The sequence below is a fragment of the Cricetulus griseus genome, unplaced genomic scaffold (assembly GCF_003668045.3).
Source record: "Cricetulus griseus strain 17A/GY unplaced genomic scaffold, alternate assembly CriGri-PICRH-1.0 unplaced_scaffold_61, whole genome shotgun sequence".
In the NCBI taxonomy this organism is placed as follows: Eukaryota; Metazoa; Chordata; class Mammalia; order Rodentia; family Cricetidae; genus Cricetulus; species Cricetulus griseus.
In genome coordinates this window covers 75,058-138,043 of record NW_023277375.1, presented here as the reverse complement: position 1 = coordinate 138,043, position 62,986 = coordinate 75,058, and the positions used below count along the sequence as shown (strand labels likewise).

General features: G+C 37.4%; 1 protein-coding gene and 1 pseudogene across 1 annotated transcript; one reads left to right on the top strand and one right to left on the bottom strand.

Annotated features, from left to right (window-relative positions):
* Nucleotides 1–3,759: 3,759 nt before the first annotated feature.
* Nucleotides 3,760–12,351, top strand: LOC113838611 (annotated as a pseudogene).
* Nucleotides 12,352–23,188: 10,837 nt separating this feature from the next.
* Nucleotides 23,189–40,382, bottom strand: LOC100755826 (vomeronasal type-2 receptor 116). The gene is given in 7 exon segments (XM_035453899.1): nt 23,189–23,302; nt 23,304–24,163; nt 27,464–27,590; nt 32,696–32,923; nt 36,239–37,051; nt 37,352–37,643; nt 40,186–40,382. Coding segments are annotated over 7 exon segments (2,631 nt in total).
* Between the last annotated feature and the right edge of the window lie 22,604 nt (nt 40,383–62,986).

Genomic DNA, 62,986 nt, shown 5'->3' with positions numbered 1-62,986 from the left:
CCTTCCCAGGTTTTTTTAATGAAGGCATATGCTAATATTTTACCATCATTTCCATCAGCTTCTACTTCCATTCCACCTTCAAAGGAGTAGCTCTCCAACACTGGTATGTCTTGCTCATTGATCAGAGTGTATTTGGTCTTCCTGACCACCTGGCAGAGCTGCATGAAGCCCCATTTAAAGTCGGACATGGCCATCCGGGCACTCTAGCTAGGTGGAGCCACTCCCTCCAGAGGCAAAAGATTTAGGAAAGAATAAATGGATGACTCTGAAATGATGCCAGCTACCTGGGAAAAGAAGAAAGCAGCGATGATTCTTGGAAAAAGTTTAGACCAACTGAGGCTCTTGGAAGGAACACTCTCATCCTGTTGAGGTGCCTGGCAGGTTGTGCAGTGTGCTCAAGATTTCCCTGTTTTGTGAGCTATCACCTGTACTTGGGTCGACTTTGGTGATGCAGCTGTCTTTGATTAATTTTGACTCCTTTAAGTAACCCCTCATCCATATCCCTGTATGTAGCTCCAGTGAAACTCATCATTTCACCAAATTGGACTTTAGTGTCATCTGAGTTTCTGTCTGTTATGGGTTCCATATCTAGGGTGAGCTGACATCTGTTGCATGTCCTCAGGACATCAAGGCTCATTTGTTTCCTTGTTATTGTGAGTAGGGTGGCAATAAACATAGTTGAACAACTTTCTATTTCCAATGTGAGTGTGTGTGTATAAAATGTGTTGAGAGAGCATGTGTGCTACAGTGTGTCTTTGGTGTTCAAGGGAAAACCTTGAGTGTCCATGTTTGTCTTTTACTAGCATTGCTGCCTGACTAGCTTCTGAAAATTTTCTGGTCTCTATTTAATACCAAGGACACTGGGATTACAATCTTTGGGAGACTTCATTTTCAATAAAAATATGACGTTTAAAATTTAATGGGATTTGTAGCAGGGAAACTACAGAACACTCTGACTGATTTCTGAAAACTGTAGAATACTACTTTACATAAATAGATCCAAAAATGGAAAATGGTTTCTGTGAATGAACAGATATTATGAGGAAGAAGGCAATGGAAGTTAATTAATATGATGATCTTTGAAAAGTTATTCTTGTGTACAGAGTTATATTTTTGTTGGAATTTATATGTGGTGTCATTTTCACAAGGGGAATAGTGGCTCAGTTCCACTGAAAAGAGAAAGGGGGTGTTCTCATAAAAGGGTGAATGAAATAGAACCAGATAGGAAATGTGACATTTGCCTGAAGATGACTTACAGCCGACTACACTGCACAGTCTTCTTTATTCTTCTCTAGGTGGTCTCAGGGCATTTGATACTGTAGACATCCTTGCCCAGGCTGCTAGAAGTGGGGGATTTTTCTTTCTTTTGTGAAGATCCTGGATGTGAGGGAGGAGCACTTAGGAGGTGCAGATATATGATTACCATGAGATGCAGACCAATCTGAGCTATTAGTCCACAAGAAGAGATTGTATGTGGCCAAGGCCCACAGCAGCCGCAGCTGCCAACACTCTGCTGTTGAAGCCACAACTGAGGAAATACAAGATGAATGTAGAATCTCAACACAGGCTCAAGTTTCCACCTCAGTCGCAGCCTGAGGCACAAAGGATTCATAAAGGTCAGGTCCATCTCCTGAGGAGCTCTGCCTAAAACTCCTTCAAGATCTGTCATTCATAGCCCTAATGATACACGGTTACCATACCAAGTCCCAGTTATCACTGTAATGTGAAGCTTTGGTTCAGATCTAAAATTGATATATCATGGAAGAGGTGGCCTTGCAGACAAGGGCCAGGATATTGCAGAATCTGTGGTATTGGCAAAATTGGTCCTCCTGCTTCCTAAGGATCTCAGGTCAAATCTTGGTGTTGGTGCATTGATTTCAGCATTCAGTCAAGCTTCAGAGTTTGTGCACCTGCCAACTGAAGTGTGATGCATGAAGTTTTGTTTTCTCTTTAGACAGACGGGATGTGCTGAAGCTCCTAGCATTCCTCCCTCCTCTTCTCAGAATGGAGAGGTAGTAAGCTCATGCCACCTATGCACTTAGATCATTTCCTTTATTTAGACACTGGGGCTAAATTAATATTACCCAGGCTCCCGATGAATTTTCTGTGAATTGCTTGATTTTGTGACCTGGATGGTGGGAGTTTAACTGGTAAAAGAGTTTGGACAACAATGAGAAAGAAATTCCACATAGAAATCTTGGAGGATTTGCAGAGATAATTGTAGCAGCCAGTGGTTTCTAAGACACCAGGAGGACAAGGCCCCAGAATGAAATAGCCACGGCTCATAGGGGACCACAGAGACTGATATGACAATCAATTACCCTGTATAGAATTGAGTAAGTCAGTGCCTGGAGAGATGTCTTATAAGATAAGAGCATTGACTTCACTTCTACAGGACCTGAGTTCAATTCCAAGTATTCAGATTGCGAACAGCTATGTATAACTTCAGTTCCAGGGGATGTGGCATGTTCACCCAGATACAAATATATTCAAAACAACAATGTACATGAAAAAAAATTTAAAAGACCCAAATAAGTCCATTCAACAGGTGTTTTGGTTGTGTAACATGGTATTTTTGTGGGACTTCTAACTGTGGGTGTGGCACTGTCTCTGACTAATTTGCTTGATTTGGAGGAACTTTTTCTGTTTGGTGTGTTTCCTCATCCTGCCTTGATAAGAGTGCTTGCGTCCAGCCAGGCATTGGTGGAGCACACCTTTAATTCCAGCACTGCCGAGGCAGAGGCATGCAGATCTCTATGAGTTCCAGGCCAGCCTGCTCTCCAGAGCAAGTGCCTGGTAAGCTCCAAAGCTACACAAAAAAACCTGTCTGGAAAAACCAAAAAAAAAAATGAGTGCTTGTGGCCAGTCTCAATGAATTTTGTAATGCCAAATTTGGTTGTTGTCACTGGGAGGCCAGCTGTTTTCTGCAGGTGAATAGAGGAGGAGAGGATCAGAAATAGAGGTGAGGTGGGGAGAAGGGACAAAGAGGAGATGATGGAGATGAAACTGCAGTGAGGATGCATATGAGGGAAGAATAAAAAATGAAAAAGTTCAACGTAGAATTCTCTTTTCTCTTTGCATTCATTTTCTTCCTTTGATTTTTTATTGGCTTTTTTGTTTTCTGAGACAGGGTTTCTCTGTTGATGAAGATACCATGTAGAACAGGTTGGCCTTGAACTGAATGAGATCTCCCTGCCTCTGCCTCTAGAGTGATTTGATTGAAGTTGTGTGTGATTGCTGACTGGCTCAAGGTTTTAGTTTCCAACTAAATTGGTTGAATATTTGAGGTAAATGAAGTAACTATAAAGTGTTTTCTTATGTAGCCCAGGCGATGGCAGTATGTATCCTGCTTCCTGAGTGCCGAGAGTGCAGGTGAGTGTTAAAGGCCTGTGTTAAAGTGAAATTTTCAGGACTAACTTCTAATAAGTAGTTATACTCATTAAATAAAATTGTTTTGAATAAACATAAAGCATATCTTAGGATTTGCGTTTCAAAACATCAAAACTTTAAAATCCAGGGAGTAGGATGGGTGGGGGTGACACACACCTTTAACCCCAGAAATTGGAAGGAAGAAGATGGAGCTCTATGATTTCTTGGACTATCTCATATTTAGAGTGACTGTCAGAACAGGTTCCTAAGGTAAACAAAGACACCTTTTCATAAAAACAAAAAAATAACAGTATTAGATATCAGTCTCTATTATTGTATTCTGTGGTGTAGGAGTAAGGCTCAGTGAGTGAGAGAAATTCTTTCTTCACCATGGATGTGTACATCAGTTCAGAACTCCCAGTATATAGTTTACAACAATTTATTTGGAACCGGAGTTGTTGTGTATCTGAGTCCATCATCCGATCTCCTAGGGTAATAAGCATTCCCGTGTTGTAAATGCACATGTACTGGCTACAAACTTATGCACAGAACAAAGAAGAGTGGGATGTTGACCTTCAAGCTTGTAATTGGATTCCTAGCACATCTTTTAAGAATATTGTTCAAACGAGAACCCTAGTGTCAGCCTCTATTCCCCTGAAGATGTAGCCTTTCAAGATCTCTGAGCTTGTGAAATTGTACATCCAAACTCCTTGCCAGCAAGCCTCAGGACCTGACTGTATTTCCATTATTTATTTAAACAGTATAAGGGCAGCCTGGTCTACATAACAAGTGACAGACAGACTCTAAATCTACAGAGAGAATCCCAGCTGGAGAAACTAAACAACAACAACAATAAAATAATAAAATAAATGGTTCCCACATGTTGTTGGAGATCCCTGGTAGAGATTTTCGGGTCATTTATGTAAACAATCTTATCATCTGCAAATAGTGAAAGTTTTATTTATTTTTCTTTTTGCATCCCCTTGATCTGCTTTTATTGTCCTAATGCTCTAGCTAGGAATTCAAGCATAATATTGAAGAGATATGGAGAGAGTGGAAAGCCTTGTGTTATTTCTCAATTTAGAGGAATCGCTTTGAGTTTCTCTCCATTTAGTTTGATGTTGATTGTTGGTTTTCTGTACATTGCTTTTATCATGTTTAGGTATGTTGCTGTTATATCTGATCTCTCCAAGACCTTTATCATGAAGGGATGTTGGATTTTGTCAAAGGCATTTTCAGCATCAAATGAGTTGATCATATGTTTTTTCTTTTTCAGTTTGTTTATATGATAGATTACATTGATGGATTTTCATATGTTGAGCCATCCCTGCCTTCCTGTAATAAAGCCAACTTGATCATGGTGGATGATTTCTCTGGTGTGTTTTTGGATTCGATATGCCTGTATTTTGTTGAATATTTTTGTGTTGATGTTTATGAGGGTCATTGGTCTGTAATTCTCGTTTTCTGTTTTGCCTTTGTGTGGCTTGGGTACCAAGGTAATTGTAGCTTCATAAAAAGAGCTTTGCAATGTCCCTTCTGTTGCTATTGTGTGGACAAATTTGAGGAGTACTGGTATTAGCTCTCCTTTGAATTTCTGGTAGAATCCTTCAGGGAATCCATCTGGACCTTGGGTTTTTATTGGTTGGGAGACTTCTGATGACAGCTTCTATTTCATTGGAGGCTATAAATCAGTTTAAATTGCTTATCTCTTCTTGATATAATTTTGGTAAATGATATCTATCTAAAAATCACCTTTTTCCTTTAAAGTTATTGTGTGTTGTCTGAGATTTTAGGAGATATTTCCTGTGTTTCAGATGTTGATTCTTCCTAGTTTGCTATTCTGTTGCTCTGGTCAAACACTAACCATAATAAATTGAGGGGAATTGCCAACGTGGCTCATGTGTTATAGTCAATGGAAGACTAGGCTAGAATCTGAAGACAGCAGCTAAAGCATAGCTCCTTGAAGGAACACTGCTATTTGGCTTTCTCTCCTAGAGTTTATAATAAAGCCTTGCTTAGGGACAATGCTGACATTACCAGTTAATAAAATGTTTTACAGTAGTCTGAATAGGAGAAATTTTTATTTAAATTTCTCTATGCTATTTTAAAACTGTACTTTCTGTAGTGAGGTCGTGCAGTAGGTGTTTATGAAATTACCTCACTAATATCTAAACATGCTATAAAATATTGGTATGAAAGGAGTAGGTAAAACTTCTGATATCACTGTGTGTATAATTTTCCTCAGATGCCCCTCTTTGTGTGCAATGTTGATTGTGATCCTGGATTCAGAAAATTCTGGCAGGAGGGAATGGCAGTCTCCTGTTTTGAATACAGTCCCTGCCCAGAAAATGAAATCTCTAATGAGACAAGTGAGTAATTGAGGCAGTTATAAACCCATTACATTGATCATTTCTCCCACCCTTCACACTGGGATGCTGAAGGGGTCTAAAGGCAATGGCAAAATTCAATATATTATTTTGCTAAGTTAAGCTTTATGTGACTATGATCATTACCTGTGTCCCTGTATAAAACACCTCTTGCCTTGACCCACATCTTAACAAGTTGTAAATCAACACAGATGACATTTTCGTAAAGAGATGGTTTTGATTACCAGTCTGCACTGTGAGTGAATTATACACAAGGTCTTTTGTAGTGAATAATCTTTTCAAAAATTACATATAAATTCAATTTGGGTCTTGAATCCTTGCAAACAGTTTTAATCATTTTGCCTGTATTCATAACTACATAAATTAATGAAAGCCTTGTATGCATAGGCACCCACAGAGAACAGAATAGGTCAATGGATGTAACTTACTATGTAATTTGGGTGCAGGTAATCAAATTCATGTCCTCTGTAAAATTAATTATGAGAAAATTATTACTTGTTCAATTTTCAGGAACTTCTAAGAGGAGAAAGAAGAGTACATTCAGTATCAAGAGAATTCTTAGCAAAGGTTCTATTTCAATGAAAATGTAGAAAAGTGGGGATAAGTATTGACACATAACCTGGAAATTATATTCAAAATTTTTATATACATCACATGGTAATAATGTCAAAAAATTAGCTACAGTATTCAAACAATATTATTACCTATACACCCCATAGTAGTAAATAATTATTTATTCAGGATTGATTAATTCAAATGGTGAGTTACTACTTTTTGACTGATTTTGCCTGTTATCCTAAATAATGGAAGGAAAGTCCTTGAGGAATATTCATAGCCACTGGGATGACTTAGGATTTAATTCCCTTGCCCCTATCACTGATGACCTGAACTCATCCTCAGGACCCATATTGTAGTAGGAACTACATGCAGCCTCACAATAATATATTCCAAAGTAATTTTTAAAAGTATCCTGTACTGTTGAAATGCAAAATACAAAAGAATAATGAATATTTATGGAAAGTTATCAAAACAACTTTATTATTATTTTGATTATGTGTATGCTTATGTAAGGTTGGTGGCTATGTGCACATAAGAGACAATACTAGTGAGAGACACCAATGCCTCTGTTGTCACTTTCACAAATTTGTGAGATTCCCGAACTTGTAATGAGAACTGAATTCAGGTCTTCTGTGAAAGACCCAGAATATTAAACAAATTTATTGAATAAAAAGTACATGAAAACTTCATTCAGGATAAACTGAATAAAATATTGGAAGTCCATTATCACTGTGACCCTGTGATTCAGATAAATTATAATACAGTTTCCTACACTTCCTATCATGTTTATTGCAACTTATAAACAACAACATGTTAACAATCGTTCTTAAGTGTTTTGTGGTATCTTTCTCGTGTTATTTATCAGTATCTCCTTCACAATTGACTACTTTCAAATCATCTTGATCTCACAGACTTCAAAATTAAGAAAGGAGGAAGGTGTTGTCTGTTCTGAACTGGAAAAGAATAAAACTCCAGGCGAGTTTTATAGCCAAGTAAGTACACATGTTGCTACTTTGAGTGACAGGCTACAACTTCTTCTGAATATTCTTAGGAATATCCTGTTGTTACTGCCAGAAGAAGACAAAACAAAGTCTGTGTTTATGATGTTTATTATATTTGAACATCTCAAACATAATTCATCTCTCAGTTTCATCCTCCTACTTACAAATAACCCCAATCACTTTCAAAATCATCAGATCTTTTGTTACTTTTATATGTATATGCACCTATAAATATAAACAAACTCATAAAATCTGATGATTCACTTAAAGGTACTTTTATTTAAAAGTGTTTGGGCCAGATAATTTGAAATAGAAAATGTATCAGAGGTATGGGATCAGTAGAAGACACAGTCTCAATATTTAATGGGGACAGCATTCATAAAAGTAACAAAGACCTAAAAACCACTGAATCCAAGATATCTGGGATTTTGAAAACACTCAGAAAAACTGTGGTTAAAGAATAGCATCTGGCAATTAACCAATATAATTAATTTCTTCACAGTTCCAAAATGTACCACAAAATCTGTGTTTCCTGATATCATGTCACATGATTGCATCATTACAACTAACAGACAAAAATAATTATTTGCTTTAGTTAGCTAAGGTGCTTAGCTGTGAATCTCTGCTTCCATCAGCTACTGGATGAAGGCTCTAGGGTGGCATTTAATGTAGTCATCAATCTCACTTAGGGAAGCGCATTTAAGGTAGCCTCTGCACTTTTGCTTTGAATACTTGTTGCAATCATCCGTTTTGGATCTCTGTACAATTCCCTCAGGCCATAATTGCCCTTTAAACTTATGATTGATCTCTCTATCGATGAGTCCTTTTTCTTGTTCTCCTTTATTCATCTCCCTACTCAATCTTCCTAATCCCTTAAATTCTTCTTCCCCTTCTGATGGGGAAAGTCTTTCTGTGTATATGTTTGTCTTATTGGTTGATAAACAAAGCACTGTTTGGACAATAGGGAACCAAGATAGATGGGACTAGGAGTAAAGGAGAGTTTGGGGAAATGTATTAAAGAGTAGAGGAACCATGTGATCCCATGAAGAGAGGATGCATGCTACTGGCATCCTTGATAAGTCTTTATAAAATATATAGATTAATGGTTATGGCTGATACTTAGAAGAGAGCTAGCAAATGAGAAATCCTAGTCATTGGCCAGCAACGTTGTACCTAATGTATGTCTCTGTGCTTTATTTGGGGGCCCTAACATGGTGGAAGATCTCATGCCGATGGCAGTAAGAATTAACATTAAAAATGGTGCCCACATGGTTTTACCAACTTCCACATAAAAACTTCACAAAAGCTCGAAAAGTAATTTTAGAGATAGATGCAACTTCTCTGTAGCAGCATTTTCTTGGGTGGTCTCTGTTTTCCTAGAGACAAGCAGAGACTAGAGTGGCTCACTTAAGGGATGTTTCCTGACTCAGAATAAGTAGAAAAATCTGCAGGGCTCTTTTAAGAGGCCCGGCTAACAATTGAGTAGTGTGTACAAGCAGCTGGCTGTGACAGTGACCACATCTCCAAGCTGGCAGCATGCTCCATGATGGTAACATAGACCAACTCAATGAGCACAGCTCTCAGAGCTGGTGAGAAAGTTACCCCTGCCATCTTGAAAAGACAGCAGCTAAACCAGCCATGGCTTTAGTTTTAGCAATATTGTTTAGGAGATAAAAGTGTGATGACCAGGAAAAGATAAATATATACAGTAAAGACATATTCAGAGGGCAAAATTAAAACTTTGGAAATTTATGATGTGTTTAAAAATATACAAAAGCTTGTGTGAGAAAAGAAACAGGATAAAGTAATTGAAAGAAAGAAAGAGTATCCAGTCAGTGGTGGTACATGCTTTTAATCCCAGCACTTGGGAGGCAGAGGCAAGCATATCTCTGATTTCAAGGCCAGCCTGGTATACAGAGTGATTTCCAGGGCAGCCAAAGTTACAAAGAGTAACCCTGTCTCATGAAAGGAAAAAATAAAAGCAAAAGAAATAGAGTTATGAAAATAAATAAGTAAATAAATAAATAAATAAATAAGCCACATAAAGAAGGAAAATACACACAAAATATGGATACTCTATGTTATAACATTGTCTTTAAATTGTTTGATTTCTGAGGAAATAACTACACCTGATAAAATACATTTGATTATAAGTGCTGCTAAATTAATCCAACTTATATATTTTAAAATGCTTTGACTTTTAAATTTAAATAAAAGGACAGGTTACTTGGAAAAGAAGTTTTTGCTTATGTTTCCAAAGAAAATGTAAAGTTGTGGATCCCTTCCATACTTACATGGTATAGTTAAGCAAGACCCCCTTGAAACAGTGTCCCAGGTGATCCAACATCTAAAACAGCTAAGGTGATAAGGCTTTAAAGCCTACAAAAACAAGTACCTGGCTAGGTTTCTGTGTTTTATCATGATCCCCATGGTATAGACATTGCCCCAAAACAGCAGGAAGCGGTTTGAAATGAAGAATGCCCAAATTCCCAAATATTGTTTATAAATGTTTGTTTTCTTTTAATTGGGGTTATAAATGGTAATGGTGACAGTAAATCATTTTTTAAAGGAAAAAAGGGGAATAGGATATAGTAATGAATACTTTGCATTGGTTTGGATTTCATTCATTGATACAAATTTAAGGTCAATTTCTGGTATGTATATTCCTCCTCTTGCTTGCTATTGTGTTTATATTGATGTATTTGAGATGGATAGATATTCTTCAAACCTTTCAAAGACCTACAGAATATATGCCATTTAAATAGTTAAGTGTTTTTCATGACAGTGAGACACAATTGCTCCTTGCACACCAATTACGTCAGAAAGGGGGATGGGCATTGAAGAAAGTCAATATGGAGTTTGCGTTCAACATGGCAAGATTAGCCATTTGGGCAAGAAACTGCTCTTGCCTGTACTGTTTGATAAAATGGACATGCAGGACCCACAGGAAAGTGACTACTGAAATTGCAAAACAAGACAGTCCTGAAAGGTTCCTGCTTCATGGAGAAGTCTGCCAGACACATTGTGGCCTATAGGCTGGAGATGGATGCTCCAATGTTACAGAGGAACTTTGGGTGACTTTCCTCATAGCCAGATGTCTCTGTCAGATCTAAAGTTTATATATTATCCTTCTGTGGACTTTAATAGAGTTGAACACAGTTAGTTATGGTTATAGTTTTCTTTATTTATTTTAAAAGATAAGTTACATTAAAGACCTTAGATGCACAAAGATAGAATAGATGATAGAATATTTTCTCTAAATCTTGCTAAATGTTAATGAAATAAGTATTATAACTATAGTTCTTACTTGATAACTCTTTTGTTATGCATTTTACTATGTTAATGTTAAAATCCTTTTTATTTAGAGATAGAAGAGATCATGAGCGAAGTCCTTCTGTGTATATATTTCTCTTATTGGTTGATAAATAAAGCACTATTTGCCCTATATGGAAGCAAGATAGGTGTAGTTGGGAGTCAAGGAGGATTCTGGGAAATGTAGTAAAGAGGAGAGTCACAATGTGATCCCATGTAGAAAGGACCAGTGCTGCTGGCTTGTAAGTCTTTATAAAATACAGAGATTATTGTTTATGGTTAATACTTAGGATGGAACTAGCAAATGAAAAATCATAGTCATTGGCCATCAGCATTGTTCTTAAGTCTGTGTATGTTATTTGGGGGCCCTAATGTGTTGGCAGAATTAATGCAGCTGTCAGTATGAGTTACCATTACACCCCTCCTCTTCTCTCGTTCTCAATCTGCTTGCTAACTGTCTCCAACAATAACTCAATTCATTCAGGAGTTCTCCATTGAGATAATGAGCATTAGAAACTGGAAGCATTACCATGCAACAACGTCCTTCAATGACATCTTCATCATCAAAATGCAGACAATGCAATGCTTCGTATGTACATATAATAGAAAAGATTTGCCAATGAAAATACTGAAGATGGACTAAGAACACATTACTCTTTCCCTCAGATGTGGGATATTGTGTGAAGTGCTCAGAGGACCAGTTTGCCAAAGAGAGCAGAATCAGTGCATTCCCAAAACTGTGATATTTCTAAGCTATGCAGACCCTTTGGGAATGGCTCTTTCCTTAATGGCCTTGTGCTTCTCTGCATTCATATCTCTGGTTCTTGGAGTGTTTATCAAGCACCGTGGCACTCCCATTATGAAGGCCAATATCAGGAAGCTCAGTTACATCTTGCTCATCTCAATCTTGTTTCCTCTGCCCCTTGCTCTTCATTGGCCATCCAAGCTCAGCTACATGCATGTTGCAGCAAATCACATTTGGAGTTGTATTCACCGTGGCTATTTCCACTGTGTTGGCCAAAACAGTTACTGTGCTTCTGGCTTTCAAAGTCACAGCCCCTGGAAGAAGAATGAGATACTTCCTGATTTCAGGGGCACCTAACTACATCATTGTCCTCTGTACTCTTATCCAAGTTATTATCTGTTCTGTCTGGTTGGGAACTTCTCCTCCCTTTGTTAGTATTGATGCAAACTCTGAGCATAGCCACATCATCATTGTGTACATCAAGGCATCAGTCACTGCCTTCTACTGTGTCCTGGGATACCTGGCCTGCTTGGCTCAGATGAGCTTCACTGTGGCTTTTTTGTCCAGGAATCTGCCTAACACATTCAATGAAGCCAAGGTCCTGACAGTCAGCATGCTGTTGTTCTGCTGTGTCTGGATTACTTTCCTCCCTGTGTACGATAATACCAAATGTAAGGTCATGGTAGGTGTGGAAATTTTCTCCATCTTGGCTTCCATTGCTGGGATGCTGGGATGCATCTTTGTTCCCAAGTGCTACATAATTTTGTTAAGACCAGCAACAAAATATCTTCAAAATATCAAGGAAAATCCATGTTCCAGAACTGATATCTCATTAATTCTTACTAACAAATATATAGTTAGTTCAAATGTTGATTTGCAATGCAATACCTATCTCTTTAGAATTACTGTCACCATTTCCTCTAATCATATTGACTTGCTGTATCATGTCTACTACTATCGTCTTCTTTGTGTCCTATAATTTTTCACTCAGTCACTGATTTCATGACATCTAGCCATTTTCTTATAGTGCAGATTGGAAATGTGATTTTCTGCTTTAAAATACAACAGTTTTCAAAATATATGAAATGTTAATTGCCTAAATATCTAATTGAATGAATGACTTTCATGTCAGTTGAGTGCTGTCAAAACAAAAATACAAGATATTTCTAAGACAGTGAACTTCAGTCTGTAGACAGAGCTGAAACAGTAATCCTCCCTATGTGGGGAACAGAAGAAGATACTGTTGCATCCTAGTAGGTAGAATAGTAGAACAAAGAAGAGAAAGGATATTTTAGAAAACTGGTAGTAAGAATATTAGAGAATATGTATTGATTCCTCAGCTGTTAATAGCATGTGCTATTCTTGCACAAAGTTCATCAATATTAATCTTCAAAATATTCTTCCAAACCACTTAGAGCAATATATCCAAAGGATCAGATGGCTCTTCTGGGCTTCAATGTTACCTGGGCTCACATGTATGTTTAATCACACACACACACACACACACACACACACACACACACACACACATGCATACACACTTGCCCATACCCAAAATCATATAAATTTGTAAATATAAGAAAAACGTTAATGGCTCTGCACTGGGTTTGACTTTCAATGTGCTTTTAAGATAACTGAATTTAAAAAATCTACAGATGCAGCATGGGATATGAGAAGATATGCCTGGGTCTCTACTCATGCATTTGACATAAGAAACTTCAACTTTTATTTTACCATGAGAGACACTGATAGGGAAGTGATAAGAGAAGAACTGCTTGGTAAATTCATGTCTTATAGTATGTTTGGATTTTATATGACACTGACCATCAAAATTCTATGCATCTGTCACATGTATATTAAATAAAAATATAAGTCATAATAAAGCTTTGTTATATTAGGAACTACCAAATACATTTTGTATCATAAATGTCCCTGGTTCCAGTTTATAAGTGTTAGAAATGTATTATGAAAAAATATTTTATTTTCATTTCCAGCATAAGTGTGTTTTCAAATATATATGTAGTAACCACTAATACCAGAATGCTACTTTAAATCCTAAGTGCTGGTGTTTTGAATATTATTAGCTGCCATTTGGTTGATTGAATGTGAATACAGGTCCTCAAGAAGAACAGTCACTGCTCTTAAGTACTGCTGTATAATTAGTTGTTTGACAATAAAACTTCAGTGTATAATTTATTGAATACAGCTGAGAAAAATCAAAGAATATATTGCAAATAGAATTAATGACTATGTATGTGTGAAGTAAAACAAAAATTTAAATGATATTGTTTCTTTGTTTGCTCATTTGTTGGCAAGCATCCACATTGATTCCATGTCATCAGTATTGTGAATAATGTTGTAATAAAAATGGACAGGGAATTGTGCATGTGCTTTCCTGATCCAAGGGATCTCTTTCTTTCTGCATTATATCTTGCTGTCGTTCTCTGTGTTTGTTCCAATTGGCTATAGGAGGAAGCCTTGATGGTGATGGCTCAATGTGTTTCTGATCCATGAGTATATCAGAATTAGTGAAGTCATTTTATCAGTACCTATTTTATTCTTAGTTTTTTGTTTTCCAAAATAAATTTTTATTTAAATTAAAAACAATCTTATTTTACATACCAAACCCCATTCCCTTTCACTCCCTTTCTTCAATGGCCCCCACCAATACCTATTCCTCCCCACCATCCACTCCCGAGGGAGGGTGGGGCCTCCCATGAAATATCGTCAAAGTCTGGCACATAATTGTGGCAAAAACTAGGCCCTCCCCTGTGTATCTAGGCAGAGAGACTATCCCTCCTTAGAGAATGGCCTCCTAAACCCATTTGTGCTCTAGGGATTATTACTGTTTTAATTGCCACAGAACATTTTTATTAGACTAGTAGTATTTTTCTTATTCTGGTCTTCAGCTCTAGGTCATCTAAGGAGTGCTATATAAGTGTTACATCATGTGCAGTGTCCCTTAAGACAAATTATACATAGATTTATTACTCCCACAAGCTCTGTGGCAGCAGTGCCATAGCTGTTTTTGTAGTCATTGAATGATGTGTAGCTGGGTTGCTGTTAATGTTTCTTTTTAGGTACCTGAAGAATACCTTCCCATATTACGGACACTGGAACATCAGGTTAAAGTTCTATGTTGATAACAGCTTTATTTTACATGTTAATGAATTCTGTAGGTATTCTCTGCAGCAACGGGGCCTTGTTGTCAGTTTGTGGAGAGGAAACTATTGTCTTAATAGTAGGCTTGTTGGTTTGAGGATTTTCTCGGGACCACCTTGGCCAATGACTTAGTTGAATGCAACCCAGTCCCTTTACAGGAAGCTTCATTTGCTGCCTAGATATAAACAACTGTGATGCTATCTACCTCATTGTTTGTAGAATTCATTCATATCACCTTCATATATTTCAGGAAGTGTCCACTGCATTAAGTGCTCTTACCACACCACAAACACTGTACATTTCCTCCTTCAACTTTATTTCTCTTCCCACCATAAAATCTATGTTGCTGTTCAAGTCTACACCCATGCTCAATCCACTAATAATAATTTTCTGTTACCACTTCCCTGGTGTTATAATTTAAGAAAACTGTCTTGAGAGAGAAAGATGCCATGAGACAGTGTTCAAGTCAACGGATTTTTGTTAGGGAAAGGGATCATAAAGTGCAGAAAAAAGGAGGAGAAAAACCAGCCTCTGGGGACAGGAGCAGCAGGAGAGGGGAAATGTCCATTGAGAGGGAGGTGGGAGGCAGAGAATAAGAAAGAGATAGTGTAGTATGGACCCTTGTAAAAGGGAACATAGTGAATGTGCATAGGTTGTGCTTTTAGTGGCTGCAGCTGAGGGCTTATCCTGTCAGAACCCCGATGACAAACCTGTAAAGATGCCCAAATACTAACACCTGGAACAACCATATGTACCTGTAGGCAATTCCTCCAGAAGTAAACTCTAGAAAGCTATCAATTGTAGCTTGGTTATCATATTTTTGATGGGTAATAACCACAGATAAAAGAATACATCAGATATTGATCTTTCTGGGTCTCAGTTACTATCAATGTTAGAGCTCTGAGGCGAAAGGTATACTGACTATAAGAATTCAAGCAATACTTTTAAGTGTTACAGGTCAGAAAGGGAAAGATATATTGGATTCCAGAAGCCAGGGAATACTTCAAAGTTTTACACCTCTGAAGTTAAAGATTTCCTAGTTCTCTGAAGGCAGGCTACACTTATAACTGTTACAGTTCTTAAGGAAAATTATTCTGGCTCTCACAAAACAGGCTAAAGCTGTAGCTTTGATGGGACTGTTATCATGGCTCTTAGAGTATGTCTATACCTGTGGGTTTTTCAGCTATGAAGATAAAGATATCCAGGCCATTGGAAGCAAGCCTATACTTATAGCAGAAACTAAAGGTATCCTGACAAACAGATACAAGGTAATAGCTACAGTTCTCTTCTGATGTCGAATACTATTCAGACAGAAATGTAGAAGTTCTGTATCTCTCCAAGAAGTCAATAACAGCTCAGTTCTGCAATGGAAGTCTCTTCACAGAGATATAGCAGTTCTACACCTCTATAGGAGAGGCAATACTTTTCCTCTCTACTCCACTCTAACAAAGAAGTTTGCAGACAAATGTAGCAGTCCTGCTCCTGCTCCTGCAAAAGGTGTTATTTCTCTGGTACACTCTACTGGGTGTAAGAAGGTAATCACTCACATCTCAATTAAGTGATTAATTGTTAGGGAGGAATCCAGGAGTGTGGCAGCATCTCCAAGGGTGGAAAAATATAAGCTGCCAAACTGAACAGGTACAACATCTGTATAGAGCTTCTTAGAGACAGAGATTTTTCCATGGTGAATATTTTTGAGGGTGGCAAGAGGTTAGATTTCAATCCCTAAGCTAGAAAAAGCTCAAGTATTTGCTGGAGTTCTTTCTTATGGTCTGGTAGGGCTTGCTTGGAGGGATGGTTTGGTTGTCATGCTGAGTTGGTCAGGGACAGAATATGTTGCTATGGTTCTGGTTTCAGGACCAAACTGTGTTCCTTTCATTGGATCCTTTTAATCTTTGACTCTAGTTAGAGGGTGTGTTTCATTTAGTAGTTCTGGTTTCAGGGCGAAAGTATGTGTCTATGTCTCTGGTTTCATGGTCAGGTTGTTTTTCTAGGTCTGACCCTTTCACTATACAGTTGTATTGCTGAGGATGATTTTTTCTAGATCTACATATTTGCCTGCAAGTTTTATGATGGCATTTGCAACAACTTGCATTTATGGCTTTTATGAACAGAACATCAGTGAACATGTTTGAGCAAGTGCCTTTGTGGTAGGGTGAAGAGTCCTTAGTGTATATGATCAAGAGTAGTATAGCTGGATCTTGATGTTGATAGATTTCCATTGTGTGTGGATCTGCCTATATTGATCTCCATAGTGGCTGGACGAGTTTGCCTTCCTACTATTAATGGAGGAATATTCCTCTTTCTCTGTCTCCTGGCTTGCTTGAATTCTTACTTGCGCTATCAATCTTACCTATTCTCATAGATTTAAGATGGAATCTTAAAGTACTTTTGATTTGCATTTCCCTGGTGACTAGGAAGTTTGACCATAACTTTAAATGTTTCTCAGATACTGAATTCCTGTTAAGAAGAATTTACTGTGTAGATCTTTACCAGTTTTATCTAGATTATTTGATGTCTCCTTTTTTGCATTTTTTTTGTTTTGGATAAGAAAAATCTACCATATATATAGTTGGTAATCATAGTTAACCATTATTCAGGCTGCTGCATTGGCTGAATGACAGTATATTTTTCCTAAGAGAAGTTGTTCAGTTTAAAGAAGTCCCATTTATTATTTGTTGATCTTAGTGTCTGAATGTTCTATGTTCTTTTCAGAAAGTCATGTGCTGTGACAAAGGATTCAAGGCTATACTCCACTTTCACTTCTCTCATGTTTATTGTATCAGGTTTTATGTTGATATCTTTAATCTGTTTTCACTTTAGTTTTGTAATGTTTTAGATACAGATCTATGTGCACTATTCTGCATGCTGACATCTAGATATACTGGCTCTTTTGGTTGAAATGTTTCATTTTTCCATTCTGTGTTTCTGTCTTCCTTATCCAAAATTGGTTGTTGATAGGTGTATAGATTTGTGTCTGGGTCTTCAGTTCAAGTCCATTGATACATAGTCTGTTTTTATACCACTATCATGGAGATTTATGATTTTATTCATGTAATACAAGTTTAAATCTGGAAGACTGAGACATTCTGTAGTTCTTTTATTGTTCATGGTTGTTTTAGTTATCCTGGATTTTTCTTTCTTTCTGTATGAATTTGACAATTGTCCTTTCAAGAACTCTAAAGGACTGTGTTGGAAGTTTGACTGGATTTGCATTGAATTTGTAGATTACTTTTGATGAGATGGCCATCTTTTCTATGGTAATTAAAAAACATGGGATATAGCCCCATCTTTTTAATAAAAACAGTGTTATACTATATTCCTAATGCTAGCCACCAAGTTCATTTACTTTATTCTGTCACTTCCTCCTGCAGAATGTCAATACCTTCTTCAAGTTATCTCAGTATTGAAGTCCAGCAGTCAAAAATCCCCTTTAGACTGCCCTAATTACACTTTTCAATAAAAAAGTTAAAGACTTCATAATAATATAAGGTTTTCCCCTTTAACTTTATAAGCTGGTGGATTATATTCACTATTTTTCATATCTTGATCAAGATGTGAATATCTTGGAAGGAGCCTTCTTGATCTTGCTGGATGGTCTTGTTGATATGTTCTTAGATTCAATTTTTGAGCATTTTTAGTAATTCACATCTAAGTTTGTAATGTAAATTAGTCTGTGATTCACTTTTTCTGTTGGGTCCTTATGTGGTTTGGATTTCAGGGCAAATTTAACCTCATAAGATAAATTGATCAAAGTCCTTCTGCTTCTTTTTTGTGTAATAATGTAAAGATTAGTGATATTATCTCTTCCTTGGAAGTCTGATATGTTGGGCCTAAAAATGCTAAGATGTGAAGCCCAGTGTAACATTCTCATCATGGCTAGTGTTTGGTGACATTTCTCTAGCCTGTACACTCCGTATGGAGGTGACACAACACGGCCTGATATAAGACTGTCCCCTGCCAACCTACTTTCCTGCTTGGTGAAATATTTTTGGCCTTTATTCTAATGTCACCTTAATCCATCCCAAGGTTCCTATTCCCTAGCTCAACCCTAATATAAGTTTCTGCCTGTTTGAATAAAGCATGGTCCTGCTTCGACGAGTCTCTGGAATGAGTTTGTATTTCTTCCTGGTAACTAGTAGGGTGGTTCTGAGTCTTAACAGTCACCATTCCACTCAGCCCAGGGAAGAGACCTGATGGACCAGCAGTTCCCCATCTCTACCTGCTGGGAGACACAGATAGAACTCTGTGCTAAAACAATCTGGGATGGGATTTGGTTCGGTGGGTAATTATAAAGAGTGTTTCTATTTCATTACTGGTTACACATAAACATATGGTGTTTGCCTGATCTTCATTTATCTTTAGTAATTGGTACCTGTAGAGAAAACCATCCATTGTTTTAGATTTTCCAGTTAGGTGGAGTACAGATTTAATTGTGTTCTAATTCTTCTTTGTATTTTCTAGGTGTCTGTGATTTTGTCCATATTTTTGTTTCTTATTTTGTTACCTTGAATTTCCTTACACCAACTTTAGTTATTTTGCGTAAAGGTATGTCTCACTTGTTGATTGTCTCAAAGAACCACCTCTTTGTTTCCTTCATACTATACTTTTGATTTGTCTATATTTCATTAATTTCAACTCCAAGCTTGATTATTTCTTGCTTTTTCCTTCCATTTTCGATAATTACTTCTTTTTGTTAAACAATTTTCAGATGCTGTATTGTTGCCAAAGTGAGATCTCTACAACTTGCAGGGTGCACATAGTATTATGAACTTTCTTCTTAGCACAATTTCATGGTGTTTCATAAATAAAGTAGGTTGTGTATTCATTTTCATTGAAATATGCAAAGTCTTTTGGCACAGCCATATCTAATGACGATGGCAGAAGCCATAAATCCAGCACATCTCATTGAAAGGCATTCAGCAAGTCTGGGCTATAATCATATAGCCCAGCTTCCATGACACCTTTGGTTTCATCTCCATCTGTTGCATATTTTGGTAATTTTTAGTATTTGTACCCTTCTGGCAATTTGGATTGATGGGAAATTTCATATGAATTATCTATGCCTTCTCCCAAGGAAACAGTTTCTAAGATTCTCCAAGAAAGTCCTGAGCATACTATAGCACCCTCCCACATTTAGGGAAGTAAATTATCTAATTGAGGGTCTTCATTAAGCATCAGAGTGTGTGACAAACATAAAGCATCCAGAGGTTTATTTATGAGGGTAAGATACGTTACTATACCTATTAAGAAGGAAGATCTTCAAAACAAGGAATTTCAAAATGGTAAACAAGATGCAATGGGCTTGTGGAGTTGGCCACAATTCAGAATGAAAGCCTCTTCTTACTATAGGCTGAAGTTACCTCTTCCCTACACTGAGTCTTGTACTGATGTGCAAATAATGGAGTGGAAAAATAAAAAAATAAGATATCTGGACATCACTGTTTAGAAATTTATCAAATGCACAGTCACTGTAATGTCTGTCATATGATCAAGCAACAACAAAATGCGAGAATCTGAGGGAAAAATGACAGGAAATGTTAACTCAATTCTGTCATAGTTTATTAATGAATAAAAGATGAGCAAGCGAAAGTAAAACTCATATTTAAAACCAAAAATGTCATGAGATGTTTTAGACCAACACAGATATATTCATATTTAGAAAATTCTATAAAAATAAAGAACACTGGGTAATAGCCAGAGTGCAAAATTCTTCCAACCTTCATTGCCTGGCCCTCTTCATCTCCTGTCTTCTCTTTACATTCCCTTCTGGGGCCTGTGTCTCCATCAGGGATGTGCATCATCTCTGTCCATCTCTCAGCAAACAAAACTAAGTCATATCCAGTGCCTGATTTTTCCTGACCCTGCTCTTGCCTTTGCCTAATTTAAGACCCTGCCCTCATCCGGAGCTGGACTCTGATAGTCCTTAATTTCTTTTTTTTATTCCTATCTTGACCCATTAGCAATTCAGTTGAGAGTTTTTCTTATTCCATGAGGCTTTGGACTTTCTGTTGTTTCTGATGTTGTTGGCATTCAGCTTTAATCTATGGTGTGCTTTGGAATAAACTTTCTGCACTGTAAATACTTATGACTCCCATTAGCTAATAAATTGCTGACTGTTGGAGTGACTGGCTTTCCATCTGTACCATACAGCAACTAGGGCTAGGTCCTGGGGTAAAACCCATGACCCTTACCCACATTTCTCTGCCACATTAGGACGTCACCAGGAAAGGTTCCTGCTTGTAGTTTACAACAACATCCCCACATGGGATTCTGTAACCTGGTTAATCTATGGGGCCTCTGGTAGTGGATCAGTATGTATCCTTAGTACAGGAATGGGCTTTGGGAACCCACTCCACATAGAGGTATACTCTCTCAGCCTAGACACATGGTGCAGTGTCTAGGCCATGCTCCAAATGATATGACAGAATTTGAAGATTCTAAATTGAAGGCATCACACTCCCTGGGATGCAGAAAGGGGAAGGGATAGGGTTTGGTGTGGTTAAAACAATATCAATTATTTAATAATTAGATTTTCACCTACATGTAATGTCTGAGAAAGGGTCAGTAGCAATTCTAATATACCAGAATAAAATATTTCTAGACCTTTTGGTACTGCACACACCAGAATTTTGTTCCTAATTTTTAAGCATTTTAACCAGGCATTGCAATGATCAACTGTGCCCTGCCTGTATATTTACTTTTATATATGAGTGTTTTCCTGCATACATATGTGGGTAGCACATTCAATTATTGTGCCTATGCACTTCAAATCTTCTATAACATGAGATACACTCAATTGTGAAAAAAGTTATGGCTACTAGAAATCAAACAGAAGTCCACTGTAAAACCAGCCCATGTTCGTCAATGCTCAGACATCTCACTATCACCAACCTAACAATTTAAAAGTCTGGGAACCACAATAGAATTTAATAAATTTTCATGACAAATTTCATGATGTACAGCTTCCTAAAGATATGAATACATAATGGTATACAATGTTTCTGGATATGACTCAGCCTAATTGAAAGGCAGGGTCACACATCCTTAGTATCAGTTGTTGTGCCATGTTCTCAGAGCCCAAGAGACCCACCCAAAGAACCAACAATTTTAATGCATATACAAAAGCTTTCTTTTTATTTTCCAACCTTGCCAGTTTGGATCTTTCTCCATGACATGGAAAAGAGATACCAACCAGCCAAAAACAGAAGCTTTTAAAGGGGCAAATCATCAGGCTGAAGGTCATAAATTTAAGTGATTCCATGGGTACTTAAGGTCATTCAAAGTACAGAGTAAAATAGCAAGATACATTTTAGTAAGATGAGAAAGGGCACAGGATTGCACGGGTTATGGGATCAAAGAATCTTTCAATTATCCCCTCGGCTGTGGAATCTTTACCACTTTATGAACAGAAATTAGCAGAAAGCAATTTTGCCCCAAGTGGTGGAGGGTCACCTTGGGTGCCAGCCACATCATTCACAGTCATTAGAATTTCACTTTTCTGTTCCTAAGTTTTTAAACTTTTACTAATTTTAGTTTTTGGACTTTCATCAGTAATTTTAATGACCCCACCATTTTAACCCTCATGAAAAGAAGTAAGCCTCTCAAAGTTAAACATTAATAACCAAGGAAATCTATTAAAAGCAATTAATAGCAGTTCATGTTAAGGTGATGTACCTGGATTTACATCACAGTAAACACATATATTCTAATAATATTCAGAATGCCATTATTTGGGGGGTGAAGCAGTATTCTCTTCTCTGTGGTTGTTGCATGTATATAAGAATACACCCTTATGTTGAAAATGAAAGTAAAATTATTGTTAATAACAGAAATCCAACCCTTATAACCTGGAACCATGGATATTTATGCTACAAAAATTTGTCTCTGGTAGTTCCTACTATAACACAGCTATATCAAGACAAAGGTTTTGTTTAATAGAAATGTGACAGATGCTGAGATTTTTGATGTGCTCAGTGTCATGTCAAATTCATAATACTACAAGACATCAATATATCACACTGTCCTTCCCTTATTGTTTCTCTATATGTGCCTCTTATGGAACAATAAATATTGAAGGTTGTTATGTCAGATGCACGGAAATAGACCCAGACATCTCTTCTAAATCCCATCCTTCTTTTATATATTATTTCTAATTCTGATATCTTAAGAGCAATGTGACATGGCAAAACACAAAATCAGAGTATTTAATACTTTCCAGTATTTGAAAATTTATATAATTGTGTGTGTGCATGTGTGTGTGTGTGTGTGTGTGTGTGTGTGTTATCATGCACAGGTACCATTGAAGCCCAGAATAGGCCATCTGATCTTTGGATATATTGTTCTATAATGCCCTCCAGAGAATTTTGATAATACAGATTGGTTAATTTCCTCTGCAAGAACGTCACATGGTATTAACTGCTGAGGCATCAATCCAATAAGAACATAGCAAATATTTTCAACAACTTCATAGTTTAAAGTAGAAAAGAATATTTCCAATCTGCACTATTGTCCAACACCTAGGTCTTTAGGATTCAGTAACTGAGTAAAAGAGTATAGGAGACAATGATAGACAACAGTAGTAGACATGATATTGCTAGGCTATATTATAAGAGGAAACAGTGAGAGTCATCTTAAAAGAGATAAGTCTTGAGTTATAATTGAGTATTTGGTTTATAGGAGGTAAATATATAATTGTGAGTTACAATTAATGAAATATCAGTTCTGGAAGGTAAATTTTCCTTGATATTTTGAAGAGATTTTTCTTGCTGGTCTAAACAAAATTATGAAGCACTTGGGAACAAAGATGCATCCCAGTATCCCAGCACTAGAAGCCAAGATGGAGAATATTTCCACAGCTACCATGACCTTACCCTTGGAACTATGGTACACAGGGAGGAAAGTGATCCAGACAGAGCAAAACAACAGCATGCTGAATGTCAAGAACTTGGCTTCATTGAATGTGTTAGGCAGATTCCTGGACAAAAAAGCCACAGTGAAGCTCATCTGAGCCAGGCAGGCCAGGTATCCCAGGACACAGTAGAAGGCAGTGACTGATCCCTTGATGCACACAATGATGATATGGCCATGCTCAGAGTGTACATCAATATTAACAGAGGGAGGAGAAGTTACCAACCAGACTGAACAGATAGTAACTTGGATGAGAGTAGAGATGGCAATGATGTAGTTAGGTGCCCCTGAAACCAGGAAATTTCTCATTCTTGTTCCAGGAGCTGTGATTTTGAAAGCCAGAAGCACAGTAACTGTTTTGGCCAGCACAGTGGAAACAGCCACAGTGAATACAACTCCAAATGTGATTTGCTGCAACATGCATGTGGCTGAGTTGGGTTGGCCAATGAAGAGGAAGGAGCAGAGGAAACAAAAGAAGAGTGAGATAAGCAAGATGTAACTGAGCTTCCGATTGTTGGCCTTCATAATTGGAGTGTCATGGTACTTGACAAAGACTCCAAGAACCAGAGCTGTGAATGCAGAGAAGCACAAGGCAACTAAGGCAAGAGTGATCCCCAAAGTGTCTTCATAGGACAGAAATATCACTGCCTTTTGCATACATTGGTTCTGCTCTATATTGGCGTACTGGTCATCTGGGCACTTCACACACTGATCCATATCTGAGGATGAGAGTAATGCCTCCTTAATTCACCTTCAGCCTTTTTATTGATAGGGCATTTCAATTACATTTACAAAAGAAACATTGCAATATCTGCATTTTGTTGTTGAGAATGTCATAGAAGGACCTTGTTGCATAGAAATGCTTCCATTTCATAATGCTCTTTATATATGTGGGGAACAAAAGCAAAAGTTATTATTTTGTCTATTTAGGTGTATTGATGCCATCATGTGACATGATAACATTCGGTGAGCTTTGAAGAAATAACATATATTGGTGAATTTGCAAATGCTAAATTCATCAACCACAGCATTTTTTCCTTTGTTGAAATTTAAAGTAGGAACAAGCTTGTTTTACATGTCAATCACAGTTCCCTCTCCCTCTCCTCCTCTCCTGCCCTCCATCAACCCCCTATCTCATTAACTTTCTGCTCCCCAGGGACGGTGAGGCCTTCCTTGGGGGATCTTAACAGTCTGTCATATCATTTTGAGCAGGGCCTACACCCCCACCCCAGGTGTATAGGCTGAGAGAGTACCCCTCTATGTAGAATGGGCTGCAAAGCCCATTCGTGTAATAGGGATTAATAATGATCAACTGCCAGAGGCCCCATAGATTGTCCAGGACTCCTAACTGACACCATGTACAGGAGTGTGGGTTTTTCCTATGCTAATTTCCCAACTATCATGTTGGTGTCTGTGTGCTCCCCATTGTTCACATCAGTTTTTTTTTCTGTAACCACAGCTTTTCTAAATGTTTTTAAACCCCAGATCAAATGGATTCAGTACCTCTTGAGGTGTTGTCTTTGTCATTTCTGTGAATGCTGTCCCCATGAGATATGAAGACTGTGTCTTTTACTGGGATCTGACCTCTGATACATTATCTATTTCAAATTTTCTGGCTCAAAGACATCTAAATAAAAGTACCTTTAAATATAATCAGCGATTTTTATGAGTGTGTATGTATTCAAAGGTTTATTCATATATAAGTATCAAAAGATCTGATGATTTAAATGTTGTTGGGATTACAATGGGTAAGCAGCAGGGTGAAAGTGCAGGATTAATTATGTTTGGAAACTGCAAAATAAAAATAGTCATAAACACAACCTTAGTTCAGTCTTCTTCTGGCAGTATCAGCAGAAATCTCCTAACTCTTGTCCAGAAGAAGCTGTAACCTGTCACTCAAAGTAGAACCATATATACAAACATAGCACTAAAATTCCCCTTCATCTTGATTCTGCTCCATTTGGGAATAATAAATATCTTCCTCCTCCCCCAATTTCCATCTCTGTGAGATCCATACTCAGTGGTTGTACTCAATGGTGTAGAACATACTGACAAACAGCATTAGACACATAACACAAGAGCCCTTAAGACAAAGTGTTTACACTTAATGTTTTGTTGGTTAGTAGAACCCTATTTATATGTTGTGGTAACCATTATAGTAAGTGTAGAAAACCATATAGTAATTGCTTTAATTTAATGGATAATTGCAGACAGTGATAGTGGACTTTGACTATTTAATGGTTTTATCTAGAACAATGTTTTATGCACTTTATTTAGTTTACTTGTTTAGTGGTCTGGGAATTTTGTTCAACTGTGAGAAAATGTACTACTCCTGCAAAATACCTTAAATCAATTCTCATTATAAATTTAGTTGTCCCACTTATTTGTGAAACTAACTACAGAAGCATTGGATGCCTCTCACCAGCATGGTTCCTTATGTGCACAGAGCCACCAACCTTACATACATAGACATAATAAAATAATAATATAGGTATTTTGATAATTTTTCATAAATAGTCATTATTATCATGTGTTTTTACATTTAAAACACTTAAAGGTACTTGATTAAATTACTTTGGATTATATTTTCTATGAAACTACATTGAGTTCCTTGTAAGACATAGGTCCTGTAGATGAGCTTAGGTTATCTGTGTTATTGTCAAGTGATTTAAATGCAGAAGAGTCATATCCCTGGTCATAAATATCCCTTATGAACTTTCAATTCATTATATTGAATAACAGGGAAAATCAGTGAAAACCCATTAGCCTGACATTTTATTTAGTCAATATTTAATAAATAATCATTTATTAATATGGGATTTATACGTGATAATATTGATTAAATAATTGTGGCTAATTTTGTGACACTATTACTGGGTTATGTGTATAAGTATTAAAAATTTTTTTCATATTATGTGTCAATACTTTTCCTCACTTTCCTAAATATTCAATCAAGTTAACAATATGATAAAATTTCTCTGGATATTGCATGTAGTTTTCTGACTATTCTTAGCTGTTCTTGAAATGTGGACAGTAATAATTTTCTATCTTAATGAATTTTACAGAGGATTTGGAATTGATTACCAGCAGACACATTATATAGTAAAGAGGATTCATTGTTGTATTCTGTTCTCTGTGGTTGCAAATGCATACATTGCACGCATAAACATGTAGGTACACATACATGCAAAATATTAAAATATTTGAGATATTCAGGACCCAAATCTAATCTACATATAATTTTATAGGAGATTAATCACTGGAAAGACCTTGTGTAAAATTCTCTCAGACTGCACATTGACTATGAAAACTGCCTCTTTGAGAAAATACCTCCTGCCATGAATTTACAATGAGTCAAGATGTCGGTCAAGGCATGGGAATTTTCTCTCAGGGACAGAGCTAATGAACATACTCTCATAAAGCTTAAACTAGGCAAATATTATATTCTGTTTGTGCAATTCCTTTTTTTCCATTCATTTATTTAGCTCATAAATAAAGTCATGCACAATTATGATATATAATACAGTATGTTCACAATGGCATGGCTAAATTAAACCAATTAACATGTTATATCACACATATTCATCATTTTTAAGAACACTTAAAGTATACTATCTCACAACTTTTATCATCAACCATATTTACTGAGAGCCTCAACCATGCTCTCAGTAGACCTCAACACATCACAGAGTCCATGCCTTTTGTCCAACTGCAGTTTTATATCCTTAAACCAATCATTTCCCCATTGTTAAAAGACCCATATTGAAGCCTAATAGCCACAATTCAGCTGTCTGCTCCCATAAGTTCATCATTTCTAAGTTACACATAAAATTGAAATTGTGTGACATTTGTCTTCCAGTGTGTCACTTATTTTTTTTAGGCAAGCATATAACTTTACTACTTACTAAAGATGAAACCAAATTTCACATGCAATTCCTTTTAAGACCCCTTCAGCATCCCAGTGTGAGCAGATGGAGAAATGATGAAAGTGAAGGATTTATAACTGCCTCAATACTCACTTGTTTCATTAGAGATTTCATTTTCTGGGCAGGGACTGCATTTAAAACAGCAGACTGCCATTCCCTCCTGCCAGAATTTTCTAAAGCCAGGACCACAATCAGCACTGCACACAGAGGGTGGTGGCATCTGAGGAAAATTAGACACATGCTTATAAGAAAAGTTTCACCTACTCCTTCATGCCTATGTTATATAGCATGTTTAGATATTAATAAGCTAATTTTTATATACAAACTGTGTGACGACATGACAAAAAGTACAGTTTTTAAAAGACATAGAAATGTTTAAATAAAATATTCGCTGTTTTGGGAATAGCCTGTCACCCAATCTGTGGAGCATTTTATTAATTGTTAATGGTGGTGGTGTCCCTCAGCCAGGCTTTATGACAAATGCAATAAGAGCAAGGCATTTAGACTATTTCTTCATAGGCTGTGTTTTAGCTGAAGTCTGCAGATTCTTCCGTGGTCTTCCATTGACTGTAACCCATGAGCTATATCAACTCTTACACCTCCATTTCCTTATGGTCACTGTTTGATCGTAACAAAGGAATAGCAAACTAGGATGAATGAGCTTCTGAAAAAAGGGAAAAATCTCATGAATCTCAGACAACACACATTAACTCCAACACAAAAGTACTGCAAGAATGACACAGAGAGTGTGAGGAGCAAAGAGCTGTGTAGACAGAGCCCAGTGTATTTAGTCATAAGGAAGTGCACACTTCATATGCATTGATCTGGAAGTAAATTGTTTCCCAATGTGAAAAGTTCTACAAAGACTTCAAATGCAGGGGGAGCCTCAATAAAAATTACCTTGTTTAAAGTTAATTGACATATTTCTTAATTTTAAAAGTGTTTACATTATTTTTAATTACCATGATCCCGGTGATGGGCATCTATATGATAATTAGAAGGTTGCTGATTCTTGCTTGCTCACTTTGTATCTTTTGTTTTGTGCTGACTTCTATGTCAAAATAAAACCATCTCCTAAGCACAGGATCATCTCATGTTCTACAAAATTTGTAGAACTACAAAGCTTCCTTTTCTGTTGTTGTTTTTTTGAAGCAAGTCTCAGTGTTTAGTATGGTTTGGTAAACTTGATTAACCATGACAAATTCCATTCCTTCATTTTTGTATATCTCTTCTTTTCATTTATTGTTTTATTTGATGTTTTATGCACTATTTTGAATAACAGTGGAGACAATGCACACCATTTTGCATTTTCTGCTCATTTCACTTATAGATGTCTGTCTGGCTTGAGCTTCCCATGTAGTTGAGGCTTATTACAAAAGGAAAGAGCTCCCTGATTCTTTGTCCAAGAGTCTGAATTAAAGACATGCACCATAATACACACCTTACTCTACTTCACTTTAATGGATGTTCTTTGACTTTTCACTCCATGTGTTACAATGTTGTCAATATGCGTGCCACAGAAAACTTTAATAAGTCAATATGTCTTCCTTGAATTCTGTCAGGCTTTGTTTCTTTTAGGTTTTTTTTTTTTTCAATTTGAATGAAGTTTGGGATTTGCTAAGAGAGCTTTGTACACAATTGGAGATAATAAATGAATTCTATAGTTGTGTTTATTTATGTGGCATTTTACTCTTAATTTCCGCATATCTTGAAGCAAGCTTGCATTCTTGAAATAAAGACATCTCTTTTTCCAGAAACTGATCTTTATTTTGTGCTGTTGAGATCTTGTGGTAGGTGTTTAGTCCCAAATTATACTTCCATGTCCATCCAAGAAATCATTCCCTGTATTTAGTTTTATCAATTTCCTTTCATAGCAAAACATTTCCTCCTGTTACAGAAGGTTTCTAACATATTTTCTCCATGGAAGTAGCAAAAGAATTTTTTAAACCAATTTTATTGTCTTGCATTTTGATTAGAAAATATAACCATGAACATTAAATTCGTTTAGAAATCTATTTGTAAATTATTATCTTTTGTCTATTACAATATTTCATACTTTTCCTATAGCTGATCGTCTGTCTATTGTTCCAATGATGACTATATGTTTCTTTTAACTCTTGTGTTTATCTTTATGATTTGTCTGCAAGGGTTCTTCAAGTACTTTCATAGTGTTGCTTCATTGATTATGCATTCTGTAATTGTTTGCATTAATGAACTTTGTTCTCTTTCTTTAATCAGCGATAATTTTGCATTGTGTAGTACCTAGAATTGGCAGCATATGTCTCTAAGTATTTGAAACATATCACTTTTACTCTCCACTTTTAAGAGTATTCACAGACTGATGACTACCGTGATTATCATTCCTGGAGACTTCATCCAGTAGCTGATCAAAGCAGAAACAGGAGCACAAAGCTAAACAGTAAGCCATATTCCTGGAATCCAGTTCTGGAGAGGGAGCTGGGATGAGCAAAAGAGACAAAGACCTGCTGGAGAAACCGACAAAAACAGTTGACCTGACCTAGTAAGAGCGCCTAGACGCTAGTCTTAAGGCTGGGGATCCAGCGTTGGACCAAAGGAAGGTCTCATAATGTGGGTGTCATCTAGGAAGCCAAGAATGTCTATGGGACCTCTAAGAGTGGTGCCAGTGTTTATCCCTGCAGCACAAATGGACTTTGGGAGCCTATTCCATTTGGAAGGATACTATTGAAATCTAGACATAGGAAGAAGGCCTGGGCCCTCCATCAAATGATGTGATGGACTTTGAGTGTCCCGCATGGAGGGCCTCACTATCCCTGGGGAGGGAGTAGCAGGTGTGTTGGGGATTGGTGGGGAGGATGTGAGGGAAAGGGAATGGGTAGGTGGATTTGTAAAAAAATGAATGCTTCTAAAAAAAAAGCATTCTCAGTAGAATCTGCTGTCATCCAGATGAACCCTTTTATAACCTGAACTACTCTTCTGCAGCCCTCAAATTTCATCCTTTTTTGGAATAAAAATTTTAAATAAAATAAATCAAAAGTCCTTCTTTCCGATGATGAATCTTTGGTATTTAAATTAGTATGAAATACATATGGCTACATATCATGCTTTATTTTAGATCTGTAATCCTAATTTTACTGGATATAATGTTAATGAATTTACTGTTTCCTTCCGCTCTTGAGCCAGGGGTTTATAAATTAGATCTTTATTCATATTGCCTTGATGTCCTAGGCTTTTTATTCCTTTTCTGATATTTTGTCATATTTCGAATTTTCTATTTTGACTAATGTTCTTCAAGTCTTCCATTCTGACTTCAATTTCAAATATTCTCTTGTTATTTTAACTGACAGTGTTTTATTTGATTTTTTTTGCTTTACCTTTATATAATTTAGTTTCAACTTTTTATTACTTTGTGCATTTATAGATATCTTTTGTTGCATGATCATTAATTGTCTAATTGTATACAAGTTTTCATGGACACATTGCTTCTCCAAGAAATGATTTGTGTCCCCTTTAATTTTTCTGGACCACACTAATAATCATTCTTGTATTTCCTTGTTCAGTATGTCATTAAGCCTACTATCCTGTAAGTTTATGACTATAAGATTTTGAGTCACATTGCTTTGATAAATTCCTCTTCATTTGTTTTTGTTTGATTCTACGTTTTAATTTGCATTTCTGAAAGCAGAGCACTGGTTTAATTGTTTTTAATGCCAAGTGTTCTTCCAGTGTATGATTTGCAGTACTCAAGCCAGGTGTTGGTAGAATAGATAGGTGCTTTCCTTGCTGCTCATTATGTGAATATATAGATCAGTAGCTACACCGTCAGCTTATATGTTCTTGTGCTGAGTATAACCATTCTCACAATTGAAGAAAGAACCAAAACTCTAAGATTCATAATATCTAGTTAACCTGCGATAACACTTCAGATTTTTCTTGAGGGTTTGATGAAATTACAGTCTTTAAAAAAATCAACCTAGGCTGGGCGTTGGTGGCACAGACTTTAATCCCAGCACTTGGGAGGCAGAAGCACAAAGATCTCTGTGAGTTCGAGGCCAGCCAGGTCTCCAGAGCGAGTGTCAGGATAGGCTCCAGAGGTACACAGAGAAACCATGCCTCGAAAAACCAAAAAAGAAAAAAGAAAAAAAATCAACCTAATTTGTACTAGGCAGTTTTAATTGGATAGCTTAAAACCACCCATATCACAGCAGGGTGTTGGTGGCACATGCCTTTAATCCCAGCACTTGGAAGGCAGAGGCAGGCAAATTTCTGTGTGTTTGTGGCCAGCCTGGTCTCCAGAGCAAGTGCCAGGATAGGCTCCAAAGCTACTCAGAGAAACCCTGTCTTGAAAATCAAAAAGAAAGCAAAAAAACCCACCCATATCAGACTTCATCCCTATAAAATACAAATACCCATGATCAACACGGTGTATTTCATATACAAATTTCCTCAAAAACAATTTCTTTAACTAACAATGCTCCAAATAAGGAGAAGAAACGTAGGAACTACCTAATTAGCTTGAATGAACTATGAAATAATTAATCTGAGCAAGCAAGGTATCTCTAGCAATAAAATAATTTTATACTGTGTGATTTAGAGTTGGAGACATGATTCAGTTTTAGGTAATAAATCCTGCTCATGAATGGGACTCAAGTTTGTTTCTAGCAGTTACTGTGTGGATCTAATATTTCTCCATTCCCTAGGGATTCAAATAATTCTTCTGTCATCAATATGAACCACATTCACAGCAGTTGCAAGCATACATGAGGACAAAATATCCCTGTCCAAAAGAAAGAAAAACAAAAGGAAAAGCAAGTTAATAATTGATAGAATATCTAATATGCATCCTGAAAATGTCAATCTATGGTTAAAGTTATTGACAATATAGAAGCTGTTTGTTAAAAGTATTAAAAACAATAAAATAATAATAATGAATGGTTTGTGTAATTTTAATTACTCCATCATACAACAGCCTAAATATTCAACATCTGTACCCAAGATTCAACACAAGGAAAGAAACCACTGTATGTTAATCAGTATGTTACCAAGTGACTATTTCTTACTTTACTTGAAATTATATTATATCATTTTACAACTTGTTTATATTCATATTTATAATTAGAATCAGGATTGGATATCACAAAGTGCACTGTATACATGTTGGAAATCCTCAGAAAATTAATAAGGTGTCATGTCAAAGAGTAGAAAAGGAGAAGATTAAAGTAGGAGGCTTAACATTGTTTCATAATATGAAAGTTTATTACATTAAGTATCAAGGAAACACAGATGTACCCACTTGACAGTGTTATTGCTGTATAATGAAAATCATTACAATTTGGTCAGACCCACCTGTCTATTTCCTGTGGACAATTCTATCATATCTTCATATACATGGAGCTGTTGACCATGTGTAAAATAAGGGCTATATTGTCCTATCTTAACCTTAAATCTAAGACCATGTGGGAAATTCCAAATCTGAAAAATGTCATACTCTTCCTGAAGTTCTTCTTTTGGGTTTAAATTCACTCTGTCCCCAACAGGATTTGTGAATTGCGTCTTCTTCAGAAATGCATTCACCTGTAAGACAGACATCATCCTATACCCTGTTTGTCCTTTATTGAAGAAAAAATTCTGATTTTATCTTAAATGCAACATTATGGCAGGTGCCCAGGGGAGCCTTCTCAGTGAAATTAAATGGATAAAAAAGATTATAATAATGTTCCTTGAATTTTACTTCCCTCATAGGAACCTGCCGAATACATAAAGAGGCATATATGCAGACACCATAGAAAGATATGCAACATATTCATACACACCGACACACACATGAGACAGACAGACAGACTCACATCTATCCTGAGACACCACAAAGTACAGCCACACATGTTTTTGCCAAACATGCACACATGCCTTGAATACATATGGAGGCAAACATACACAGGCATTTTCATCCAAACATACATAGGAAAACACTGAAAAAACATACACAGGGATTCACACGTACCCAAATACATGCAGGGAAATGTGGGGAGCCACAGCCCCAAGATGGTGCCTGGCTGGATGCCAGGGATACCAAGATTAGCTCTAAACAAGCCTGATTTGGAAGCGCTTTGTGGATCTGGTGTGCCTCCTCCAGCTGTGACCTATCTGAGATCGCCAGCCAGGTGGAGTGAGCTAATTGGTAATGAGCTTGCTTTTAAGGGCTTGCGGGGGGGGGGGGTGGGAAGAGCTGATGTACAAGGTTCCTAAATAAACTGCTTGAAGAAGAGTCGTGGACGTGTTTCTTTTGCTGGTCGTGATAGACAAGTGGTGGCCCATACGGGGAACCGCTCTCCGTGGGTGAATGGCTCTGAACTTCCTGCAGTCAGGGCAGTCGACTAGATCATCAAAACCCTCTGTTGGTTCCTAAAAGATTGACCAGACGAGTCCCTGCTCCCGAAGATGGCGAGGTCCAAAGGCAGGTTGATTCACCTGATGCTGATGATGGTGATGCTGATGGGCGAGATGGCAGCTGATCAGCGGTGGGGAATCCTGTCAGTGTTCCCAAAGCCCATGCCAATTAGGCATTTTGCTCAAGTTTTTCCTAGGTTTTTTAGTAGCAATTTATGCTTGAATTTACCTTATTTGCCTTTAGATAAAGACATTAGTCCAATAGAAGGTAATGTTAGTTTTAGGCTAGATGGGAATTTATCTATAATGAAACAGATCCTAGCTATAATTAGACTTATCAAAATCCCAATCAACATGGAGCTTCTAATCCTTTTGATCATTGGCTGCTTTGTGATGTTAATGGTAGCTGCACTGAGCTTTCCCCTTTAGCTATGATTACTGGAGGAGGGGCGGGAAATGCCTCCTTTCAATGGAATACATCAAGTCTGTTTGAGAGCACCTTTAAGCTGGTTGCTCTGGGAAGGAATCTGTCTTTTGCCTCCACCCTTGTGTGTGTCTGGCCTCCTTTTGTGTTTGTGATAAGTGATAGCACCTCTGCCGGCCTTAATGAAGGAAGTTAAATTACACGTCTCAAGTATGCTTCTATTCCCTATGCTGGGATGGAAGTAAATTTCCTTTACCCTGGTAACCAGGATGCCCAGTTATGTTCCTGTTCCAGTAGAAAGTCCGAGCGCCATGACCATTTTTAGACAGAAGAGAGATTATGTCTAAACAGCTTTCTCAGTATCTTTTAGGTAATTGATCTGGGGACTTCACCAAATTGATACAGAACCTGAGGCTCTCCATTGTGAATGTGAATTCCCCCCACCAGCGATGTCTCTGTTGCTGAAGGACTGTCTACATGGATCACTCAAGCCATGAAAGAGTGGGTGGGAATGGGTGCCCTGGGAGGAATGCTTATCCTAGTTAGTTTCATAGCCCTATGGTGTATCTGCAGGATGAGGATCACACAGCAGAGAGGTAATGCCATGATAGCACAAGCCCTGGAGGCAGGGCAGTCACCTCAGTTTTGGCTAACAGTACTAAAGAGCTAAGCAGTCACCCTGCTCAGGCTATAAGACAAAGTACTACACTTAAAGTCAGCATTCCATGGCTTCATGAAGGGTATGTCTGATTGCATATGGGTTGGTATCATACTCCCATCTCTAAAAAAGGATACTGGACAGGTGTGGCACCAGCTCTGCCGATAACTGGGCATGGGGTCATTACAAAGTCCCTTGATTTCAGGGATTAGACCTCTACCCTTGCCTGTTGTGTTATTTTTAAATAAAAAAAGGAAATGTGGTGAGCCACAGCCCCAAGATGGTGCCTTGCTGGATGCCAGAGAGACCGAGCTTAGCTCTAAAGAAGCCTTATTTGGAAGCGCTTAGTGGATCTGGTGTGCCTCCTCCAGCTGTGACCTATTCACCATTGCCAGGTGGCGATGAGCTAATTAGGTAATGAGCTTGCTTTTAAGGGCTTGTGGGGGGTGGGAGAGAGAGAAGCTGATGTACAAGGTTCCTAAATAAACTGCTTGAAGAAGTGTCATGGTCGTGTTTCTCTTGCTGGTCGAGATAGACGTGACAGGGAAATGAACACAGGTACAAATACCAAATGAGAGAATCATTGACAAACAGAAAAACTTATCTATACATCGAGACAGACAGACAGATACACACACACACAGACAAAACGATGCAGATATACATATGTGTAAGAACACAAATGAAAATGAGCACACACAGACACACATACATACATATATACATACATATATACATAGACTCATGCAGACACATTAACTGCCAAGTATACACATGTAGATACACACAAAAAAAAATACCCATGCAGAAAGTCAGACTAATTTGTTATCAATTATACAGGAAGACATACAAATGCTCATTGAAATCTCCATATGAAGACATACACACAGAGATGAACAGAAAAACACAAACATGCACACATATAGTGAGAAACCTCCAGTCACACACATTAATGCACAAGTATATACTGAACTGAATCACAGGAATATTGCCTGTTTAATAAGTATCAGAATGCCACTGGTGGTTCCCAGACCTGACAGTGGGGGAAGAATCAGTAGAGAACACTTATGAATATGGTTCTCTATAGTATTTACAATATTCTTCATAACTCATGTACACAGACCTCATATAATAACAGAGAATTCATTAGAAAGGAATGATGATGTTTTCAATATTAGAACAGGGGTTATGATATTCAGATGCTTAGTAAAAAATTGCTGATTGTCCTTGATGCATTTTGTCTTCTGCTCCATTGCCTTTGTACTAGAGATTTCTACCAAACTCTAGATGTACTCCCTCAGCAGAAAAAAAATGTTAAAAGAATATTCTTTTTATGGGAATACTTCGTAGTGCACTGACTTTGGTCTTCATAAAGACCCCATTGCTGACACCAAATATCATCCAATAGAAGAAACATTACCTTCAAACACCAAGAATCATGTCCTTTCCCATTGACCATGGTCGGATTTTCTACTTGCTGAAGAAACATTGCATGTATTGTATGGGCCAGAGCATACACAGCATTATAGATGTCATAAATGCCATCACTAAAGGACATGTCAAAAGTCCGTACCACTAGCCGTTCCATGGAGTTATTCAATGAGTCATTCATCAGTGTTTTACAGTTAGATATGGAAGCGTCACAGTTAAAGTTCATCCACTCTAGCCTTGCAAGGTATTCTTCTGTGTATTTGATAGGATTCATTGTCTGGACAAAATTTTTAAACCCAGAAATCTCACCATGATGGTGTGCAAAAGCTAGAGTCAAATGTGATGAGTCAAGCATGAAGTCTCTTTTACTTGTAGTCGTATCCCACTGTGAGGTGATGACCCATATTCTCTGTAAACCTCGGGATGCCAAAAATTGAAAGCTCACAGCAAGAGTACTGTATGAGTCTCCATAAATGATAACAACATTTGTGGATGATTCCTTGATTTGGTTATAATACAATTCAGCTTTTGATATGTATAACTGCATGTTAATTGGGATCATATTTACAAAGGCAAAGCAGACTGTATTCTTTTCCAACTCTCTTCTCAAATATGAGAGAAATTGGGTACCCTGATCATCATCTGAGATGACCAGCCCTACCCAGTTCCAGCTGAAGTGAACTATGACAGAGGCCATGGCCAAGGATAGAGAGGTGTGCTTGGGGGCCATTTGATACAGATAGGGAAATTTTTCATGATCACTTAGGATTGGATGGAAGTGTCCATAGGTAAGCTGTATGACCTAGGATGGAGGGAGCATAATGAGATACCATGCACTCCTAATAACTTGTAAAGGTGTTATTTTTCTCTGCAAAGAGATCTAGAAAATCCTCTTACCTAATTCCCTTAGCTATTACTTCTTCCCTCATCTGTATTACAAACAAGGAAATGTGGATGGCCCATCATTCTCTGAATAGTACTCGTGAGCTACATAGATTGACATAAATGTAAGTCTAGTCCTGTCCTAACACAGTTTTTAGTATCTGGCAATGTTATCCATGAGGTCACAATTTCAGTCAAACATAACCCATAAAATTCTTACCTGTTGGAATTTCCAGAGTTCCAGGTATGACCCAATTGTCACAGACGTTTCCCAGTTTGGTCCTGTAAGTACCAGAATACACATGGTATCTTCCTCACAGATATAATTAGGGACAAAATTAGGGTAATATCGCCAAAGTTGAATGGCACTGTACCATTCATACACACTCTTACAATTGTCTTCATTCCATTCAAATACTAAGGATTTATTTGGTAACAGATCAGGGTTCCTGTTGACCTCATCCATGGTAAAAGCCAAGGACAGTGCAAACTTGTAGTTCTCAGTTGGTGTTCTGTAAAACAGTATATAGGTTAATATGGACAGAGAAATTACACAATTATTTGTAGTCAATACAAGGACTAACCTCCCTCAAATATTGAAACAAATATCTTCTTTTGTGAGGTGGAAAGGCATAAGAATTTGGAAGCTTGAAAAAGTTTTCTAGTCCTTGGGGCTGGATCTCCCATGAATGAGATGTGTCCTTGGCATCTCAAACAGAAATCTTTTCCACCTCTGGTTTATGAGTGCTTCCTCAGAAGGTATAGACATGGCATAGTCATTGAGCAAACATTCAGCATATTCAAGCTGGGCGGTGGTGGTGCACGCCTTTAATCCCAGCACTTGGGAGGCAGAGGCAGCCAGATCTCTGTGAGTTCGAGACCAGCCTGGTCTACAACAGAGAGTTCCAGGACAGTTTTCAAAGCCACAGAGAAACCAAAATATCGAAAAACCAAAATAATAATAATAATAATAATAATTATAATAATATTAATAATAATAATAAGCATATCCATCTTCATATTGAACTTATTGAGTAATATAAAAATGCACATGATGTGTTGCCTAAAGCATTTATATCAGTTTCTTATGAAAATTACTGAAATGGCTAAGGTTGATAAAAAAATCACAGATGACTACAAAATAGTCTTTAAGGGGCAAAATTTGGTTATTATCTTTCAGTTCATGATAATTATTCTATAGTAGACTTAGCATATCATCTCATGCCTTTCTAAATCTTGGTCATGTTTTTCTTTCAGGGTTAAATGTTGTGGGAAAAAAACTCTTTTTAATAGTCATTTTCAAATAAATTCAAGCAACAAAGAGATACTTTGCAAAAAATGTATATGTCTGCATCCATATGAGTGTTTGACAAGTTTAATGATATTTTTGGCCACAAAAGGGCACAAATTATTTGGTATTGATTTACAATTGTCTATAGTCTAGTGTGGTCTCATATACAAAAGGATACACCTGCTCTAGGTCCTGAAAGATGATATTAATGGTATGTATCCCCACTAGAGTATTGTTCAACTATTTCATTTTTACATAGTTATGTCATATACTAAAAGTGGGCATATCTGACTACCATATTTCTCTACTAGACAATGTCATTTGATTACCTTTGCATTTACACTAATACAACACTGTAATCCTAATTATATTTTTATTGACAGTATTACATATTTCTAAATTAGAAGAATATAAAGTGTAAATTGTGTGACAATGCTTAATTGTTTTGTTATAAAAATGAACAAGTAAGTTCGATGAGAACATTAGCATGTTGTATTTATGTTTATGTGAAGAATGATAGCTCATGCTTCTTCATAGTCATTTTATATAATATGATTAATATATATCAGTTTATTTTGAATGATTTACTCAGAGTTAAATACAATATGTTTCACATTTAGAAATTTTAACTTTCTCATGTCTCTGTATATAAAAAGGCACTTTATAAATGCACCTTATCAGCAAAAGTATCATAATGATTTCCAAAAAAAAGGAATTTGGAAATAGATCTTATGCAACTGAAACACTAACTTCACTATACTGTAATTAAGAAATATCAGTGACATCAGCTCTCATATTTGCCTATTGAAAGAAAGTGCTGTGCTTTAAACCAAATACCTGCATTCTAGAAAATAAAAGCATATAGTGCCTACATTGGAAAAGTAAGCACCTATAATTAGTAAAAATACTGAAAGAGAAACATAAGAGTTAAGTGTGATATAAGTGTCAAAGAATGAACAAATTATACATAAAGAGAAAATAAACAGGATGTTTAAATAAGGTCAAAGATGAGGTACTAGGTAACTCCTCTCCCTGTTGTCAAGTGTTGACAAATATCATATGCCACAGATATCACTCATAAAACTGACAAAGAATGTAACCAGTCATCATTATTAGTTGTAGCCTCAGTTTTTAAAGAATACAATCTATATATTCCTTCTTTACTGTAAAGGGAGAACAGAGTAATGGACTTTGCAATATTTAAAAGCCAGTGGTAGTTCATGCATATAAGTAAAGTATGGAGAAACTGGAAGAAAAATGGAGCTCACAATGAATATGCCTTTGGAGGCAGAGTGGCAACATGAAATGAATTTTAGGGAGTACTTAATAGCTATGTGAAATATATTTGCAGCTATGTGTGACACAAATACTTGTGATCTTCAAACAAGACCACATTGATGAAAGGACCATCAGCAGATTCTATGGTCATTTACTTTCATGTTCTTATTATGAAATTCATTGAAATAGTTTCCATTTTCATTGATGAGACACTACTGGCTACTGTGCTATGGACAATGTAGAGAGGAGGGTTCTGTTTGTGATAAATCATGGTAGAGACTGCTTCTTTCTTTCCACTTCCAGCCTGTAAGTGGAAGAAAAACAGAACACACACTGGACAGAAAAAAATGATAAAATAGCAAGGAGGCTCTAAAAGATCATGGGATCCTTTGTTGGTATGGAGTTTCAGAAAATAGGGCAGAAGATTCAAGACCAATATTGAAATATAGATGATGACATTTATGTGGAAAATGAAAAATACTTACTGTATATTCAAAATTTTTTTGAAATACTCTTTATCCACTGGCCACTCCAATATGGTGGGGAAGAAGATACAACCTTTCTTCAAGTCTCCATCTTTGCCTTCACTCTGCTTCATTTTCCAAAAATACCTGGGATGAATGAAACTGGCCATGAGAATTGGAAGGTTCAGCAGCAGCAAGAAGAATGTCAAAATGAACATCTCTGTCCTATGCTGCAACAGGGCAGCATGAATTGGAAAGTGTGAAGTAGATAAGCCCATTAAATGGGCACCTACTTTTCCTACCTATTTTTATTTCTTGGCCAAATGAGATACTATTTTTGAATCTGTAATTCCTTTTTCCCCAAGTGTTTCATCATTCACGAAGGAAAATTTTAAACTCTTTTCCCTGCGGCTCTGCATATGGGTTGCACACTGCATGGGAAAAACATGGGTTGATACATATAAAAGGTGATAGCTCAGTCTCTCATTCCATGACATCACTCTTGTTTGTGGTTACGAGTTCCCTTGGTGGAGCACATTTTTAGAAAATTTAAACCCAACCCTAACAAACTTAATGGGAACATCATTAAAAATGAGGTGAGTGTATTTTCCTAGCTGACCCACAGGGAATCCATAAATTAGTGGTTAAAAAGGGACACACAAGTCCGAATTCAATGGTTACACATGGGGCACTACATCAAGAATTCCTTGCCAGGGCTAGGCAGTCTAATTTGTGGAGCATCTGACATACATATAATATGCACAGAGTGGCCTATGTTACACCTGGGATAGGTACAGAATATCCAATGAAAACCTGTGCTTCCATTGTCATTAGATGCTATAATCAGGTCAAATCCCAAAATTCATGAATCCTATTGTATCCCAAAGTATCCATTTCATTACAGAATCACAATTCATTTACATGTTCAATATTGATTTTTAAATATTGAATAATATCCAGAAAAAACAGATCTTTATGCCTATTGCAAATACTGCACCTGTCCTATTACTCTTCCTCCCAAACAATAATTATTAATGTGAAGATAAACTGGTAAATTGACTTCCAAACAATAATCTTCCTCTATGATCCTCAGTTTTCATGGATACCTTGTGAAGACCAAATTCTTCTACTTTATCTTTGATTTCTTACATTGTTTTAATAATTTACATTCCAGGAGTGACTTGAGGAAGAATTGTACTGAGTATCTTAGTAGTAAATAATAACTGTGAAATGACCCCATGTTGAATGTGTACCTTATTCCATTGTCCTATTCAGCTACTCTATTTTGAAATCAAGAATCTCAATTGTTTATGTGAAATTGTACTGATGATATTTTCTTACGTACTTTTCTTCCCATTGGTTTCAAATGGTATCACATCCGCAATTATATCATGACTATTCAATGCTGGAAAATACCTGTTTTTCTTTGTCTAAAATATTTGCACATCACACAAAGAACCACACACAGAATATAGATATAGATATAGATATAGATATAGATATAGATATAGATATAGAGAGAGAGAGAAAGAGAGAGAGAGAGAGATTGACAAACATAATTAAATAACAACAGACACTGTTGTATCTAGAATTGGTGAAACTCTTAATTTCCCAAAGGTGACTTTTGAGTTATGCTTATTTCCTGTTCCATCTCTCCTATTCCTCTAGTGATAGCATTTACTTATAAAGGCTAAGGGTAAATTTCATTTTTGTATATAATATATGAGTGCATTTATCTGACTTTCATTTTGTCTAATTGAATCATGGACCAATAATATTATTCATTCAACTTTATCTTTAGTTTCAATCATTTATGAATTGCATAGATGTTTTTCATTTAATCTCTTATATAATTAGTTTAATAACAGTTAAAATCACTGTGTATATATTTAAGCAAGACAATTTGCTGAATAATACTCTCAAAATTCTAAGAATGATAGTAAATAATCACTCTGTGTGTGAAGCAAAATAAAAGTTTAAATTGTATATTTTCTTAAATTGCTCATTTGTTTTGCAAGCATCAAAAACTATCCTATATTATTTGTATTTTGAATAATGGTGAAACAAACATAGATAAGAAAGTTTTTATTTGCTATTCTGACTTATGTGCCTTCAGAAAGTCCCCTTAGAAATGTAGATGGACCAAAACATATTTGTCTTTTTATTTAAAAAGTATTTGTATTCTGTTTACTACACTGGCTGCCTCAGTTTCTACTCACAGTAGATATGTTCAGTGGAGTCTGCAAAATTCCCACATGCTCATTAATTTTCACTCTTTTTTTGATGGAATCCATTCTCAGTGTGATAAAGGACTCTCCTTGAAACCATGATTTTCATATCTAAGGCAACTGAATATAATTTCATACTCACAAATTTTGTATAATTTCAGAACAGGAAGATTATTGTAGCAGTGGTTGTAAAGATATTCATTAATGGGGCTGGAGTCATGGCCTCAGTGGACTGCTCTTTCAGAGAATGTGGCTTCTGTTTCCAGAAACCACATGTATGTCCATAAGCATTGATAAATTGAGTTCTACAGGATCCAACTAGCTATTTTCACCTCTGTCAACTCATATATGTGAGATAAAGAAATGTATGAAAACAAGGATTGCTCATTACTCATTTTAAAACAAAGGAAAATCTTTTACATATATTTTATGATAGAGACTTTTTAAGAAAAAGAAATATAATAAGATAAAACAAATCCTACTACCTCAAAGATGGATTAGGCAAAACAGCATAAGGAAAAGAACCACAAGGGAAGCACGGGAAACAGGTCCACTCACTCACAGACACAGAAAGACCATAAAAACACTAACCTGAAAGCTATAAGGTATATTCCAAAGATCTGACTTAGACCAATATACTCCCTGTGATTGATACTTCAGCCTCTGTGTGTTCATATGAGTTCATATGACATTCTGACAGGAGTAAGTTGGTATCTCAGAGCTGTATGGATTTGCATTTCCCTGATGGATAAGGATGTTGAGCACTTTCTTAAGAATCTTTCAGCCATGTTATATTCCTATATTGAGATTCTCTATTTAGTTCTGTACCCCATTTTTTAATTGGATTATGTGGTGATTTGGAAACTAGCTTGTGAGTTCTTTTGATAATTTGGAAATGATCCCTCGATCAGATGTGGGGTTGCTGAATATTTTTCTGATTCTGAGGTGTGCTTGTTGACTGTGTCCTTTGCCTGACAAAAGCTCCTCAGTTTCAAGATGTCTCAATGTCTGTGCTACTGTTGTTATGTTTACGAAGCAGTCTCCTGTACCCATTTGGTCAAGGTTACTTCCCACTTTATGTTCTTATTCTTTACTTTTATTTGATCTAATAATCTTCCAAGAGTCATTTATTATTTTCAGTGTATATTTTAATGTACTATAATCAAAATGTAAAATTGCATACTGAGAATCCTACAATATGATAATATGTATACTAAATATACAAATATTAATAACCAACTTATAAATAACGTAAAGCATTTTACCAAAATTTGTATGCATATGGTGTTGCTAATAATCTATTTCTTTATTCTCTCTGTCATTAAAATCAATTCATATAATAAAATTAAATTGCAACACTGTATTGCTATTTTATTAATATTTGAAAGATATTTTTAATTTAAATTAGAAACAAGCTTCTTTTAAAAGTCAATCTCAGGTCCCTCTCTTGACCATCCTGCCCTGCTGCCCACCAATCTGCCTATCCTGATCCCTTTCTGCTTCCAAGGAAGGGTGAGGCCTTCCTTGGGAAATCTTCAAAGTCTGTCATATAATTTGGAGCAGGGCCCAGTGTGTCTAGCCTGAGAGAGTATCCCTCTATGAGGAGAGGGCTCCCAAACTATATTTGTGTACTAGGGGTAAATACTGATCTGCTACCAGTCCAGACCACCAAACTGATTTCCTCCTTCAGGTGGTCTGGAACAGTCCTATGCTGTTTTCCCAGTTATCAGTCTCAGGTCCATGAGCAACCGATTTTTCAAGTCAGCTATTTCTGTGGGTTTCTCCAACCTGGTCTTGACCCTTTTGCTAATCACTCCTTCCTATCTGCAACTGGATTCCAGAGTTCAGCTCAGTGTTTACCTGTGAGTGTCTGTGTTTGCTTCATCTGCTACTGGATGAAGGCACTAGGATGGCATATAATTTAGTCATCAATGTCATTATCTGAGAAGGGCTTTTAAGGAAGCCTCTTGAATGTTGCTTAGATTTTTAGGTGAGGTCAACCTTGCAGATCCCCAGATATTTCCCTAGTGCCAGAATTCTCTTTAAAACTATAATGGATCCCTCTATTATGCTATCCCTTTTCTTGATCTTTTCCATTCCTCCCCTGACTAAATCTTCCTGCTCCCTCCTGTCTTCCTCTCCCTTCCCATTCTCCCCTTCTCTTTTAATGCCTTCTCCCCTCTTCCAATATCCCTATTAGCTTAGGTGATCTTTTCCCTTTCTCCTTCTGTGGGGGACCATATGTGTCTCTCTTAGGGTCATCCATCTTTCCTAGCTTCCCTGGTGGTGTGCATTTTAGGTGGCTACTTCTTTGCTGTAAATCTAAAATCCATATAAGTGAGTACACACAATTTTCATCATTTTGTTACTGGGTTTCCACACTCAGAATGGCTTTTTCTAGTTCCATCCATTTGGCTGTGAATTTCAAGATTCCATTGTTTTTTTTCCATTAAGTAGTACTCCATTGTGTAAATGTACCACAAATTCTCCATCCATTCCTCAGTTGAGGGGCATCTTCGTTTTATCCAGTATATGGCTATTACAAAGAATGCTGCTATGAACACGCATGAGCAGATGACCTTGATGTGTGAATGTGCACCTTTCAGGTATATACCTAAGAGTGGAATTGCTGGACCTCATGGTATATTGATTCCCATTTTCCTGAGGAAGAGCCATACTGATTTCCAAGTTATACAAGTTGATACTTCCACCAGCAGTGGAGCAGTGTTCCCCTTTCTCCAATCCTCTCCAGCATAAACTGTTATTTATTTTTTTTAATTTTAGCCATTCTGAGAGGTGTAAGATGGTATCTTAGAGTTGTTTTGATTTGGATTTCCCTGAAGGTTTAGGATGTTGAGAAGTTTGTTATGTGTCTTTCTGCCATTTTTAATTACTCTACTGAGAATTCTGTATTTAGTTCTGAACCACACTTTTTCATTGAATTAGTGTTTTAGAAAGTAGCTTCTTGAGTTCTTTGTATATTTTAGAAATCAGCCCTTTGTCATGTGAGGTTGGTGAATATCTTTTCTCAGTCGTGGGCTGCTGTTTTGTCTTGCTGACTGTGTCCTTTGAGTTAAAGAAGCTTCTCAGTTTCAGGAGGTCCCATTTATTATTTGTGGATTTCAGCATCTGTGCTCCTGATTTTTATGTTCAGGAAGCAGTTTCATGTACAAATTTGTTCCAGGGTACACCCTACCTTCTCTTCTAAGAGGTTCAGTGTGGCTATATTTATGTTGAGGTCCTTGATCCATTTGGACTTAAGTTTTGTGCATGGCAATAGATATGGATCTATCTGTTGTCTTCTACATGCCAGTGTCGAGTTATTCCGGCAGCATTTGTTGAAGATGCTTCATTTTAACAATTGTATAATTTTAGCTTGTTTGTCAAAAATGATGTGTTCATAGGTGTGTGGGTTAATAACAGGGTTTTCAATTCAATTCCATTTGTCTACCTGCCAATTTTAGTACCAATACCAAGCTGTTTCCAGGACTATAGCTTTATAATAGAGCTTAAAGTCAGGGAGGTGATGCCTTTGGATGTTCTCTTATTATACAGGGTTTTTATGGTTATACTGGGTCTTTGTTTTTCCATATAAAGTTGAGAATTGTTCTTTTAAAGTCAGTGAAGAATTGTGTTGGTATTTTGATGGGGATTGCAATGAATCTGTAGATTTCATTTTCTCGGCAGTGACTTCATGTAAAACAGCAGACTGTAATTACCTCCTGTCAGAATTTTCTGAATCCAGGACCCAAATCAGCACTGCACACAGAGGGTGTCATCTAAGGAAATGGACATATCAGAAGTTTTACCTACAACTTTCATACCTATATTATACAGCATAACACTTGCTCAACAATGGTCATTGCGGCACTATTCTTAATACCCAGAACCTAGATACAACCTAGATGACCCTTAATTGAAACTGGATGTGGAAAATGTGAGACATTTACACAATGTTATAATACTGAGCTGTAAAAAAATGATGACCACATGAATTTTTCAGGCCAATGGATGGAACTAGGAAAAAAACATCCTGAGTGAGATAACCCAGTCTAAGAGAGACAAACAATGTATGTATTCACTCAGAAGTGGCTATTAGTTGTGAAGCAAAAGATATCCAGAATGTAATCCTCAGGTCAAGAGAACTTATGAAAAAAAATAGGACCCTATTTTTCATCGATGGATGTTCCAGGTAATGGAAATTAAATGAGATCTACTTGGTAAATTGGGCTTTGGTGTTGGTAAGTGTGAAGGGAGTGCTGAAAATGGAGGTTTCTATCCTACCTGATCTCACAGTCACTTTGACTCAAATAAAATCTAAGATGCTACATAAATTTTAAAAGTAATTCTGTTAGCTAGGGATTCTCATTGGCTAGCTCTATCTTAATTATTTACCAATTTCTATTGATCTATGTATTTCCTAGAGTATGTGGCTTACCCAGAGTATTGCATGTTACTCCTTTGGTAGCATGGTATCACTTGGCATCCTGTCTCTGCCTCCTATCCTCAGAATGTTCCCCATGTCATAACCTCACCTCTAAAGCCTGTCTGATTATTAGCCAAGTAGGGTTTTATTCATCAACCAATAAGAGAAACATGTATATACAATGACATCCCCCAGAGAGGGCAGCTCAGCTAACACTCCTAGTAAAACTGAACAGGAGGCCCAAATATGGAATTCCATCCATTTATATTCTCTTTATTGCCTCTTTTTCAATTGTCAGTTTGTAAAATTAGTTGATTTTTTTTCTTGGTTTTCATGGCTTTCTTTAATGTATTTTGTATTTCATTCAATTATTTCTTTGGCTTTTCCTTCACTTATTTAAGTGAATTCTTCATTTCTTCTTTAAGGGCCTCCAACATCTTGATCAAGTTAAGGTTGTTTTCTTCTGCTTCTTCTTCATTTGTATGTTCAGGACTTCCTGACACACCACAACTTTGTTCTGACACTGCATTTTGTCTTCACACTTTTGAATACATTTTCTTGGAAATCTACCCATCTCTTCTTCCCCTTGTTGCAGGCAGTATCTTTGCCTCTTGAACCAATCTTCTCATCCATCTCTCTTAGCCCTTCTTGTACAGTAGATGTCTGTGATCCAGATTGTATTCTGCATCCTTACTCTCAAACCTTTCTGTACAGTTTTTGCCTGTGTCCCAGTGCACTAATGAGATCTCTGGTGATGGGTACTACTGGTCTCAGAGTGAGCCTTTTAGGTTAACAGTTTGGTGGAAGGAGGTTGGTATAAAATGACAGCAGGAGTATTTCCTGCTGACTTGCAAGTGTGGATGAGGTAGGTTGGGGAAAGGGCAGTGGGCTTGGCCATGGACCTAGGACCTAAAGGCTGTGTAGTCCAGAGAAGATACTGTTCACTCATCTCTCAATCCCTTTTGTAGAGTAGATGCCTGTGTCTCAGGTAGCAGCTGACTTTGCCAGGGATGGATGGGATTGGAGTATGAGTGGGATTTATAGTTTAAAGAGTCCCATGGGGAATGTTGGTTTTTCCTGCCAGCATGAGCCTATCCTGAGTTGGCTGAGATGTGTGGATAAGGGCCCTGGAGTTTTAACCCAGGACATAACCCTAGAGGCTGTGTGGTCCATAGGTGAAGCTGGTTACTCCACCAGTCATGGATTTATTATCCGAAAGATTTTTCCAAAGCACACCATAGATTAAAGATGGATACCAACCATAGCAGAAACAACAGAAAACACACAAACTCATGGAATATGAAAAACTTTCAACTGAATTTCTCCAGGGTCAAGACAGAGAAAAATAAAGAAACAAATGACTGCCAGGGTACAGGTCCAGATGAGGCCAGTGTAGAAAGATAGGTGGATGCAAGAGCACGGAACAGGAGAAATCAGAAATGGGACACTTCTTGGTTTTGTTTTTGTGAGAAATGGAGAAAGAAGCACATCCCTGGGGGAACATAAGTTGCAGCAAGGAATGTAAGGAGTAGGCAAGGAATGGACTGAGCCAGGCCATAGGGGTTGGGAGAAATTTGTAGCCTAGAAGGATATCAAACATAATGCTTCTTTATTTACATAGAATTTAGTTATTATGAATGCATTCATGTTGCTCCAAAATATAGATCATATCATTTTTGGTTTGGTACAGTGGGAAATTACTAATACAAAGTCAGGTATAAATATAAGGGTATTTAATAGGGAAAAGCCTTGCTTACATAGTGACCTAGACAGCCAGAGTGGCAGCAGTCTATACAGCAAGCAGAAAGGGTAAAAACTGAAAATGAAACCCAGCCAACTGAACCTCTCACTCTGTGTCACCCTGACCACGCCCTTGCAGATGTGGTCAGGCATACCTGTAGCCAGCCTGTAAGCAGGTGTGGCTACAGGTTGACCTACATTTCCCCTTTTAGTCTAAAAGAGTATTAAAACTTCACAGTGTCAAGTACCCAAAATTGACAAATATAAAGTTGAAATATAAGAAGACACAACAATCTGCTTATGTCACATCCTAACTATCTATTTTAACTAAACCCTAAAGTCATCTGAAAGAGGTGTCCAAGCCTGAATACCTCCTTCCAATCCCAACCATAAGCAATAGGAAGCTATCCCTAACTAGGTATATATGCAATATTGTTGGGAGCTGCAAAGTACCGTGCCCAAAAGATGGCACTGGTTTCCGCCTTCTGCCAGCCCAACGGCGAGTGCTCTCTGTGGTAAACAACTCCTAATTTAGTAAAGGTCATGTATCCTCTTAATTCTGCTTGGAGACAACCTATCCTGGTGCATCATGTAGGGTTAGGTGATTGGTAGATGTAGACTATATCAGGCCCCGTCTTCCTCTACCCGGGGCCGCCATTCACTGTAAATCAAGTTCCCAATTAAACTGTGTGAAGAAGATTCCTCGGTGTTACGTCATTCTTGCTGGTCAAGGGTGGACGTGACACAATACTAAATGACAACAATGGGGGAAATGGGGCATAGCATCCTCCAAGTTACTTTCTGCTGAAATGGGATGATGATAGCCTTATGGGGTCCTGTAGGAAGAAAATGTTATAGTGAAAGTCTTGAATGGATTATATCCAGTCCATGTTAGATGGGATTTGCTTGTTTGAAGATCTTGCTTGAAATCCTCAACTTGATTGAAGTCAGTACCTGAACCTCTGGCCAGAGTGTCAGTTGAAATGGAGCAATTTGGATTCAATGCAGTCGAGGAGGTCTGGACCATTTTCTTCCCAAGGTGTCCAGCGATTCCTGTCAGGCAGGTCTTCATTGTCTATGTGGGACTCAAACGTAAACAGTTAGCAGAGAAATGTTTGCTTGTGTATGCACACATGCTGGGAAAGGCAACCATGGGACCAAAACAATTGTGAGAGGGTGCACACCTTGAAAGAAAGATCCAAGAAAAGACAAAGACAGTGCCCAAATTCTTCTTTTATTCTGTATTACATATATTGGCTTATTGATACGATACAGAAACTGTAAAGTTTAGTTAAATAAAGTGCTTGGATTTTAGAGGAGGAAAGCCAAATCCACCTCCAAATCCAGCATTGATTTAATTGAATAGGGACTAGAAAAAGAGAAATAGAGTTCTCTGAGAGACAGCTGTAAAGTTTACCGTATGGCACATTCCTTTGTTTGATGGTTATAGGTACTTTCTCTTCTTCAGTATCTACCCATGCAGTGTCCTTTCCCTTCTGGAGATGAGTTTTCATGTGAAGATAAGAGCAAAACACTTCCCTTTCTTTTGGGAGGTTTCTATTTAGTGTATAAGATATACCTTAGTACAATACCTGTCACTCATTCTTGTCCAGAGTTTTGTCTTTTTCAACACAAATCTTGATCAATTTTGATGGTATCCAAAGTTTTTCTTCTCCTGTGGAAACCAATGCAAAATCCCTACCCCAATGTAACACATGTTCTGGTTACCATACAGAGGTTAGTACATATTTGAAGTATACTGGCTGATTGAGTTAGGCAGTTTTTTCCTTAGTCTAGCTGTTTGTCCTTTTTCATTTGCATTGAGAAAGTTTAGTGTTAATAAAGCATTATGTAACCTATGTTTGGGGGATTTAGTCTTCCAAGCCTGTCTATTGAGCATCTCCTTTAATATTTGTTATATATTATAATTTATTTCCATATAATGTTATAATATGGAAAAACTGTTCCAATTTTGTGGACACATATGCTGGAGCATTGTCAGTTTTTATTTGTGCAGGTATAACCATAACTGCCATCACGTCTAGCAGGTGTGTAAAACCAGAATCAGCTTTTTCAGAGTTAAGAGCAATAGCCCATTGGAACCGTGAGAATGTGTCTATGGTATGATGTATATATTTCAAATTTCCTAATTCTGCAAAGTGAAAGACATCTGCCAAACCTCATTTCTCTGAATGCCCTTAGGATTACAACCTGCTGGCAATTGAATTTGATTATAAAAGGAACAAGTAGGACAGTTTTTCACTATGTCCTTGGCTTGTTGCCAAGTGATTTAGAAGTCTTTTTCAAACCTTTGCTATTTACATGATGTTTCTTATGAGATTCTAAGGCTTCTAGCACACTTCCAATTAATAAACGATCAATCTCATCATTGCCTTGTGCTAGTGGGCCTTTCAGACCCGTATGGGATCTGATATGTGTAATATATATAGGATTACTTTTGTTTCTGATAGTTTCCTGTAATTGTAAAGACAAAGAAGTTAATTCTGTATTATCAGGAATGAATTCTGCAGTCTCAATGTGTAACACAACTCTCTCTGCATATTGAGAATCAGCAACTATATTAAGAGGTTCTGTAAAAATCCATAAGTTCCATGTTAATTGCATATAATTCTGCCTTCTGTATAGAGGACTGTATATATGGACTTTGAACTACTTTACTTACCTCACTTGCTTTAACCTGCCTTACCTGCTATGTTGGCATCAGTGTAGAAGGTAGGAACTCCAGAAATGGGAATTTGTCTTACAATACATGGAAGAATCCAGACTGTCTTTTTTATCAATTTAATTCTTTCAGTTTTGGGATAGTTGTTGCTAATTATTCCCAAAATTAAGTGAGAGCTATTTGCCAATAATCATTATCCTTCCACAAGGAGGAAATTTCTTCATTAGTTAAAGGTACTGTAATTTCTGCTGGATCTTTTCCAGTCAGTTGATGAAGTCTTAATTTGCCCTTTAAAATCAAATCAGAAATATTTTCTATATATGTCTTTAACTTTTTATTCTGTTAATGTGGAAGATATATACAATCCAATATTTTGTCTTCCCTCTGCATCAGAATCCCAGAAGGGTATTCTCTGGATGGCCAGATAAACAGAATACAATCTAAACCAAGGTTCATCCGATCTACAAGCACATCCAATATTCTGTTTTCTACCCATTGTAATTCTTTTCTGCCTCAGCAGATAATATTGTCGGACTGTTTAGGTCCTTATCACCTTCAAGGGCCATTTTTAAAGGCTTTAATTCATGTCCTTTTACACCAATAATCATCTGTAATTGAGAAATTTCCCCTAATAATTTGTGAGGAGAATTAAGAGATTGATAAAGATCTCTCCTAATTTATACCTTTTGAAGTCTGATTCTTATAAGTCTATCTTGTAACCTAAATAGTTAATAGAGTCTCCTCTTTGTATCTTTTCTGGGGCAATCTGTAACTCATAACAAGCCAGAAATTCCTTCACCATTTCAAACATAGGTTCCAATGTTTCTTTATTGGAATCTTATAAAAGAATGTCATCCATGTAATGATAAACAAGAGATTGTGAAAAATTCTTACATATTATTTCCATAGGTTGCAGTACAAAGTGCTGACACAAAGTAGGACTATTTAGCATTCCTTGTGGCAAAACTCTCCACTGACATCTCCCAACTGGCTGTGAATTATGAAGAGTTAGTACAGAAAATGCAAATTTTTCTCTATCACTTTCCTGTAACGGTATTGTGAAAAAACAGTCTTTGAGATCAATGACTATGATAGGCCATCCTTTAGGTATTAAGGAAGGTAATGGCATTCCAGTTTGCAGAGAACCCATTGGCTGAATTACCTTATTTATGGCTCTCAGGTCTGTGAGCATTCTCCACTTACCTGACTTCTTTTTGATAACAAATACAGAAGAATTCCAAGGACTGGTAGATTACACTATATGTCCAGCATCTAGCTGTCCCTGTACTAACTTTTCTAAAGCCTCTAGTTTCTTAGAGGTCATAGGCCATTGTCCTACCCAAACTAGTTCATCTGTAAGCCACTTTAATGGCAGGGCCTTTGGTTTCTCTTAAGGTCCATTATTTGTACCTAGTTTCTGTACAGCATGGATGGTTGGTAAACGTTTTCCATAGCTTCTTACCAGATTTTTTCTACTATCTAAAGATTTACATAATTTGTATCTGACATTGGAGGAATATTAATCTGAGTATTCCATTGCTGTAAGAGATCACGATCCTGGATATTTATAGCTATATCTGCCACGTATGGTTTCAGTATCCCTTTCTGTCCTTCCGGTCAAATGAAGACCACCGAGTTAACACTCTGTTGAACTCTAGATAGAGTTGCAATTCCTAAAAATTGTACATTTGCCTCCATATCCTTTTTTTCCCCAGGCCACCCCACGAGCTGGACACTGCGGATCCAAGGTCTCAGGTCCCCGAGTCTCCAGCCGGGTCTTCCTAATCCAGTTCCTGAACACACGGCACATTTGCCTCTCTAAGAGGCCATTTCTGAGGCCAAGAATTTTGGGTAATAATAGTTACATCCGCTCCAGTGTCTACTAAGCCAGAAATAGCTTTATTATTAATTTTCACTTTCAACTGAGGCCTTTTATCATTAATAGAAGCTTGCCTAAATAATGCATTTCTCATTTTGTTCATTCACACTTGATTCTTCATCAATATTCAAACTACAATCTAGAGCAGTATCATTTCTCAAAATAGGCAAAGAACTATCTATTTGTCCTGTGAGAGCTTGTCTCCCACTGCTACTTGGAATTACCCAACCTTTCTTGAAGTGGGAGCCTGGGGGACTTCTTGAGGCCCCCTTCGGGGTTTCCGGGACTTAACAGTTTTCCTTGCATATCCCTGGTCAATCTACATTTATTAGTCCAATGTCTGCCCTTACCACATCTTCTACACAATCCAGAAGGCAGTGGCCTTCCATTTGAGGCATTGAAAGAATTTGTTTGTCTACAATTTCTCTTAGTATGTCCCATTTTACCACAGTTGAAACATCCAGGTTCCTGGCACCTTTGTGGTGTCCAGGGAAAGGCTCTTCTTACCCAAGGTTCTGGTTCATGGTAGTTGTAACCTCTAGCCCCTTGGTACCTATGGTGACATCTGTAAGATGCATCTCCTTCCCAAGCCCTTGCATACTCAACTCTAGAACTTTCAATTTCCTGTTTCCTTTTTAAAACCTGTTGAAATGGCTTCTCCTACCCAAACTCCAGTATATTCCACATTATAATCAATGTTGGCTGCATACAAAACCCATTCTTCTGGTGGAGCTGATCTGATCTTTAAAAGCAAAAGTATTCTTTTGCATATTGGGTTTGCATTTTCATAATCTATTTTATATATAATTGATTGTCTTGTTTCTGGATCTGTTACTGGTAATTCTACTGCCCTAGTTAACCTTGGTAAGAAGTCCTGGAACTGTTCTGTAGGTTGCTGTTCTATTCTGGTATAAGCTTCTAGGTGGTCTCCTGGCTCACAAACCTTGTCCCAGGCATTAAATGCTGCTTTCTTCCATAGGGACTGTATATCGTCATCATAATCAGCCTGAACCTCTGGGTTAGCATAAAGACCCTGACCAAGAAGCTTATGTAGAGGGGCTTCAAAACCTTCCTTTATGCTCTGACGCTCAAGGAGCTTTGACTCCTCCCTCACCAATGCCTTCCACTGTATTTGGCATGAATTCTCAAGTACATATGCGACCAATCATTCCCAATCTGTGGGTGTCACCCTGTTAAAGGTTGCCCATGAATATAATAGCTGTTTTATATATGTGCTATGGAGACCATATGAGACAACTGATTCTTAAATATTCTTAAGATCCTTCAGTTGTATAGGTTGCCATTCATAAGCCATCTGTCCACGAGGGAGTTTCTTAGAAGCTGGCTTTTCTACCATGGTAGCTAGGAACACTAATTGTGTATGAGTAACAACCTTAGAGGAATAGTCATGATACATTGGTGAAGTAGGTGCCTCAGATTGTAGTGATTCTGCCTGGGAGGCATCCCAATGATCTTTATGCCTAGTAATAATACCCTTATGAAAAGTTTCAATCTCCTTAATCCTGAAAGATTCCAAGCATGTTAGTCAATCTGTAAATTGCTCTAACTGCTCCTCTACACATTTTTCTAGGTCTTTAATATGATCATCCTTATGTAGCATCTGGATGGCATGGAAACTGATTTCTAGGTATTGAATTCTAGATTCGAGGTCATGATTTGCTGATTTTGAGTCCTCAGCAATTGACCCTATGAACCTATGTAATCTGTAAACCCTGTACTGTAAATTATCTTCCAAAAATTCAAATCTTGACTCAAATTTGTGATCTGCTACCTTAGATGATTCAATACTTGATTGAATGGCATTGTCCAATTCTTCAACCCTATCCTGGGTATTTTGCACCTTTGCATCTAGTTTCTGGGTAACATTGCCTATCTGAGTTTCTAGCTGGCTACATATATTCTTTAGCTCATCAAGGTCTTCTGACAGTCTAGCCTCTAAGGCCTCAGACATGGAGGATCTCTCTGTGTTTATCTTATCATAAATATGCTGCATCTCATCTTTGGTAACTGACAGCTCTGTCTTAGCATATTGGAAACAAAGCCAAGCTTATCATCCAATTTCTGTTCCACTTGCTGCACAATTGTTTTCTGACCTAATCTGTTCTCCAAAACCTCATTACATAAAGCTGTTATTTCCTATAAGTAGATGGTGAAGTTAACCTTATCCCTATTCCTGTGTCCTCTGGCTAGTAATATTATTTGTACCAGGAAGCTAACTGCCATTATGGCATATAGGGCAGTAACTGGCAAATTAGCATCCTCCTCAAACATTGAATTCACATAATAAGCAAAAATATTACCAATTTTAGCAAATGATAAATATTCTGCCATATTTTTACCTTATTTCTACTCCAGATGCAGTAACTATCTTTGATCAGCAGGTGGCCCAGGTGTTCAGCTACTTGGTGCCACATTTGGCAGTGGTCAGTGGCAGCAGTGGAGAGAAGTCACAAAGCGGCTGTGCTTATCTTAGAGAGTATACAGCCTTCTGGCCGCAACCACTGAAGGAGATGCAGCTTTACCACAGCAGAGGGAAGGGGAAGCCGCTGCTGAATGCCGAGGCCAACTCGAATCTAGGCTGCTAGAAACTGTCTCCAAGCTGGGTGGTTGATTCTGAGAAGCTGAGCTGCAGCAGGAATGCACTTGTGTGGCACAGCAGGTCGGCTGGGAGGCAGGAGCACCTCTAGAGAGAGTGATCTTTCCTGGCTTAGGCCACAGGCCTGGTTTAGCCAAATGGGGTGTAGGTTTCCAATATCTCACTCCTGACAATCAGATATAGTAGGAAATTACCAATAAGGAGTCAGGAAGAAGTATAAGGGTATTTAATAGGGAAAAGCCTTACTTACAGAGCGACCTAGCCAGCTGGCATGGCAGCGGCCTGTACAGAAAGCAGAAAGGGTAAAAATTTAAAATGAAACCCAGCCAACTGAAACTTTTACTCTATGTCACCCTGACCATGCCTTCACAGGCGTGTTCAGGCAGAAATGTAGCCAGCCCCTAAGCAGGCATGGCTACAGGTTCCCCTACAGTTTGGGATGTGAGTTATTCCTGGAAGGACCATATGAGTATAAAATAGTGTAAAACCAAGTTCTCAGCACAAAATAGACTTATTTTTTCCAGATGACAAAGGACAGGAAATGAGAGACAAAACAGGACATGAGAGAAGATGAGAAAGGAGCAAGGAAGAGGGGAAAGGGACAGATGCCCTATTTGGGAATGATGGTAGAAGATTACTTCTGGAAGAAGAGACATGTATAGTTCATAGTCAGATGCAGCTTACAAAAGTAAAGGAGAAATACACATGTTAGTATGATGCGTTGAATTTTTTTGATTGATTAGGTTAATTAAGGGAGACAAAAGGCGGGATTTGATTTCTGGACTTCAATACTTTGAAATCTTTAAATTGATAGTGAGCTTCACCAAGAGCAAGTGCCCAAATAAGGGAATTGATCTTAGTGGCTGGCATTAGCACTTCAGTAGAAGAATTTTTATCAAGAATGATGAAAATATTAATTTGGATGACCATATATATATATATATGTATATATATATATATATATATATATATATATATATATATATATATTTCTCTTACTGGTTGATGAATAAAAAACTGGAGGTTGGTATAAAAGGTTAATGATCACAGTAAATCTCCTTCTAAAGAGAAAAAGGGAGAATATTATATAGAAATGAATATTTTGTATTCGTATAGATTTTGATTTATTGATAAAAATTTAAGATAATTTTTATAGGTATATTTCTATTTTTGTTTACATATTGTACTTAGCTCATTTAAAATGTAATCTATAATTAAATAGAGATTATATATAGTCAACTAAAACTTATAGTTATGTTACTAAAGATTTCTTGATATACAGAGATATATTTCCAATGGATACACATTCTTCAAACCTTTCAAGACCTACATAATATGGCATTTAAAATTGTTTAGGGTTTTTATGACACTGAGACACATCTGCTCCAGCAATATCAATTATTTCAGAGAGAAAGATGGGCATCAAGGATACTCATTATGGAGTTTGCCTACAACATGGCAAGACTAGTCATTTGGGCAAAAAAAATGCTCTTGCCTGGACTGTTTGACTGTACATTGTCCATACAGGACTCACAGGACCCACAGGAAGGTTCCTGCTAAATTTTCCAGAACAAGATGGGACAATGCATCAGGGTTCCTGCTTTGCTGAGAAGTCTGCAGAACAATCTTGGCCTGCAGGCATTTGATAGATGCCGCAACATTACAGAAGAACTTTGGGTGATTGTCCAGTCAGCCAGACATCTCTATCAATTCTAGAGTTAATATATTGTCCTTCTGTGGTGTTGATGAATTTGAAGACAGGTAGTTATAGTTATGGTTTTCCTTAGTTATGATAAAATATAAGTTACCTATATGACTCACAAAATTAGGATAGATGATAGTATATTTTCTTTAAAATTTGCCAAACATAAATGGACTAAATATTGTTAACTACCTTATTTGATTATATATATATATATATATATATATATATATATATAAATATTTACTATGTTACAGTTAAAATTTTTGTTTTTATTTAGACAGAAAAGAGGAGATGATGGGGTTTGTCCTTCTTTATAAATGTCTCTCTTATTGGTTGATGAGTAAAACACTGTTTGTCCAGTAGCCAGGCAAGAAGGTAGGTGCCGATACCAGACCAGGAGAATTACATTGAGAGGAATGCAGAGAAGCATTTGAAAAATGCCATGCTGCCAATGGAATAACATGCTGGATTACTGGTAAACCACAGTCTCATGGCAATACATTGATTAATAGAAATGGGTGAATAATTAAGAGAGAGATAGCAAGTCAGAAGCCCTAACCATTGACCAGCAGTTCATACATTAATATGCATCTTTGTGTGTAATTCTCAGGACCCTAGTTGTACAATGGCTCAAGCTTTCCAAAATAATTTAATAAGGTCCAAGATTACAGCAATATAACTATATACACATATACATGAGAATCTCTAAAACAGACGTGGAGTTGAAGCATATTAATCAGAGGTAGAACTGTGTAGTACAACATGATAAAATATACAAAATATCCCAAACATATGTAAAAGCATATATACATAGAATATGATAAGGATATTTGTGCACCAAACATTGTAAATAGAAAGAAGGCCTTAAACTGTGTGATAAATGTAATATAAAAATTATCCAAGAAAGGAATTCAACTTGATCATATACGTTACTTCCTGCAAAAATCTATAACAATGTAAGTTTGGTCCTTCGATATATTATAAGAAAAATACCAATCTCTGGAGTCCCTATATTGTACACTTTTGCACACAAATCAGGCAAGGCTGTATATGAATCAGGTAAAATGAGTAAAGTATTGGTGGTGCACGCCTTTAATCCCAGCACTTGGGAGGCAAAAGCAGGAGGATCTCTGTGAGTTTCAGACCAGCCTGGTCTACAGCCTCCGAAGCCACAGAGAAACCCTGTCTTGAAAAAAAAAAAAAAAAAAAAAAAAAAAAAAAAATGATTAAAGTAGTTCAAAGCCCTTATACCTCTATACAAAAGCAGAATTTCATACCATTCTCAAGGTGCTTATGGATTTTGCAGAGCCTCTCAACATTGTTACTGACTCACAATATGCAGAGTGAGTCATGATACACATTGAGATGAGACTTCTGAACTTATTACTGATGATACGGAATTAACTTCATTGTTTATACAACTACAAGAAACAATCAGGCATAAAATTATTTGTACATAATCACACATCAGATACCATATGTGTCTGCCAGGTCCTCTAGCACAAGGCAATGAAGAGATTGGTTATTTATTAATCGGAAGTGTCCTAGAAACCACAGAAATTAGGCTTTCAGAGAAAGAACCTGTTTTAGACAAATGACAGCCCCTAGATTTTGTTTTCTCCTGTCTTACTTGTTTTTTATTCAAATCTGATGCTGTATGCTGTAGGAATGTTAATCTGGGTGTTCCATTGCTGCAATAGATCATGACCCCACAGATTATCCCTATGTTGGCTAATATTAGTTTAATTTTTATTGAAACAATCTCAGTACCTGGTACACACTGGTCTGAAACCAGCATCTAGTATCCTCTGATTAAATGCATGAAACACCTTGCTGTAAGGAATTCATAATGTGGAATGGAATTGTAGTGTCAGTATGTAACTATGTCAATGAGTCCTTCCATTTATCCAAATATTCTCTTATCCATTGCCAGAGCTGCTCAGAAGTTGGATGGAGGTATTGAGCAAAATGTGGGACTTGGGCTACAGCTGTGGAGGGAACTGGAGCTTCCACTGATTCTGGAATTTCAGCTACTGCTGGATCAGTCTTGGATTTGGCTACTGTGAGTTGATATGAGTCAGAAGCTACAGTGAGGGATTGACTGTCAAGTAGGTCTTTGTGGGTACTACATCTGGCATCTTCCATGTCCAGAACATCATGGGGAGAAGCTTGTCAGCTGGAGTTGAGAGTAGGAATGGATTCTACCCTTGATGTGCTGGTAGAAGTGGACTCTTCATGGCAGAAGCCCGGGCAGTTGTGAGGCCATTGGAATGGAATGACTCAGCAATAGTTTTAGAGCATTAACTTGATGTTAGCATTAATTTTTGAACATTCAGGCATTTCTCCCTTTTGTACTTAGCCTTTTGTTTCTTTTTTTAATAACCAACTTAAAAATAGATTAATTATTCAGATTATGGAGAACACAGATAATTTTACATGCCCTGGAGTTCTCCATCTGGTGATGCAGATGTAGGTAGAGAATTTGTTGTTAAAACTCAGCATATCTTAGAAGGGAAAACATATTTGCTGTTCAAAACTAAGACAGTCTTAGGTGGCAAAAATGAATAGTATAAAAAGAACTGCAAATTCAACTTGTAAAGCCACTTTGGAAATCAGTATGGCAACTCCTCAAGAAAATGGGAATCTTTCTACCACATGAACCAGCAATTCCACTCCTAGGCATAAACCCAAAAGAAGCACATTCATACAACAAGGACATCTGTTCAGCTATGTTCATAACAGCACTATTTGTAATAGCCAGAAACTGGAAGCAGTCTAGATGCCCCTCAAATGAAGAATGGATAGAGACATTGTGGTACATTTACACAATGGAGTACTACTCAGCAGAAAAACACAATGGAATCTTGAAATTTGCAGGAAAATGAATGGAACTCGAAGATACCATTCTGAGTAAGGTAACCCAATCAAAAAAAGACAAACATTATATGTACTCACTCAAATGTGGATTTTAGACATAGAGTAAGAGATTACCAGCCTACAAGCCACACTGCCAGAGAAACTGGTAAACAAGTTGGACCCTAAAAGAGACAAACTTTGTCCCCTGGAGAAGGGGAAAGTGTCACCATCCCCTGAGCAAATTGAGAACATGGGAAGGGGGAGGAAAGGAGCTATGAGAATGAGAAAGGAAAAATAGGAAGAATGCAGAGGTCATGAGGGAGCAGAAAAGTAGAATCACATGTAGATTAGAATGAGGGATATGTCATAGGTAGGGTTTTAGTTGGTGTAGGGGAGAAAAGGAGGGAGAAGGGAATTGGGCTTGTCATGTAATTCAATCTTGTTTGTAATTCAAAGACAAAAATACATTTTAACATGTGGAAAAATATGAATAAATATAGTATTGATTCTAAAAAAAAAGAACTGCAAATTACTTAAATTATTAGTAATGTCACTAGTAGAAGTACCAATAACTGAACAACTGGAGGTTTAGTTGTAAGAGTGAGGTCCTTCCTACAACTCGGTGCTGCTATACACAGGAGAACAGAGACCACAGGAAGCTTGAGAGCCATCAATGGAACAGGTGCCTTCTTTATTCTTTCGCACCACCTTACATTTGAAAACATCATGCTCTGTAGCCTAGGATGGTTTCAAACTTTTATTAATTGAGGCAAAGCCTCACATAGTGCAGGCTGTTTTCAAGCTTGCTCTGTAGCTGAGGGTGGCTCTAGCACAATCTCCTGAGCACTAGGATTACAGGTGTGTACCACCACACTTGGCTAACCTTGATTTCTTCATTCCCTACCTCTGTCTACCACTCTCAGTTACTGGTATCACAGGCTTGAGCAATCATGCCAGGCTCTGCAAGGACACTCTTGAGAGGAAGAAACGCAAAGTCTCTTTCCAAGTAAAATTGGTATGGTTGACTTTTAACCTTAATCACAATTGTATGCTCTTTCTTCCTCACTTTGTTTCTTTACTGTGGAAAATGATTTTGAGACTTCTGAAAGCTTTATTTGTAGAATCCATCACTACTACTTCTTACAGCTTCCATCCAGGGATTGTTGGATTAAATAAAAACAACACAACTGGTCACTCTCAAAAGACGAATGCCAGTTTTATTTAGAGGGAAGTTGAATTATTTACCATCAACAGAGCCCTAGGTAGTAACTCAGATCAAAGCCCAAGCTCTGAAGCCCCTGGCAATATGCAGAATGTCTGCATATTTGTAAACAGTCCTTGTTGGCAGGAGGGAAAATGAGGAAATAGCACCTAGCCATAAGGCAGCCAGTAGCTCCACAAGGCTATGGAGGATCAACCCTAGATAAGAGAAGAAAAGCATACTCCCAGGGCTTCCCCACAGGTCACCCCTTAAATATATACAACTGAAAATGAGCCTTTGTCTTACTATTTCCAGGAAGTCATCTATTGTGTCCCTCATAAAAAACCCTGCCCAGGCCTCACAGACCCTCTGTTTTAGGTAAACAGATGTCCCTTGAAAATAACCCACCATTGATGACTCATTTGTCCTGCAGGCTCAGTTAGACCTTCACTAAGGGGTAGTTAGTCTGCTGTCAAGGAATAGGCGATTTGCTTTCTCTGCAAATGTCTCTGGACTTGCCACTTCTTCATGCAGCAAGACAGACTAGGGCTAAAACAATGTTACCCAGACTTTAATCCTGTGGGCTAGGGATCCCTCTCCATACCTGAAATGACCTTTAGCAACAGTTCCAAAAATTCAGGAGTCTCCCTAAATGGGAGGCACTCTGCTCTCACAAGCCAATATAAAGTGCATAGGCTATTGAGAAATTTAGAGAGAGGTTTGTCAATTAAAATTTAAAGTTCCCATATTAGACAAGAGAATAAATATAGCTTTTGGGAACTTATGGCAGAAGGAACCTCTCCTGAGAACTACCCAGTATGCTTGCTGTGGTTAGTGCCTGAGGGGCAGATAAGCTGGAAACTGATGCAGCTACATTTGCAGCCACTTTGGAAGTCAGGATGTGAAGATCTCTTTCATATGGAGTAAGGAAAAGCAGGGGTTCTCCTGGGAGTCCCACTGGTGTGACCCTGTACCTGGAACACCTAGGCTGCAATCCCATCATCTCCACACCTCATCCAACTGATATTTCTGGAGGAAACAGTTAAATATGTTTCCCCAGGGAGGGTAACCTAGCATATCAAAGGATGTAGGATCACAATTGTAAGTTAAATTAATCACTTGGGCTGCCAAAGAGACTGCATTTTTTTTCAATAATGCATATTTAATGTGGCCAGAGTTGTTTTTTCTGTTGTTGTTGTTTTTGTTTTTGTTTTTGTTTTCTCATGGCCTCTTTCCTGGCCTCTTTCCAGTAGCAACTGGTTAGCCTGGGACACATACACAATATCAGGATAGTCTCAATATCATTTCCCATTGCTGCCTGACATCAATAAATGTGGGGGATCCCTGGGAGTCTGATTTTCTTCTCTTATCTAGGGTTGATCCACAGCACCCTTGGGCAGCTACTGGTTGCCCTATGGCTAGGTGCTATTTCCTCATTTTCCCTCTTGCCTGTTTACAAATATGCAGACCCTCTGCTTATTGCCAGG